The sequence below is a fragment of the Kryptolebias marmoratus genome, linkage group LG1, assembly GCF_001649575.2.
Source record: "Kryptolebias marmoratus isolate JLee-2015 linkage group LG1, ASM164957v2, whole genome shotgun sequence".
In the NCBI taxonomy this organism is placed as follows: domain Eukaryota; kingdom Metazoa; phylum Chordata; class Actinopteri; order Cyprinodontiformes; family Rivulidae; genus Kryptolebias; species Kryptolebias marmoratus.
In genome coordinates this window covers 24,889,523-24,959,363 of record NC_051430.1, presented here as the reverse complement: position 1 = coordinate 24,959,363, position 69,841 = coordinate 24,889,523, and the positions used below count along the sequence as shown (strand labels likewise).

Here is a 69,841-nt window from a genome sequence, read left to right as displayed (position 1 = left end):
TAATTTTAGACGCAGCTTTTGCAAATGGGTGAACAACTGCTCATTATTACTTCTGAGAGATTCAGCCTCTCTAAAATGCTCTGTCCTCCCTGTCCTCTTTCTGATCTGCATCCAATCAACGCAGTTCATTTCAAAATTCTCCTCCAACTGTTTCTTATTGTTCAACTTACTTTTACAGCCTTTTGTCCCAACATTTTGAGATGTGTTGCTGCCATCAAACTCAAAATTACCTTTGTTTTGTTTTAAAATTTGGTACTAATGCAGTTGTTCAGATGGTGAGTAAATTAGCTTATGGCTGCAAGGATGAACAGATAAAAAAGGCAAAACTGAAAATAATAATTTAAATATAATACAAATTTTAAAAAATTGTGCTTTATCTGGGTTACATTTTGCATACTACACATCTAAAATGTTGCCTTAAGTGAACCAGCCAAGTGTTCGGCTGTTTACAAAGAGAGACAGCATTTTTTTCCCCTCCTCTTTGAATTCTTGTTGTTTTTTCCTATAATGTGTGGCTTATTTGACATGCTCTGTTTGGAGTTAGAAAGAATTTAAAGGTGGTTTTTCCACTGTGGGATGCCAAAGGGGGAAAAAAAAAACTTGCACTTTGCAGTATTATTGTTTCTCACTCCCAGTTTGGCTCTGGTCTGCACAGATAAAAACAGATAAGTTAGAATATGAGATTTTATTGTTACCATCTCCATGTACTAAAATAGAGCAGAATGAGTTCTAAATCAGGATATAGTGTACTAACAGTTGATAAAGACCGTGCTGTTTATACAGACAGGAGATTCAGCCTGGAAAGTTTCACATCTCCCTCCTCAGGCTTCCATATAAGAGCAGCGTGTTTGCTTTGCAGGCTCAAGGCTTTGACTAAATAAGATCGATTACACAGGGATTCACAAATTCACATTCTTACAGCTAAAATAAAACATCTCTTGAGCTGGTTCAAGAAGTGCCTGAAACATATGTCCTGCATCACATGGGTACACACAATCCTGACAGCACACCACCATCAGTTATCAGCCAAACACCTTTTCCACCGAGCTTACTTGACTGAGTCTTATTTGGCAAAATTTCACTCGTTACACAAAGTTGCAAGTTGCCTCTGAATTTAAAAGAGCTCAGCTGTGATTCATAGATATTTTAATTGCGCACTCAAACCGCGCAGATAGCTACTTAGCTGACTTTGGGATAATCTCCCTCCTTTTCTCGCTGCCTTTCTGTAACCTCAGCACAGGCCCCTGGCGGGTTGAAAAGCCATGTGGGACAGTTTTACACAGGCATCCCCATAAATCTGTGGGAGGCTGTATACTGGCTCTGTAACAGACAGTGAGCTGGGTCTTTGCGAGGCCAAACGCAGCACTCAAAACGTGATTTTGTATATCTAATTCAGCTCTTAAAGAAATTGCAAGAATCACACAATATTATTTATAATGAGCTTTAAATGAAGTATTTTTCATTGGAATATGCAAGTCAGAAAATATAGGCAGTTCTCAGAAAAAAAAAAGATATTTTGTCACTTCAAGGGACCATGAGGGGTCCACAAAGGATGCCAAATCTGGGATCATGTCTAGCCCCAGGGGCCAGAGCAAAGACTGAAGCTGCTGTTGTGTAGTATTCTTTACCATGTGAAACTGATATGAGGGCTCAGAATCCACACACAGTGTCCCCAGACCCCCTCAGGACACAGCTTTTTCATGGCACCACCACTGATACTGAAGATGCATGGCTTTGATGTGGCCACAATGATGTTCAGTCAGGTCATTCATGAACTTGTACCTCTAGAGAATCTCCTTTTTACCTCCCCTCCCTGCCGTTCAATCCACAGCAAACTCTACTAACTTTAAAAAAAAACAATATATTGAGTCAGTAAAAAGAAGACAGAGGAGTAAATCACCCTCCAAACAAGCATAAACTTTTAGGTTGAATTCACACTACCACTGTTTCAATAAACTGAGCCAGACTTCCTCGCTCTACTTCGGTTTTACGACTTGAAAGAAACTGCTAACAAAGGTGGCAGTAAAGGCATCACTTTGTAACATGGTCAGGAAATAAAGCTTCTTCTGTCATGACCTTGTCCAAACAAACATCTCCCCTAACATTCTGCTTCCCCGTGCCACTTCCCTCAAGTCACTTTGATTGAATGCGTGGTTTGGCTCTCCCAAGAGGAGCATTAAAGCCGCACTATATGAGTTTGGGAAACCAAGAAAACGAGCAAAAGACGAAGCATGCAACAATGAAGGAGATGTATAAATTACGTGCATGTGTTCAGAATAAGCGAGCACGTGTTGGCTACTATATGATCACACACCCACTGGAGCATGTGCGAGCCTGCATGGCGGCTGGTGGGCACACACACGTAGCTCGCTGGCTAACAAATGGGAATGCTATTTTGCTGACTGATACGGTGAAACAAACAACATGTAATCACTTAAAGACACGTTTCTCTGAGTGTAAACGTCAAACAAACGTCTGAACTGGGGCTGAAGGGATGCAATTTGCTGAAATGCGGGCTGGCAGAGGGATAATCTGAGTGGGAGAGTGATGGAGAAGCAAAAAGAGAAGCAGAAATGGGCCTGAAAGTATCAATGAGGCTGACATTCATATAGACACCCCCCCTCTCTGTCCTGCTCCAGCCCTGTTTTTCTTTTGCTGTTATCAGCTTTGTTTACCCTGGGCTGTGAAGACTGCCTGATAATGGCTGAGTTATCTGCTCCTGCTCCTTTTTAAACCATCTGAGAGCTACCATCATTGTGCTGAGTGTTTGGACAGGAGAGATATCGGTCAGATGTCTGGTTTAAAACAAAAGAACAACCCAAATCCAAATTCTTCTTCCAAACTACCAACCAAACGAGCAGGAAGGTGGGCTATTTTCATTTATAGTTACTTCAGAGCATATTTAGATCTAGATTTATGGCATTTTTTTGTCAAAAATGGATTTTTGAGCACATATAATCAAATACAAAAACTAAAAAACTAACTTTAAAATGGTGAGCTGACTTGCAGCAATCAACAAAAACTATTTTTATTTATTTATATATTTTTTTTATTTTCTGATCCTAATTAAAGAGCAGAAGTGGGTTTTTTTAGTTTTTAAAAGAGACAAGTTTCCTCTGGCAGTTACAAAAGGAAAATCTAACAGACTGCAGAATTTTTATCCAGGTAACCCTAATAAATCATTTTTTTTAGAATCCAGTTCCCTAATTTTTGTTTATTTTTACACATTTATCCAGAGTTACTTACTGAGGGGGTCATCCTTGCTCTTGGTTCCATTGACTTGTCCATTCCTATCAATCCTCAGGAAAAACTTCTGGAAAGAGAAGAGTTTTCTCCTCCGTATATCCCCCTGTAGGTGGTTGTAGCTGCGCACATGCCTGCCCTGCAGTCCTCCGGCCCGACCCGGGGGGCTCCTGGTGGCCCTGGGTCTAGAGATTGACTCAGACCCTGAAAGGTTCAGCGGAGCCTCAAATGTTGGCAGGTTAGCGGGCCTCAGTCTGTCTCTGCGGGGCTGATGGCTGGCAGCCTCAGGTAGGGACAGCGAGAAAACCACAAGCGTGAGCAGGACAGGGAAAGACGGCGAGGAAAGCAGTGTTGATGACCTTAGTCTGAAGCTGGCCCCAGAGCCAAAACGAGCTCCTGAGCCAGACCAGGAGCAGAACGAGGCAAAGGCAGCCTTACTCCTTCCAGCAGCCCATCTGATCATGGTAGTGTGCTGTGAGGAGGACTAGAGGCAGCCTCAGAGCCTGGGACATGCTGCTGGGGGTGAGGAGAGACTATGAGGGCAGGGAGGGGAGCCCTCCACAGTCCAGACTGGGTGAGATGGTCCCCCTGCAGAGTCCAAATTGTTCAGCACTTGCGTGAAATCTTAGGATATCCTTCTGAGTTAGTTTTGATTGTGTAATATCTGCTCAACAAGTCAAGTCTTCACGGGAGGAGACCTAAAGCACATTTCAGTAACAAATCTCTTTTCCTTGTGGTTTTTTTTGTCCTTTCTAGATTGATAGTAATCTTTAAATTATTGTTCTTGACTCCAAAAGTGATTCTTGTATTTCCAGGCAATTTATGGATAAAAAATGAAAAAATATGTCCAAAAAAAAGAACTTCAAATAGGAGAAAGTACTGATATCCAAGTAGTCTGACAAAAAAACTGATTTAAATCTCCAGTTCCTGTGAGATAAATATAACACCACTCAGCATCAACCTGTTTAAAAGCTGTTAGACTCCAAATGTGCACAAAAGCATTTTCAGATTTTACTGAGGAGCAAAACCCGGATTCAAGACGTTAAACAGGAACATTGGATAATTTAGGCGCATGTCAGGCAATCCATCTGTCCCTTTCGGTTGTCCTGCTCCTCCTGCTTTTTTTTCCTCATCTCTGTTCCCCTCCTCTTCCAAATGACTCCACCTTCATGCAGCGACAGCGTCTGGAGGTCTCAGGGTTTGAGCCAGGGCTGTTCGTGTCCCTTTCCTTGATTTGAGAATTCCTCACCTGCAGAGTGATCACAGAAAACAACTGTGTGTGGCTGAGTGGAGCTGCTTAAAGTTACTTGATCCCTCCCTCCTTTACTCAATTTCCCCTCTCACATATGGGAGCAAGTACTGCTCTGCATGTGTGTGTGTGCGTGTGCGTGTGTGTGCTGACATACAAACAAATCTAACTTATGAGAGTAGGCGAGAGGTGGTGACAAGGTTTATCTTTGTAGAAGCTGCAGGGCAGGAAGAAGCAGCCTGATAGGACCTGATCTGTCCCTACCTCTTCTGATTGCAATGATTGCTGTATTGATTAACTCCTTTTGTGTTTTTGAGTATAAATGATTGAAAAACAAGACTTCCACTTAAAAAAACAACAACTTGCAATTCTATATGCCCATGGCTGAGTGTGAAGAGGACAAGCATTACAAATTGAAACTGATTCATTAAGACGTAATAATCAACATAAGTTATCTCTGTAGATAAAAATCATACTAAGTTACTGCTGCTGCTTCAAGTCTGGATGCTGTTTTATCACTCCCATCTTTGCCAAGGCCTCTCTTTTTTCTTTGGCGGCTTTTTATCCTCGTCCGTTATCACTCCCGCAATGCTGTAATGCAATGAGGCTCTCCAGTTTCACTCAGCAGACCTCTGTCTTCCTCTGGGACTCAGGTGTCTGAGTGGCTGTTAGCCAATGAGAGGCTCTTAAAAATTTAGTCCTCAAGGCAGCAGGGCAGGCACAGAATGAGCAGTTTCATGGCAGACTAAATGGCAATGTCCAATATGTACAGAAAATGTGCAAGTTATTGTCCCCTTTCAGGTTCAAGTGAGTAACGAGAACCATATAGTGACATTTTTACCAATAAAACTTGCCACTGGCAGTTTTATGAACTCTTCCCAATCCTTGTTTCTTTTAATCTGTCCAGTTTCCTTGATTTTTTAGTTTTTTCTAAGTCCCAGTTTCAGTGCCTGTCAACATTCTGCAGCATTCTTCAGAGCAGAAGCCCAGACTTAACTCTGGTCTTGGCGTGACTTTATCTGAGGATGCAAACAGAACAATCTTATCTGGCTTCCTCTGCAGTGTCACCTCTCGCTGTGATAACCTGAATATATGTGGATGTGGAAAGCACAGAAATGGAAACAGCAGGCTTCTTTTTACTATAGAAATCACAGAGCCTTTGCACATCATAAAACCCCCCACTGTTGACTTAAAAATTAACTAATGCTTAAACAGGGCATTATAAACTGTTCTATCAATACTCTCTATTCACAAGAAAGTCTAGAAAACAATTTATTATTGCCTGCCACAGAAAGGCAAAAGGTGGGAGATAACCAAAATATTTTGTCATTTCTGTTACCAAATTAAACTTTGGTAACACTTGAAACTTTCAGGAAATAATAAGTTGATATACCTCGAGTACTGATTAATTTTTTGAGCTATACCAATTCAAAATGGTCACCACATCCAACTACTAAACACAAAAATAACTCGAGCTCAGTCAGTTTTAAAGATATTGAGCTAAAATTTGATGTAAAAGTTTCTGAGAGTTGTGACATCATTATTGCATGAGATGTGAATAACATTATTTTTAAAGTTTGACCAAAATGGCTACAACTCCATCATTTTTTATCATAAGGTGATATAAATCTCAGCCATGAAAGGCGCCAGGTGATATGCATTCTTTTTATAAAGTGAAAACAATTTGAACAATATAAAACAATATAAGTTTTTCTTCTGTTTATCCATCTATGTTTTTATATAAATTTGTAAAACTATTTTCCCTAAAATTGCCAGACTGAAAAACGTAAACGTGACGTTTTTGTGCTCAAAACAACAAATTGAACTCTCAGAGCAGATTCTTTAAGGACATTTTTATTTTGTGGTTCAGATTTTTTATGGTTTCAGAGACAGAGCAGTGTAAAATGGTACAGATACTCCATCAGGCCTTTCTTTTTTTTTTTTTTTTTTTTTTTTTTTTTTACTAACACAGTAATGTCTTCTGAAGGTGCCTCAGAAGATAAATGATGCTGACAGACGTACGATTTGCAGATCTTCTTCAGAGGCTAAAGAGCAAGTTCTTTGTGAACGTAACCGTGCCTGTTCCTTTTTTTCCACCCCCTCCAAACCTAATATAAGTGAGATTTGCAGGGACTGGAGCTGGACTCATCTCCATCCGTATCTTTATACATCTATCCGCCTGAATTGCGTTTCAAAGTTCAAGACTAGAAAGAAGAGAACATACAAATCTGCCTCTGATCCTCCCCTACAGGCTGCAGCCCTAGCTGTGATCTTGCACAATTTAAAAAAAAAAGAAGAAACCTAAACAGGAGCCAAAAAACTCAAAATTTCTGCACTTCAGTGGAGATTTTATTTTACACTTTTTTTGTTGTTGTTGCTAAAATCAGGCATCTGTTCACATGTAAGCCACCAGATTGCATTTATTTCAACATAAAAGGTATCTTGCAGGGAGAATTACATGTAAAAATCACAAATTACTGTTTATGCACAGTCATATCCAGCTTAAGCCCCTTTCACCAGACAGTTTCAAGCTAGTCCTGTGTCACATTTTTCCCCACATTGTGAAATTAATGAAGCAGAAAAGGGGGACTGACTTCGATCCACCGCTGAGTCAATGAGAGTGGTAGTCACAGAGCTGAGTTGGCGAGTATGCATCAATGCTCCACTCTGGCTGGTCAACCAAAAGCAGCCTAAAGAGTGGCTTGTGTTTGCAACCATAATGTGAAACCACAGCATTAAATGGGTTTCATTTTCTGCTTTTCCCTGAAGTAAAACTGCGGTTTGTTTCTATATTGTGTTACAATCTGTTGTTCTTTCTGCTCAATAAAGTGTATCACACTGGAATTTTAAACTGTGGAAATTCACCTTGTTTGGCTTTCTCATGTGTCTCTGATTTTCCTTTACCTCATTGCGAGTATATTGGCCCCTCCCTTTCAGTACACTATCATTAGGCAGATGTTATACAAAGAAAAGCACCTCTCTTTGTGTTGCTCAAGCTCAAATCCATATGTGGTGTGTGAGAGAATCAAACGCACAACTCACAAACAACCAAACTGACCTATGGGAACCATGTGTCTGTGTTCCCTGGGGCCCGATCTGTGTGTGCTGGGTCAGAGGAGGCTTTAATAAAGAAACAGTCCTGGTACAAGGATGCCAGTCTGCCTGCCTGGGGACATACAACCTGATGGAGTCCAGATGAGAGCCACCAGATCTGACTGTTTTTGCTCCGAAACCCAGCCAGTTGGTGCATGGATGACGCTCGCCTGTTTTCTCCTCCAAGCCTGATTCATACTGGGATTTGAGAGGTCAAGACACACTCAGGTAACACTCTCGCTTTAAAGGTACATTTAAGCTTTTCATAGATTACTACAAAATGCGTGACTTCATGTGCCAAGAGAACAACTTGCAAACACATGCTTGGCTCATACAAGAGGCCTTGTGCTTCTCTTGGTCATCTGATGTAAATATTTAATGTGTTCTTGGCTGTTGCTTTGGGCGGTGTCTGGTAACCCAAAAGATGAGGTTGCTGTATCCTACTTTACTGTGATCAATCGACCTCAGTCATGTTATCTTCTACATCCTGAACAGGCACTTGCATCATTGCTCTCTGTTGAGTGTCAGTTTCAGAAGGCCGGAGGAATTTACTTACAGATAAAACAACTGGTTCAACCGGTGGTGCTCCGAGAAATATGAGGTGACCATGCAGTATAATTTACAACCGAACCGTTTTACTAAATCACAGAGTAAAGGCAATAATCCTGTTCTTTTCAGACAGCTGTAATTTTATTGTGATTTCCTTGGGTGTTTAAGAAAATAAAGGATCATTTGCGCAGCAAGGAGCAGGACTGGGGTATGGAAATAGTTGCTTTTTATTTTTGCTCAAAAGTGATGGAATACTTTAGTTTGCTGGATTTCATTATTTTATTCATTGACAATTTTTAAACTGGTTTTCCAGAATTAAAAACATTGCTGTATAAATAATATAATTATATAAAAGATTATTTATTATGTTAGGGAAGTGTGCTAATATGAATTACCCTTAATAATACCAATAATACATTTTAATGCACATAATTGTTAAATATATATTTAAAGAGCCCAGCATTCCTTGAAGGAATGCATATCATCCACCACTTTTCATACCAGCATTTTAAACTAACAAACTACAAACAAGCAAACATGGACAAAAACATTATCACTCCTTCACCTTCTGCAGCGGGTGATAAAAATGTGCTACAAGTAGACAAATAACTAAACTTTCCTTTTCTTTTTGAGGTTTAAAGGTTTGGACGCAGCGTGGAGCGAAGGTTTGGAAAATGAACTAATAAAACACACATTTGATTATTGAATCCAAACCAACACTTGTTTGGAATTAGAACAATGAAAATGAGCCGTTCAAGCTGTTAGGAGTAATTTTATGAGCAGTTTGCCCTTTTTAGAGAACAAGTCATCACACACTTATGTTGTTTATAAAAGAGCTGCTCCAGCAAAATGCATTAAAGAAATATAACTTTTAAAAACCTGTCTGCTCTTTTATGGAATGTTTATTTGCTTGTTTATTATCTAATTTTTTGTCTATAATCAGATTTGAAAAAAATGTAGATGTTGAAAGCACAGATGAAGAAACTTCAAATCATAAAAAAGGTGAAAAGTATTTTTTCTATATCATTTCAAGCAGAGAAATGTGAAGCTTCTATATGTTCTCTGTCTCCAATGCAGCTTTACTATGAGCAACACACCTTGGCATAGCACAGGTAAGAATATGCTTAGGTAGCACATTTGGATGATGTTTGCTTGGTCATGATAAGACTAAGACACACACAAACACTGTTGGGTTTTAGGACATGGTGCTCTACATTGACCCAGTATTGTGTTACTCCTTCCATTAGTGCTGACTAACTCGTGGTCTCTGGCTTGAATGACAGCAGCAAGGAGTACGGAGGAGGGCATCGGCCACTCGTGTCGAGTTATCTGGTACTGAGGAGCCTGGGAAATCTGGGCCAGCTGAACCTGATCCCTGAAACAGAGCTGCTGATTCAGGTGTTGCACGTCCAGCAGCATGTGGCACTCTGGGCCGACAACGACCCTGCAGACACGAGAGTTCTCAAAGCAGAAGGCTGCGATGCAAAAAAAAGGTCAAAATAGTGGCGAATATTCGTGTTCAGACTGATCTTTCAGTGGTGCTGCAGGCAGTGCTGTGTCTGTGTTACAGGATGTTCAGACCTGACAGGATGTTGGTTTTTTGGATCTGTGTTGATTCAACTCAAATCAAGAATAACACAATCAAATTAACACATTAATAAGAATAAAAACTTTATTTCGTATGACATTTACAAAGCTGTTTTCAACAAAACATCATTTTAATCTAATTTATCCATATAAAGAACACATCAACCAAGATGGTGAAGCCTGTCATTAGGCTTGTCTAATGTCCTAATTTGTACCTTCTTATTTTGTCTGCCCAACCCGTAACCCATCGAAGTTTCTGTTTTTAATATTCATACCTTGACTTCTCTTCTTTGTGTTTCCTTGTGTTTTAAACAGAGGAACTGAAGACATACAGATCTAAGAAATTTTAGTACAACATCACATAAAAACACACGGACCAGTCTTCAGCCTGACCTGAAAGGGTTGACCTGCAACACGTCTTTCTTATTAGGGAATCTCACAAACAGAGGAGCACCACAAGTTTGACTGTAGACCGGTGCAAAACGGTGCAAAAGTCATCAAACTCTGCGGCTAACTTAAGGATGTTTGACAACGTTAACAAAATGAAGATAATGTAAACACAGTGCCAGCTCAGAGAACAATTTCACAAATCAAGCAGGAAAAACAACAACATTTAAAGTAAAAGAAAACTAAAAATTTCCATTCTAACAATGAACAGTAGATCACAAAAGATCTGAATGTTTAACCAGTTCACTTTAAAAAAGTACACAACTGTTGAGCTGTGATTCATCAGCACCTCATTTATAAAAGCACCTTTGTTATATTGTAAAAGCACCTTTGTGTCGATAAATAAACTTACTGGGAAATCATGAAACACTTTTCATCTAGGCTGGTTTAGGTTTCAGGCTCAGAAAACTGCCTCTTGATTTTTTAAATTTTTTTTATTAGTAACTAGAATTTTAACTGACCTTTGTATTTTTTGCTTGCTTTTATGCAAACCCTTTCTCAAATTAACCTAAAAAGCCTAAACAGATAAAAAAACAAAAACAAATGATGACCAACAAGCCAGTTTTCTTTGTTGAAGTGTTCATTAGCACTTTGGTTTTTCAGTCTGTGAATGGCTTTGTACCGGTAATTAACGAGGCTGCAGTAAAAGTCCGGATGTGTTCAGTGATGACTACAACCTGCAGGTGGAACAACACTGTTTTTGGACCGACCTGAGCGAGCAGCGACCCAACTGCTTCAGTTTGTCACAGAAGCGAGAGGACATGGTGTTCTTTCTGCAAACTGGGGAAACAAAAAGAAAACACAGCTTAAAGTCCAACACTGTGACACACTCCTGTAAATAAGAGGTGCAATGATCTGCCTTTCATCCGATGCCTCCCAGCAGAAAAATGTCATTTTTACAATTACAACTTAGTACATTTATCCTTATTAGGTACTCATTGCAAAGTATGAAATTAAACATAAAAGTTATCCTGAACTATATGGTGCAGTTTTGAAAGAGTTTATAGATTTCCAGATAAATTGATATGAAATTATGAAATGTGGGTATGCACTCAATGTAAACAAAGCGTGGACAAGCGTAGAATTGAGGAGAAGCTGTTTAGGTGGAAATATAAGAGCTGCTGATAAACGTAAAAGAGAAGAGAAAAAACGAGTAAGATGACTGTCAAGAATAAATCGCAATTTTTCTTTTTATTCAAAGACACATTATCCATTGATAAAAGAAACAAAATCACTCAAAATATGTGTGTATTTTGTTTATTGCTTTTCAATGAGTACCTTTAATTGACTTTCATTCATTTTGAAAACTCTTTAAAAACAGGCAATGTTGTGTTCTCAATTAAAAAGTCCCAGTGATGTTAAAAAACAGGTCAATACGTAAAAAGTACAGAAAACAAGAGTCTGATCCAAACCATGGCATCAAGTTTTAGCTCAATAACTAGACGCGTGTGTGTTTGTGTGTTTACAGAATCTGTTTTTCACATCTTCCTTTCAACCTGATAAACACTAAAACAGGCTGTTACAGACCTGACTTTTTCTTGCATTCCTGCATGCTGCACTTCCTGAGTGTTTCTGGTTTGGAAATCTTCTCACAGAGGCCTTTTGGCAATAAAGTGGAATCCTGTTCGCTCACACATTTGACTGCACGCTGCTGCAGACCCTCACCGCAGCTCACAGAGCACTGCAAACAAACGTATTAGTTCAGAAAAACTGAAACAAACATCTAGAAATTTCTTGGATCAGCGACGTGGGCCTGACCTCCTCCCAGTCCTCAGTTTTCCAGTGAGAGCAGGGCTTTAATCTGCACTGTTCGGTGCTGTTTGGTCTCAAAGTGGAGCTGCAGCGATGAGGCTCGGGGCAGTACACCAGCCGTTCCCTAATGCCTTCACCACAGCTGCCAGAGCACTGTGGGAAACACAAAGAACTGAAAAGACCGGCTGCAACAAAATCTTTCCTCCTGACATTTGTTTCTTGATAATACAGGGCAGCAATATGTTGTCAGCTTTTGATGACAACTATCAACACAGTAGCTGATGGTCTTACCGACCCCCAGGGTGATACGCTCCAGCTCATACAGGGCTTTACGGGGCAAACCAGCATGCTGAGAGGTCTGCTGGACACAGCTTGACAGTGGAAAGGTCTGAGGGCGCGTTTACTCTGAGAATCAACACACTGGATATCACGGTGCCGCCTTCTCACTAATCCACATTCATCTGGACACTGTGGAGAAAAATGCACCGCGATAACATTGGCTACAAAAGGAACAAGCCCATGTCTTTGGTAGAGGAGGCAGGAGACAATGAAGGCAATTATACCTAATGATTAAGTGCGATAAACAAGTATTAGGTGTAGTGATCAGATTAAGTGGCTGGTTGGAATCTAAGGTTACTCACTTTGCTCCAGCTGCCAGTTTGCCAAGTGGCACATGGCTGCAGGTGACATGTTCGTGCAGGTTCAGGTCTCTTCACGTTGGCACAATCCTCGTCACTCCGAGAACTGCACACCACTGTTCTCCATACAGCTCCAATCCCGCACGTTGTCGAACACTGGCGAAACAGGAGTATTTCTTCAATAAAACTTAGTTAGGTTTGTGTACTATCTGATGACAAATTCAAAATTTAATCAGTTGTGGGTTTGCATCCAATGATTACTTTCTGAGAGTTTCATTAAAATTTTAGAGGTTCGTGAGATATTTTGCCAACAACAGACATACAGACGAAGACACACATGCACAGGCAATTACATTATCCCCTGCCTTTCATGGTGGTGGCCAATAATCAAGCTTTAAACATTTGCTTTAGCTTTGGGAAGTACCTCATGGTTTACTTATATGTTGTATGAAAACATAGAACAATATGGTAATAAAACATCTTTACACACCTCACTCCAGTTTCCTACAACCCAGGATACATCCATGCTAACCGGCTCTCTGGCCATCAGGTTGCTTTGGTTGGAACTGCTCTTGGAGCTTCTTGGCTGCTGGTTTTGGCTCTTGATACGACTACCTTTGGACTTTGAAGGAGGCTGTTTGACATGTGAGGTAGGGCTGTTTTTCTTGACTGTTGCAAGAGATTTTTTCTGTTTACTAACTGTTACTGCTGGCTGAGGTGGTGCCACAGTGGTGGATGGTTTCCTTGCATTTGTAGCAGAAGACTGTTTTTCCTGGAAGACAGTTTTTTTTAAGCCTGAGTGGTTCCTGTACATGGGAGTGGTCAGGGGAATCTGGTGTGTCCAGTGGCTGTTTGGGCTGGTATTTGACTTTATGTGGTGGTTGGATAAGTAGTGACTTGTCTTTGCCCATGTCTCAGAACTGGTGAGTGAAGGACGGTGGGTAGTTGTGGTTATGGTAAATGGATGTGTTTCTGGTGTTGGTGTGGCTGTCTGACTTGTGTGGGACGTTACTGTGGTGAAAAAGTCCAAGTCAATAATCTTCTCTTGTTCTTTTGTCCTGTCCTCAACAATGTAATCATATTCTGGAGTGTTCATCCACATGTTTGGAGTACTTCCTTCCTCTCTGTCTTCTAGATTTTCCTCCTCTATGATAGCTGTTTTCCTGTTCTTTTTAGTAGAATTTTTTTTAGCAGAATAAACTTTTTTTTTGTCTTCTTTATTTTTTCCTATCACAATGTTAAACTTATAATCATCTGCATTTATGATGTCTGGGATTGTGGCTTCAGGGCTGTAAAGGGATCTAGTTGTAGAAATAAAATCATTTGTACTTCCTCTGGTTGTTGTAGGTGCAGCTGTGGTGCTCATAGGTGCCCATGAACCAGGAGGCTTAGTAGGGTGGCTCTTTGGTGGGTAAATGCGGCGATAAACAGGGGGAAGTCCGGGTCGTCTATGTAGACCCGAGTTAGGACAACTCTGCAAGGCGCACAGTGATCTGGATCTGGGTTTGGTTGAGAGGTCACAGGTCTTTTTGGGCTCTAGTGCACATGTCACAGTGCGTGAGCGAACGCCTCCTCCACACGTGACGGAGCACTTCAAAGAGACAAACACATCAGCTCAGAAAACAAAAGGATGGTATTAAGCTTGGGGAGAATCATGGGATGAAAGTCTTTGATTGGTATTGCCGGGGCCAGGAAGTTCACAAGCTACCCTGCAGAAAATCAAATTCCTTTGCAAAGGCTTACCTCTTTCCAGTTGCCAACAGCCCATTCCTGCCCACATGGCACATCTCTGTTGCACGGCACTACAGGTTTAGGTTTAAGTAGATGCTTGCATTCCAGAGGGTGGAGAACTCGTTCCTCCCCTGAAACTGTGCGCACGCAGAGAACCGTTCTCTTCCTCAGTCCTTCTGATCCACAGGTCGCTGAACACTGCTGCCAACCGCCAACCCACCACCTGAGAGCCGGGAGAGGAAGGACAGATACTCCCAACTATCAAACAAACTGCATCATTTATATATATTTATAAAAATAAACAAGGGTGAGTCTTTTTTAAAAATATTTTTCACCTATTAGCCTTAATATTACAACTACCTGCCTAATACTGAGCAGGTCTCTCTTTTTGCCACAAAAACATAGAGAAAGAACATTTTGAAGTGATGTACAGTCTAAAAATGTATTTGAATACAAAATTGTGTTTTATTATACACAAAAACTATTGCATGTATTTTAAATACAAAAGCAAAAACAAATCTTTTTTCTCCCGTAGTTCACTTGAAGACAGGGATTTTTTTTACCAGTGTTGACAGTAAGTGTCATAAAAATAAATCATATTATGATTTTATTTTACTACAGTTTGTATTGCTAATAATCTTTAGGCCTTGTGGATACTTTTTAGGTCTGGTTACCTTTTACTTTCCAGTGCGTGTAATTGCTCTTTGTGTACACTTATGTGCAATCAGGGTAACAGCCTGAATTCCTACACTCACATCTTGAGAATAAAATCCTCACACAAGCACCCAGAGCCAAAGAAATTGGCTTACTTTTCACTTTCTGCAAAACTGAAGTATTGCAGTTGTCACTGTGATATGATTATTGTGAATATTCATTTAAATTGTGTTGCAAGAATACATGTATTATTTTACAAGCTTTTTTTTTAAATCAGTCAAAAACAAAGTTAACGTTGCTGAAAGTTAATTCTTGTTTCAATAAAATAGTCTAAAACTGTTGAAATGGTGAATTATAGGAAGCTTTTATGTTCACAAATCTTCAGTATGCTTGAAACCATATATACAAATGGCAAAAAGAACAAAAAAGACAATGTCAGCTCTCAGTTTTTTTTTTTGTTCATTTTCTTTAGACAATAATTTCAGTCAAAATGTACTGAGATTCCAAACCTAAAACTTTAGGAAGTTCAACAGCGTGTAACAGATGAAGGGTAAGGATTCGTCCCATCTTTTGCAACAAAATGAAACATCTTGATTAAGAAATTAGAACTTCTGACTTGAGAGTACACACCTAGCAGGACATTCCATATTCTTACACTTGCGGTGTTTGTCCTCTGGACGGTTGTCTGGGTCACACAGAGACTCGTCCACGACACCAATGTCCACCTCAAAACAACGAACGGGCTGCTGCTGCTCTCCTACAGCCAACCAAGAGTCAGAAAAACACATTTAGTGTTAATAAATAAGTAAATTAGGCAGAAATGAGCAGTTTCTGGAGAAAACAACAATGCTGAGTGCTGAATGACTGCTGCAATTTGTTGACAAAGCTGCAACTAAGCTGTCAAAATTGGAACTAATAGCTAAATTTAACAAAAAGCCAGAAAACAGTAGTTAAAAGTAAAGTAGTTTGATGCCTTAAATTGTACAGAGGAAACTCTAAACAGGAAAAGCATAGCGTAAATGCTGAATCAGCATTCACACAATAATGATTAAAGTTTAATGCAAGCCAAACCCAAGCCGCAGGTGGTGCTGCAGTCCGTCCAGGCACCATGTCTCCAAATATAAATGGGTTCAGTCACTTCATTTTCTGTCTCTTTGGTCTTCTTGACGGTGTACTGATACTTTATACCTGGATTCTTCTCCTGAAAAAGCAACTAGAAAACAACAACAATCTAAATTACACTCTTTATGGATAATAACCTTTTTTTCTATCAATCTGATTTTAGATGTAATAGTTTATTTTTACTTCTGAGAGAATTCTAACATTCTGATTGGTTGGAGCTCATCAGGAATGAGTATAAAATGTTCATTTGCATAAATTCAAGATAACATCAACACATAAAATAGTGCTACAATAAAATATTTGGAGACCTTACAAACCTTCCCTTATTTGGTGCTATTCCAAGGTGACCCACCTGGAGCATGACTGGCTGTTTGGTGGGTCCGGGCGCGGTGAGGTTCTCCATGTTCCCGCTCCGCTCGTAGTAGAATGTCGTTCCACCTGCCTCGTACTCGCCATTCCACTGGATGATGTAGTTGCCGTTGAGGAGGTACTCGGCCGACCCCACGCTCCTCAGAGCCAGGAAGTTACCTGCCTCCTCCACTTCCTTTACCAGAATGTCCCGAGCCCCCTCAGGTATCACCCCCACATCCATGTACCCTGGAAGAGACGGGAGGGGGAGTCAGAGCCACATCGAGGTAATGGAAGGCCCACCATGGCTGCTGCCTCGCTCACATCCAGACTACCAGACACCTTGGTTCTGATGTTTAGCTGAGGGTGGGCTCAGTTTGTGGGGGCGGCTGGCATGTGTGGTTGAATTGTGTGCTGATTCTGCATGGGGGGCATTGCCCTGTCTCTGCTTTTTTTAATGCGTGGGGGTAGAGTGTGGGTGGGGAAGCCGAATGCAGCAATGAGCGGGTCTGTGGTGTTTAATGATGTTTGTGGGGAGGTGTGTGTGTGTGTGTGTGTGTTTGTTAAAGGAGGGGGAGGCTTGCCCTTGGTGTGAGTCTTTTGAAGTCCTACACATCTGGGCCGGTTATCTGGAAGGGATGCAACGTGAGGAAAACACACACGCAGAAAGAAAAAAAAAAGGGAGAAAAGAAAGAAAGAGAGGAGGTTTCTTTTTTTATTATTGTTATAAGGCCTCTTTCACTATGAATCTGTCTTCACGGCATGTTGATTTAGTGGGTGAGTTATACTTTTCCAAGTGCAGTAAAATCAGCCGAAGACGTGGCTCTTCAAAGAAACCTGACACAAACATGCACTCACATTTACAGGACAAACAGCTGCACAAGGTGGCTGCCATGGCAACAAAGAAACAATGGTGTAACACTAATGAACTGTCCTGAAATTACTTCCTGCCTGAAGACAGAAATTTGAATTCTGTGCCTTTATTCACACTTTGTTTGGCAGCACATCAAAGTAGGCGCTTGTCTGTTTTGTGTTACTATAAATTTGTAATTGTGCAAACTGTCATGTTTGGGTAATTGCTGTTACACTCACCAAAACCTTCTTCATCAAATGACTTATAAACAGTCTCGCAGCTCGTCCCGTCGCCCAGACAGACTCCGCAATGATCCTCCACTGCGTTCGAATCAATACCGTAGTCACAACCTATCTCCTACAGAAAACACACACACACACACACAAGGCACCTGAAAATACACTGACACACAAACAACACAGTGGATGTTTCTGCAGAACCTCCCAATAGGGTGACCAGATCTGAACCAACCAATTCTGGGACAATGTGGGACATGTTACCAGTGCTGAAAGACAGTTAACTTACTTAATTATGCTTGTTACATATTAGATATGCTGGATCTTTCAGCTGGTCCAGCTACTCTGGTAATCTGGCAATAAATTAAAAAAATAGCAGGAATGCTCTCCACTGCAGTCTGCAGAATAAAGTTTTTTAATATCCCCATTTTTTTTTTCTTCTGACCATTATCTGTTTAGAGCATATCTCATAAACCGCTGGACAAATTTTAATGAAACTCACAGAAAGTAACCATTGGATGTACATCTTCAACTGATTAATTTTTAGATTTAAACTGACCTTAGAAAGCCCCAAAATGCTACAACTCAGCCAATCTTACAGATATAGAGTAAATATATGGTGTGGCAGTTTTTGAGCAACATTACCAATACATAATTCATGTTCAACACAATGCACAGCGTCTTTGCTTAAAGGCCTTAAAGGCATAAAATCTTGAGTCAACCCTGTTTGTCTGTTAGCAAAAAATCTCATGAATGACTGGACAGCTTTCAATGAAACACTCTGAAAGTAATTACTGGCTATATATTTACAAATGATTAACTTTTGAAGCCAACCCAATAGAAGATGGCTGCCCCAGCTATTTTATCTTACAAAGCACAACACTGACTATGAGCTAAAATATGATGTGGTAGTATCTGAGAGTCATTCCACTCATACTCTGAGCATTACACCTCACAATACTGCACATAAAGTTATTTTCAAGGTTTGATCGAAGTGGCCCCAACTTATTTTTTAACAGAAGATGATCTTGATATAAAGCTGTAATGAAAGCCAGCAGGAGATACACATTCCTTCCAGGGTTTTAATTATTAAATTCTTTCCTTCCTTCTTCACAGTCTGAGAAATCCTCCAAGAGCTACTGTTCTGATGTGTTCATTCTTTTTTTTTAAAAAGAGCTAAAATCCTCTTAATTTGTACAGAATGAGGAAAAGGGGGCTTGAACGCTGTTGAGTCCTACACAAAGACCACCTGATCACCCGACCTCCCAGTTTTCTTTAAGACTCTTACCCAGCCACACTACCTTGCATACTCCGTTGATGCAGATGTTTCTGGACTTGTTGTTCATGAAGCACGGGGTCCCGTCGGTCACGGTGTCGAGCATCTTCTCAGAAAAATACTCACCCACTGGTCGACAGTGGAGCTCGCAGGGAATCACTGAGGACGATTGCGAGACGGAGGAAGAGAAACCAGCAATTTAATTCCAGATAAATGCAACTAAAACATGAATTTACTGAACAAAATGCCACAAACTGATATCATCTTGTTTTCTGCTTGTTTTTACACAGCTAAAATAGAAAACTGATACTGTTATGGTTATATCTGTTTTGTATGAAATGCAGTTCTAATAACAGTGATTTGAAGATATAAACTGACAGAAGAACTTCTCTAACTGGACCACAGCTTTTATACTGTTGGCAGTGGAATGGCATTTCAAGTGTAAATGCTGCCCCCTGTTGATGAATACACAGAACTGCATCTATTGATCCTTTTCTCTTGAAAAATAAGATTTTTTGATATTCAGAAGGACTTTCTTCCTGCCCAGAAACAACGTTTTCATATCTCAAACATTATTTTCCAAAGATCAATGTCTTAAATTTCCCAGTTCATCTATTTTAGACTTTCAGCTCCAGATTTTTGCTGGTACATTATTCCTTTCTACGATGATATTTGAAATGGAGATCTTACTTAGAGAGACACCTTTAGATTCTGGATTTATTATGTAATTATTAATTTAAATGATGCCCAATCAAAATCTTAATAGATATCCAAAAATCTCTTTGTAGATATTTAGAACTGTATTGTTGCTAGTAATTATTCAAATAATAATGTCAAATGTCTTTTTTTAGACTTAAAAGCCAAATACATGTCAGTGTTGTGACATTATTTATCTCATAAAAAGAACATTTAGAATACTTGATATTCCCTTTGACTAATAACTGAATTGTGGATATCAGTTTTAAAGGTTTTGCCTAATTATTAAATGATAAAAAGGTGTTTATCTGTGGTGTTTTAGATTTGAGGTTTTTAACACTTACACGGGTTAGCAACAGGAATCCACTGGTAGATCTCATTGTGGTACGGCACTGTGTCAAACTCACTGCAGAGCATTTCTCTGAAGGTTGGTTTATTGTTCTGGCAAGGTTTCGTGTTACAGGTCCGATAACGCTTCCTTTCTCCAGTGCAATACCTGCCTCCAAACTCTGGTCTGTGAAAGAGCAGCACATCTTATAATCACCTGTATGATCAGGATTATTAAATCTGATCATTTCTGTCAGTGAATAAATATTTTTAAAAAGGGCTCAAGTATGCTTAATGGAGTGAGGTGGATTTAGTGTGAAGTCTTACTTAGGATTGTTACACTCTCTCTCTGCAGACTGGACACCAGTTCCACAGGTTCTGGAGCAGTGGGACCATTTACTCCACTGTCCCCAGCCTCCGTTCACCGTCTCAGGGAGTTTTCCCACAATTACACACTCTCCAGAGATACACCACTAATGGAGAAAGAAATAAAAGCACTATAAGTCAATATGATAAATGAGATGTGCTTGAATATTTGTGCCAGATGGATAAAACCCTGTTGTGACGCAGAGACAGCACTGTTTACCTTCTCGGGACCACAGCGAGTGCCATCTATGGGTGAGTCCAGTTTAGAGCGACAGGATCCGTTCACCGAGCACCAAAGGATCTGGCAAACGTTCTGAAAGGAACCACAAATAATGAGGAAGGGCTGTTCTCTGCAGGGTTTCTGACAGTCATAAATCAGCCTTTGGGTTATAAACTCACATCAATCTCAGGGCAGAATGTGGCGTTTGGACCGTACTGGAGCTGACACTGATGGTGTGTGGTGTAACGGACGCCCAGACGAGCCAGCGGAGTGGTTAGGTCTCGCTTAGAAGGACGGTCATCCAAGCAGAAACCCCAGCCACGACTAAAACACAATTATTGAGATGTAAAACTGAGGGAGACGTCTTTGGAAGAAGATTAAAGAAACAGATATAGACAGAGTGCGATGAATGAGGTACAGATGATGTTGAAAGTCTGGGAAAAATAACAGCATATAGACCCAGTTAAGGAACGTTTTAGAGGAAGTTCAACATGTAGCTAGACTTTCAAAATTTATTTAAATTCTTATACACACACAAACACATATATTGTTAGTTTTCTGTGACTTTTATTTTTGTTTCTGGGCTCAGTAATAATCAATCAGTATATGAGAAATTGGGGTTTGAATGTCTAATTCCTAATTTAGCCAAAACCAGAACATATGTTAAAGGCAAAAATAGGAAACTTTAATCAGAGTGAAGCATAAATATCAGTATAAGTAGTGCTTTTAACCTTTTAAAAATGAATTTACTTAAACGAAAATACATAGGTTACATTAAAGGTACTCATTGCAAACTGAGACCAAACAGAAAAACGTTATCATGGACTAAATTAAATAGTGCAGCATTTACTCAAGTAGTTTTCCAGATATATTGATATGCAGTTCTAAAACGTGGATATGCACTCAATATAAATAAAGTACTTAGCCACGAGTGATTAATTTACCGAGAACCAGGTAATGTCACATAACTGACCTACATCAGGCTAGCCAGAGTCTGCGAAGGTTACCAAATATGGTGGAATCAGACATGCGTATAATCCCAAAGAAGACGTTTAGGTGGAAATATAAGACTGATGCTAAACGTGAAGGGAAAAAAAGAAAGATCAAATAAGAACACTGTTAAGAATAAATATTGAGGCTCAAGCAGGACGGTGGGACAGAGCTCAGTAAATGCACGCAGCTTTAGCTAAGCTTTTCCTAGATTGGTAAGTTTACTGTTTTAACGCTTTTTCAACTCTAGTCTATCGCTCAGAAATTGTTGGACTTCTCGATACCAAACATCCTCCGTGGACGTCACCATTGTTGACCTTTTTTTAGTCACTTTAACTGTTTCCGTAGGTAAAGAAAAGGATGTGGTAGTTGGCAGCGGTTCACACATTTTGCTTACTTTTTAAATTTTAGGACACATTAACCATCAATATGAGAAAATTAAATGCACAGATTTGGTTTCTTACTTTCTGAACGTTTTTTTGACTAGTCTACATGATTTTGCAATGAGTAACTTTAAGGCAAAATGAAAAACTTCAACTTTCCCAGACTGTATTCTGGTGTACTTCAGCTCAGCTTGGACCTCTGACTTTTCAGCAGCAGCTGTTGTTGTCGGAGGGGAATTACTTCGTTCATCTACGACACATTTTTCTACAGCAAATAATGACAGCCAAAGCAAACACTTGGCGGCATTTGTGCAAGCGTTAACACCCTCTCATGTTCCCTTTTTGCTCCTTTCTTTTGTTTACTCTTCTTTCTTTCCTGTAATTTGTTTGATTGAGCTCAAATGAGCTGAGCCTGAAAGCTTTTTTTTTGTGCTTCTGCACTTTGCTTTCACATAAAAGGGAATGCCAGGGAGTTGTTTTTCTCAAGCACACTTCAGATTTAATGCAAACTTGAAAGTCACATTGTTTCCATCCCGGTGGCGTCAGTCAAACATAATTCATCCAGTATTTGCAAATGTTCACAATCCTGAACACTCATACATGTTGAACACAAGTCTCATGTTCCTCACAAACAAAAATCTAAAAACTGAATTCCTTCATCATTTAAAAGTGAATAACACCCGTCTCAGCCTTACTCGAGGAAGCGTGTGATGTAGTCTTTGGAGCAGGAGGACCAAGTGAGAGGCGAGCTGTCGTACATCAGCTGTCTGGACATGATGAACGGGGGTCTCCCTTCCAGCTCACAGTCATTCCCCTGGCCATCGTGTTGAATCCCAAAACTACATTCAAACACACACAAAACACCATATTTATACACAAAAAGACTGACAAATAAAAACTGTTGCTCTGATCTGAGCTGATCTGCTTTTAGGCAACTGGGGTGAAAATTATGACAGTGGTTCTTCACTGCTAGTAAAGAATTTGACTCATTTTTTTCCACATTGACTTGTCATTTTATGTTCTGTCGCTACAAATTGTAAAAGCACACTGATTTGTTGACTTTATATTATATTACTGACTCACAGGAGTAGGGCTTAGCCCTGAACGATTAGATTAGATGTAGTTCTGCAAAATTTATAATAAACAAGTTGAGTTCCTTTTACTTGCTTCCCTCATCATGCCAGATTTTATAGAAGCACTTTTTATCCATAAACCTGCTGCTTCTGATTTTTACTGAACAATGCTTTGAGCAAACCAAGAGTCTTTAATGTGAAATTGAAATGTTTTTGCCCATTTGCATCTACTCGGGTTGACTCTAAATGTTAGTCAGTTGTAGATGTACATCTAATGATTACTTGCTGACAGTTCATTAAAATCCATCCACTGGTTCATGAGATATTTTGCTAACAGTCAGATTATGCATTTAAAACAGCCTGGGTCAGGGTTACCAACAAACCAATAGGGGGAGCCATTGCCCCCTGGCTTCTCCGTACTGGAGTCCCTGGTTGTGATGCTCCAAAATGAAAAAATGCCCACTGATTCAAAACCCACACAGGGGTAAAGAGACACACCTGTGGCCCATTTCATGAGCAACAGTGAAGGCGACAGGTAGTCCTGAATCCTCATTGATGTTACAGCTGCGATGAGGCTGACACATTCCAGACAGATGAGACAAACCCAGAGTCTCACAGGGCTGATTCATCCCTGCACAGATGTCTTTTCTATGTGGGGAAACATGGGGGAAAAAAAATATATAAACAGTATAATACACTTCTACTGTGAGAAATGTTTGCTAAGCTGGCAGTAAAAAATTCAGATTTGTGTGCCACTTGCCTGGTGATGAGAACAGCCAGATCATGGTGAGCTGGGTGTGTGTCAGACTGAGGATTTAGGTTTTTCTGCCACGTGCAGAAACTGGACAGAGTGGTGTCTGCATGGTGAACAATCTTCAGTCCTTTCTGCAGCATACAGAAAAGATAGAAATAAAATTTATCACCTGTTAGACTCTCTCACATTTCAGAAAACAGAGTAAAAAACAAGTTATGGAGCAAAGATTTATGATTAAAAATATATATAATCCATAGTGTGAAGAGCAGAAATAGCTAACAATAGATGTTTACCATCATGCACTTTCTTTTAGATAAGACAAAAAGCCACTTAACAAAGGGAGCAAAAAAAGCAAGGATTTCATTCTAAAATGAGTTTATATGAATTCTACATGAACTAATTGACTCTAGGTGATATGAAACATCAGAAAGACCTCTTTCAGAAATAAATTCTCTCTAAAAGTAGCAAATCCACAACTGTAGGACTTCCTGCATTTTTAACTTTTTATTAATTTATTGAACATTTCATTTTCTACTCTTGTCACTAATGTTACTAAAAATACAAACAACATAAAATGTTTTCCTGAAACTACCTGAACACATAAGGACAAGGTAACAGCAACAAAAAAACAAATCTAATGTATTTATGACTGTCAGTAAAATGACCATAAGCTCAAGAAAATAATCTTTATCAAACTAAAAATTGCATTAGCTGCGTATCAGCTACAAAAATGTGTTTTATCCATGCAGGGAGAGACTGTATTTGTTGTGCACATATATGGAATTATTAGAACATGAACTGTTATCTTAAGTAAGCAACAGTACGTCCATTTGTTAATGTTGCACAAAATCCCAGATGTTTGAGTGTTTTTACTCTGTTCTTGTACTCAGGCTTTTGGATTCAAGTGCTTTGCATTTAATTTAAAAAGAGAAAAATGTAATAAAGGATAAAAGCGTCATGCTTAACATGAATGGAATGTGAAAGTTATTTTTTTAATAAATAGGAAAATAATCCTGCAGATATCCGACACATGTAAAGATGTAGTGTATGTAAGTGAAGCTTTCAGCTAATAACTCTTTGAGAATCCTCTTGTTGGAGCTAAAATACTGTCTGATGGGTCAAACTGTTATCTTTGGTATGTTTTATAAACTCACTCTTCTTTTTGCTCAACGTGTAAGGTAAGCACTGTGAAATAAAATGTCACTTTTATTAGACCTCTGTTACATTCATGTTACCTCTTCTCCTTGTAGCAGAATGAGGCGCACCAAGACAACATGGATAGCATTCCCAATGCTGGCATCGTGGAAGATCCCGGCTACCTGTTCATGTGAAGAAATGATTCCTTATGTGACAATAAAAAACAACTTTATTGGACAAAGTCAGCAGTTAGTTCAGCCTCCCCACCATGTTCATGATGGTGAAGATGTAGGACTCCACGTTATCGCTGCCATGGTACTCGATGAGTTTGGAGTCAGCCACCACCATGGTCTCCACCCATCGCTCACGGCTGACGGAGCGCTGCGAACGGGACTGGGTCTGGTCCTCCCCCTTCCGCTGCTCCTTCTCCCATTCCTCTCTCTCCTTTTCCACCTGGAGAGAGTCTCTTGGAGCATCTGAAGCGTGGATAATTGAATACATTGCTTACAGCACACTTACCCTCACTTGACTCTCAAGTGCAGACAGACGGAAAAAGAAATGAAGACTCATTTGCAATCATATGCACATGTAGTACACCCAAAATAATTGTGTGACCACTTTGATTTTGTTTAGCAAAATTAGTAGAATTTTCTATTTTTCTGATAGACTTTATACTTCATCCTAGTGGTTTGAAGAAAAGAACTGATAAATGCGAGCAGCATGCCTGCGGAACCTTTGTTCGTGGACGAGTGTAATGCCAGGTTGCAATAGGTGAGGCACTCCACCCCTCACGTCAGACGCAAATTGGATGACAAACGCTGCACGTATGTTCATTGCTGCTGCGCTTTTTCTGTATCTTTACAGGTTAGTGGTCAACCATACACGCATAAATGTTCCCTCAAAATGTACCAAAGCCATGTGAATGTTAAAGGAAGAGTCATAATGTGATTTATGAACCGTTTATTGTGTTAAAAAGAGTTTGTTTCACTCCGCTGCTCTCTGCAGCGTGGTGCGCATTCGCGGGTTAATTTGCCCTTCTCAGGGTCTGGCAGGCGGGCCGCCGGTAGAGGTGGGTCAGATTTGCCCTAAGTATTGTCTTGAAGGCATGCTGCCAGGTTAAACGGTGGTATAGATAGCTGTCCCACACACTTGCAAAAGTTAGTGAAGTTATGTAAGGTGTTTTGTTCAGTGTGATAATTGATTCCAAATAAGTAAATGTTAAGAAAGAAAATAAGTATTTTGTAAAGCAAGTTAATTTACTTAAGGTTAATTATTTAAGTTAAGCTTTACAGCTATGTTGTATATTCCCAGAGTGAAGTCAAACACGATTTAAGTGCTGAAGTCCTGAAACATTACAATTGAGCAAATGGTTAATATTGAGTACAGTCAGAGATTACTGTAATTTTACTATGTCAACATAGTAGTCTAATTTGTGCCTTATTCAATGTTTGATTGATATTGAAGCTCTCTTGGAGAAAATGTGGTTCAAGACACTATAGATTTGGATATTATGAATAGGTTAAATTGAAGACACTGGAATGTATGGACATTTTAAAGCACTCATGTTTCAGTTAGAGACTGAAGTACAGGAACTGGAACTCAGGGGACTGTTTGTAAAATAATAAGTGTTTGTAAATTAAAGCAGACGCAAATTGGATGACAAACGCTGCACGCATGTTCATTGCTGCTGCACTTTTTCTGTATCTTTACAGACTTATCACTTTGTTGCCACGGTACCAATCCTGGGACCCGTAACACACACACAGCTGCAGCACACACAAACTGAGAGGCACACCTTGAACTCCACAGGGGCTGGGAGTGTGTTCAGATTCAGCGCCACGTTTTTTTCTGTGAGTTTCTTCAGCAGCTCTTGGATAGACCACGTGTGGCTCCGGGGTTCCTGCAGGATGATCAGGGGATTTCTGGACAGGTTCGATAAAAAAATGCCCCTCTGGAAGCGAGAAGAATCCTCTCTGAGGAAAATAAACATGACAGCGTGACAAGAACAAGTCCAGGCTCAGATCATTGACATGACAGACACATTCTAGTTTGAAAAGCAGGCCAAATCTTAATTAACTCCACCAAGGAGGTTATGTTTTCAGTAGTGTTGGTTGATTTATAAATATCACTAGCTGACAGTTTGTCTGTTAGCAGAATATTTCATGAACCACTGGGCAGATTTTAATGAAACTTAATGTATGTAATGGAGTCAACCCAATTCTAGATGGCTGTCACAACCAATTAACCTTAAAAACTCTTTAACTCAAGCAATTTTACAAATATTGACCTAAGATTTTGTGTGGTAGTGGCAGAGACTGATCCCCAACACATACTCTGAGAGCTAACAGATTACATCAGATCTTTATTTAAACTATTGCCATTAACTATTTAGAGTCAGTTTCGTCTGTCTGTTAGCAAATTATTTTTCACAGATAGATTTTAATCAAACTTTCAGATAGTAATGGATGTACATCCACAACTGATTAACCTTTGGAGTCACTTTGATTCAAGATGGCTACCACAGCTAATGGATATTAGCCAACACAAAAATGGCTGTAACTCAGTCGGTTTAACCGGTATTGAGCTAAAATATGATGTGGTAGTAACTGAGAGTTATTCACCACACGCACCCTGAGGATGACGTCTCGTCCCTTCTCATCATAAGATGATCTTAGTTTAAAACTCTGCCATGAAAGGTGGTGGGAGATATATATTGCTTCAAGGTATGCCAGCCCTTTAATTAGGTGGATGCTTTTCTATTCTGCAACACTGCCACACTCTAGTCAAAAACGCAAAACACAAATTATGTCTAAAGCTGATTTATGCATTTCCAGGCTGTGGTTAGAGCTTCAGAATCATGCTGTGGTGTTAGAACCTTTTTGAGCGCACCAACAAATCATCAAAAGAGTCTACAGAGTTTCACCTCATTGACTAAAAGGTCAGAGGGTAGATGACCCCTCTGAAAACCTGCAGAAATGCCCACTTCACAGTAATTCAATGTGGATGAAGTCTATCATTAGCCAGCAGGTCTGAAAATGAAGCTTTCTCCTCGCCTCGGGCACATTCTCCATCTGCAGCCGCAGCAATACAACAACTTCTTCTTAAGTATGCCATACATGTTTGTACTGGTGCCGAGTGCTCAACACAGATATCTGCCTTTGCTCACAAACTTTAACATTAAAAACACTGTATTTGCATGCAAACACACCTAAAAGGCAAATCCCTGCATTTCTCTTACAGCTGCATTCATACGAAAATATGTGTGTTTTTTTAAATATGTGTTTGATTTAACTGAGTTTAAACATGCCCAGACTGTTCCGGGAATAATCTTTCTATCGTGGCTTGTAAAAGAAAGTATTACAGATATAGTACCAAGAGCCAAATCAATGGAAAGACTAAGTCCGCAACAACACAACTTTAGTAAAGGAAAAACATTTCCTTCACAATTCATAGAGTATAAAGAAAATAAATCTTAGAACATTTCATCTGAATCTTGGATTCCTTGCAGAGATGTTTCCAGCTGTTTGTGAAACAGTTTGACTTTCTAGGTCATCTTGGCAAGTTTTACATATGTTTCTCAGAGGAAGAAGGGAAAAAAAAGCTATGTTCACTCCTTCCGCAGTCTGCAGCGAGCTCTGACTCAGTTTCACATCGCTGCAGTCAAGGAGTTCAGAAAGGAGAAATCAGATCTCCCTTTGGAACTTCCATATTACTCCATCTGTTCCATCGTGTCTCAAAATGTCCAAATACTGAAACAGACACTTTGTTGGATGCAGCTAAGATGCTCTGGATTTTTTTTTTCCACCATAAACCAGATTCAGAAAAACAGAAAAATGCAAAACCTAAACAAAATTCTCCTACATATGCCTGAGGTTTAGTTGTTTTTGCGTAAACTCCAAGTTAACACTAAAAAATGGGGTTCTCCAGCACGGACTCAAACTGCGGCCTTCAGCCAAAGTCCCAAAAGCTGTGAAAGACTCATCTCCAAAGCATGCAGGCTGATATGTCTACGTTCCGCTGGGAAAGGTTCCCAGAGGCGCTGTACAGTGAACACTCAGCTGATTTCACGGTTGTTCTGTGTCTCATCCAAACACTATGTGACAGCAACAACACGTTGCCTTATCTCTGTTTTTGTGTCGGAGTCATGATACTGCAAGACAAAACACTGTGTGACAATATGTTAAAACATACTGTTGTTTTCTGTGACTAAACCTTCCCATCATGCTCTGTATCTGGAAACTTTATGTGAATCCCAGACTCTTTGTGTCTAATCGGAGACCGTAGGTGTAACAGCAGCGACTTTATTTCAGGTCCAGTTAACCGGTGCTCCAAAACCCCACAGAAGCAGGAAATAGAAGCAAAGCAGTTCCACATGGCCGGCGTATTTAGAGCACAAACCTGTGTTATGATAATCTCCTGTGGCTCTGGCACCTCAGACCCAAACAGTACGCTTCCTTCGGGTCAGAGGAAAGGGATTAACGGGAAGGAGGAGAAGGAAGAAAGACGTGTAAAACGGAGAAGAGTGGAAAGTGGAGAGTTTGGAGCAAAAACTGCTAAAGTAATTCTCCATTATTGTTCAGATGATTTCAACTATTCTTTGTGTGCTGAGCAGAGATCACACAAGCTTTGTGTATGGTAATTTAAGGATTACAGCTAACACTATAAGTACACTGTACAAGCAGAACCTCTCGGGCTGTGTTGCTCAGTGGGATGGCAGTTTGTAATGTGCATCAAACACATCCTGCAGAGCAATGGTCCCAGTTTTCAATGGGCCTCTTTGTAGCATGTCTTCCTGGTCGATCTGCTCTCTACCACTTTGCCTTTATGTGCTAGGAGGTGTGGGGTGATGGTGCTCATTACTGCAACATAAGAAATCACAATAATTTTAACAAACAAAAAAGCATTTTTTTGCAAACAACTACTGCTTGATTACAAGTTGCAGCAATCTGTTCTTTTTTCTGCATTTTCTTTAGTTCTGGGAACAGTTATGTGTAATTTCTTCCCTGCAGATTAAAGGAATTCTTAGCGTTTTTCATTTACATAATGCCGAGGAAGTTAAGGGAAATACCTTGATAATGAATTTGAACTTGCAAGTTCTTGCTTAGTGCAGTGCTTCAGGGTATGAAAAAGACTCAGACAAAAAGTCTTAGAATTGTTAAAATTGATGACTTTCTCAACAAAACGAGAACAACTTATTCTGTCCAACATCATAGTTTCATAAATGAACATTTAAGGGTGACGTGAAGACAAAATGTAGATAATAAAGTGGATCTGCTGCAATAAAGCTCTGCTTGTTTGAAAAACTGGGCCAATTATTTTTGCCACCAGACGCAGGATGTTAGACTGACAGGATGTAGAGGTGTTAATGCAGTGGCTAGGCCAATATTATGACTTTACACCAATTAGGAAGCAGTCCTTCTGTTGCCTGAGCAACCCTTGAATCATTTTCACAAATTAGGTATCACCTAAAGGAACTGTATGTAAGAAGATAAACAGCCATAGATTTAGATGTTTTCTCAGCCAGCTCCCAAAAGGTCAATGTCCAGCTGAGGTCAGGTGAATGGAGCAGGTTATAATCTAGAAGAATTTACAGAAAGCTGAGCTTTTTATTGATAGTTTGCTTGTTTGCACTTTTTGTTTTTTGCTAATTCACGTGTCCCTTTCAACTTTTTTGTCAATTTGGACAAACACAGATGTGCAGAAATCAGCAGAAAAACTGATTTTTGCTGATAAGTCAACAGATTTAATCCACTGCTTCCATGAAACAAAAATCACTGCAATTTATGTTTTTTCTTTATTCTTATCTCTCTTGCACACTCGTGTTTCACCTCAGGCTGCTTATATAATGCCAAAAGTCAATAACATACACAATAATTTATTTATTTTTTGTGTGACCTTTCTTGTTAATTAAGTATGTCTCTCCAGCCTTACATGCATGTATTGATAACTTGTCAAAGAAAGAATGGACCTGACCTGGAGACCACACAAACTTTCTGTTCAACATGAGCAACCTGCAGAATGCAGCTGAGTCCATCCTTTTATACATGCAGTTGATGTTTTTCAGAATGATTCTGACTTTAAAATATAACTTGTCTTACTTTGACTTGTATACGGTTACAGTTAAACCTTAGAAATGAGTCATGAATACTGTCATATGTTTTATGTAAAAGCAGGTAAAAAAATATTATAATTATCATTTTTGTTAATTCAGATTGAAATTATGAGACCCCTTTAGAAAAAAAAGGTGTTTTAGTTGGAGGGTGCTGTGAGTGTAAATATGTATGACTCTATAAACACAAACATAAAGAACATTATAATATCAGTCAGTCAACAGGGAGTTCATTTTGTCTTAATCTTTGCTCACAGATAAAATAAGTAACAGGTTTATGTATCAGATTTACAATAATATCAAAATATATAAATATAAAGCACTAATTAAATCTGTTTTTATACATTTCATTTTTTTTTTTACTAAATCTATAACTATGTATTTGGACATTATGTTCTCTGGCATCCATCAGGAAGTGCTGCAGCACCCTCTATACCCCTACTTCCCATGGTCTTGTTTTACAGGAATCTGTTTAGCAAAATAGCTCAACTATTTTTTAATTTTGCTCCGACTTGCAAAATGTGACTTTTTACTGACTGCACTCATGTTACTGAACAGTCAAATGGTTATTTTGTGGATTTTAAAACGTTGATTAAACAAACCACCACGGGTTTGACAGACTCGTCTCAGGCTTTAGAAAAATTCAGAAAGCGCTGCAAACAGTGCAGTCATCTCAGTTTGATCAGTCAGTATTTATAAAAACATGCAGATTAAAATAACAGTGGTTTATCTGTAGTAGCTGTGTTATGGACAACTTGACACGTGCACAATTAGCACTACCGGAATTTACTTTTTCAATGGTGTTTACACCAAGAAGCCAAGAATCACATCTATGTTTCCTGGCAAAAACAAACAAACATCAGTAAATGCTTAGCATTAGTCTCAATACCATTTTTTTTAAAGCAAAGCTTCCTGCTCTTTCTGACATCAGTATATTCTACTTTGAGTTTGACAAATAAACATTTCTCCCATTTTATATTTTCTCTCTCCTCTTTCTGCCTCTCTGCAGATGGCAGGCTTTCACTCCCACATCTGCCTGTCTGACTCTTGCTGTTTAGTGGTCTCTGTGTTCATTTAGCTGCTATAAACCTAACACAGAACAAAGTGGTGTAATATATCATAACAATCCCCCATTTGTACTTTGGGAATGAAGGAAGAAATGAGGGGGCACTCTGGATTGTGCAAAAATATGTTTAGATAATCAGAATTCAGTGTTACATCAGAGATTTTTCATGTGGAGTGGCTCTGGCTGCTGTTTCAGGCTCGTCCTGAGTCACACGTGATGAATGAAGTGCATTTTACAAGACGTGTCAGGAAGACGCTGTGCAACCCCCACAAACACAACAAGGAGGCAGGGGGAGAGGAATTCCTTCAGTGTCACAAAGTGGACATAAACACAGACATTCTTCGTGGCTAAAAAAAAAGTTCTTTCTCTTCAGCTTTTGCAAAAATACTGGCTTAAACTATCTTTTTTTCATGCCAGACAAAGAGCCAAGATCTGATGAGTAAAGCTTTAAAAGTGCAAATTTTGAGAAATTTTCCAGTGGTTCATGTGTCATTAAACGAGAGATTTTCAAGTGTGGGACTGATCTTCTCTAAATCTGCAGCCCAGCTGAGTTCTCTTCCTGCTCATCTGATTAGAAACACTACAGCCTGAGTGAAACAGCACAACTCCACTGAGCAAAGGATGGTTCTTTTTCTTGTATTTCCATCTGTCAGACCTTATTTATCCATGCAATAAAAAATATGCCGAACGCCTATAAATGAATCTCTCTCTCTCATCACAGAACAAAGAAAAGCTGCATGCTCCATTTGGAGTTTGAAAAGCTTTGAGTTTGAAAGCTTTCAGCAAGTACACACAGCAGAGATGTGAGAGAGAGTGAAAGTAAAGAGGAAAACAGCTGAAAAACAAAGTTTTTGGCTGAGAGGCAGCAGCAGTCTGTGAGTCTGCAGCACAGTCCTTCTGCAAATACTGTCAGGAAGTCCTTGAAGAGCAAACTTATAGACAGGATGGAAGAGTTCACTGGCTGCCAGAGGCACATATCAGCTGCAGAGTGATGTCGCCCCTTAATGTGTGTTGGCAAAAACCTATCGGAATAGATAGAGCGACAGAGTGACCTCTTACCAGTCCTTTGCAGGTGCTGATGGCAGCCGTTCCTCTAACACCAGAGACCTCCACAGTGCCAAGAAGGTGGCATGAGTTCCCCTTAGAGAGGTGATGCTCAGTCCTGTTGCCATCCCTCCTCTCCAGGATGTACTCGTCTGATACCAGGTGAGTGTTTTTAGTCAAATTGAACATCAAAGTTCGCTCATTGTAGTTGACCTGGTAGTAAACCTGTCCTTCTGGGGACAGGGGTTGTAGTTCACGCCTGACTCTCCCCCTCTCGAAGTGGTGGGACAGAGAGTGGGAGATGAACTGTCCATCACAGCTGGTTTTCACTGGGTGGACAATGGACACATCTGAGCCTGACTGGGACAAGTGACCTGCGGGACACACAGCTGACTTTAACTCCATGAGCTCCTTATATAGTTAAGGATGCAAGTACTCCTTTTTTTTTTCATTTTTACACGTGCAATCAGTAAAGACATGCTCAGTTTTCATGCACCCCACTGACCTTGCTCTGCAAAGAGGGAGAGGAGTCTGCCAGAGAGCTCTTCATGGCTGGCTGCCAAAACGAAAACAAAGTAGTGCAGCAGGAAAAGAAGCGAGCACTCCAGAGAACATGGCATATTTCATAGAACCAAGCTGAAACCCCTCAGGAAGAGTCCTCGGCATCGGTTTTGGTGAGGACCTCTTGGATCCTGCGCTGCACCTCCGTGTCATGACATGAAGAGGCTCAGAGGGGAAGCATGCGGGGAGGAAGACGCGCAGAAGCAGCCAGATCATGGTTTTAAAGGCAGAAAAGTTCAGGCTCCGTCTCTGCGGAGGACGGAGGGGAGGGGAGGAGTGTTCTCTGGACCAGTGTCTCCTTTCCTTACAGGAGCAGGAGGGGGGCATTTGGATCTGGACCAGTCTGCACCACCGTCCCCTGTCCGAACATGTCTCCTCCCGAAGCAGCGGCATCATTAACCCGAGGAATGAGAGGGATCATTACGGATTCAACTCTAAGAAAAAAAGATTTAAAAAAAAAAGCATTTATAGATATAGACAGACAGAAAAAGTTACAATGAGATGTCGTTTGGAAAGATTTAAATTAAACCTAAATGTGTGAATGAATGAATTTGTTGATTAAACTGAAACTGAGTTGTTAAAGCTAATATAAGCAGAGGACTACTTAAAAGCCTTTGAAGGGAACTGAGATCTATATAGTGTTTAAAGTTTAAACATACCCAGCACACAAAATGGAAGAAGTGCTATATGATGAGTAAAATATAGCCTACTCTATATGGAGTTACACATAATAAAATGCATGAATATTGCAGTGAAGTATTGAATGAAGATGTTGCACAAGTATGTGGAATTACACAAGATTATTGTTGTACACATGCAGAGGGAAGCAGTCTGTGCCAGCTGCTCTATAAGGCACTGTAGTGTGGTTTGGTGTCTGTGTGTGTGTGTGTGTTGGAAGGGGGCAGGGGGCTTAATTGTGTGATTGCAGAGGGTTGGAAGCTGTTGTGTAAAAACTGATCTTATTTCCAGAGACTTCTTGTTAAAACTTTTAAGCATTATTTATTGTCTCATCATTTATAGTTTCAGGGCATACTATAGCATCCTAGCATCCATCTATAATATAGCATGTATGCTATTTATATATTAATATGTAGATTTATATAACAACAATAGTAATAAAGCTCTCTAAGCAAATTAATGGATGGTCCTCAAAGGTGAGGTCTGCCCACAGATTGTTGATGTAAGCAGAGTGATATTAATGTTAAAATATTAAATATTATTATTAAAATATTAAAAACCTTAATTCTGCACAGGAGGCAGTTGATTTAAAGGTGGTTTTAGGAACCTTAACTTGTTGTAGTCATCCTGTATCATCCTCAGCTTTTTATTTTTAAGACTAATTCTGTGGTGTTTGCTTTCAGAACTTACATGCACTTATTTGCAGCCTCAAAAACTGCATGAAATAATAAAAAAAGCAAATATTTTCTGATGCATCATCTTTAAATTTATGCATTTTTGTTATCAGTTTATCTTGCACTCATTTCAGCTGTTCACTGCATTCATATACCTCTTTGTGCTATGTTTTTTTTTTCATTATTGCTTTAGGGTTTCTGCAAATGCATACCAAAAGCTACAGATTTTCAAAAAGTGAAGTAAACTCATCTCTAAAATAACATCACTTACTTTTTGTTTTCTTCTTCATCTGCAGAAACGAAAATCTAAAAGTCAAACAAAACACATCCTGTGCAAACTCATCCATTCTTTGGTTTTATTAGAGATTAGAGGGCAAACATTTGTTCATTACAAATAGGTTTTCAACAGTTACATCTATGGAAAATTCTTTTACTTTGTGCTTTTTCTTCATGTGTTGTCAATCAGCAGGATTTCTGCAGTGATATTCTCGCTTCAAAGAAATAAGGACAAATGCCTTCAAGCTGTACTTTCAGCCTCTGCTGAGTTTAGGTTTAAAGGCTTTTCTGAAGTGAGGCTTTAATCCCTTTTGGTGCACATTAAGAGTCAGTTTTTTGTGTGTGATTTATGCCTGAAAAGCCACCAAGACATGACTACATCCCTCCTGCATTGTCTCAGTCCATGGGAAACATGCAAGCAGACAATACAGTGAGCCCATAAATCGGCAGCCTGATGGCAACAATGTCTGTCAATTTATTTATTTAACCCAAGAACAAAAGAAGTTTGTATATGGTTATGGACCTACCACAGACTTATCTTCTTTAGTGTTGTTTTAATCCTGGAAAGGACATAACTGTGAGTCAAAAAGGATTTCAACAGGTTATGGTAAGGTATGTGCAAGAAAATGAGTGGCTGCACATTAAATTTCTGCTTTGGGGAAGTGTTATCTGGCAGAAAAGCTTCATGGATCAGAGAGAGGATAATTTGGGGAAATGTAGGCTCTGAATAAAAACGGGGGAAGTTCACACAAAGTTTATCTCTGAGCTGATATCAGCTGACCCCAACCTCAGCCGGCTCTGGAAGAGGAACCAATAAAAACAACACTAATGGGGCAAACAGGGAGTTCCTCTAACAGGAACCACTGAAACCAACATGCAGCATAAATAATAAGCCTTCTGTAGAAAGACATGTTGAATGAAAAGCAGCTATTTTTAGATTTAAAAGCTAACTGCTTTACTGGAAGGAACACACCCTCAGTATTAAAGCAAAAATAGTGTTTTTTATTAAACATCTGGAAAATATACCTGGTGCAAAACTGCACTCCAATATATCAGAGTTAAAATAGTCAACACTGCTTTTGTTATTTGTGAATCTTATTTATTAGAGTTGTGTATTTTGGGGTAAGAGGCTAAATGTTTAAGATCTGCTTTACAGTCAAACTTTTTTGCTGCAGAAGAAAACCCCTGAAAATTCTTCCTGACTGTAGTCCAGAAATGTCTAATCCCAGAATGAGTCACACTTTTCTTCCTCCCGGAGACATGACCCAAACTGGCCCCTTTAAGTCCTCCTGTTACACTAATGTTCAACAGACTGTGAGATGTCAGAACCTGGAAATTAATCAAGACCTTTTGTTAGTTTTAGGTGGCTGAGAGGGGCTTTAACACGTGGAGACTGTTGCCACATTCCTCATTAAGGAGTCCCTGGGTCATGCTGGAGATTAATCTGTCTGAAGAGTTTTATTTTATTTAATAGGCTTTGTGGAACCATGAATGGTTGTTTGTTTTGTTTGTCTCTATGTCTATGTCCAGGGTGTAGCCCGACTCTCACACAGAGACAGCTGGAGATAAGCACTGCTGGATGGATGGATGGATGGATGCTTTGTGGTAGATTAAGGTCAAGATTACAGAGTTACTTAAATCAATGGAACGTTCTTATTTATTTAAAAACAAAATTATACAAATATTGATAAACTGGATGCACATATACTTACCTTTAACTATTTTTTTCTAAAAAAACGGGGGAAAATACAAACAAATATAGCCCCTTTTAACAATTCTTTTTAGTGCAAATAAATATACACTTTAATTTGATTTTGTTTCACTATCCAGCAAATTGTGAGGAAAAAACAAAGTGGCTCAAACATGTATTTGTACAGACAGAAAAAACTTGTATTTCTTAGCTCTGACAAAAACTTTTCCTAAGTCTTTTTACTTTTGGTCGCAGAACTCTTTGAATCATTATGCAGATGTTGTCTGCATAATGATTCAGCGTATCAGGTGAAAAACTTTCTTGTATCAACAAGACAGGCATTAAAAAGTTGGCATTTCTTTTCCCCTCAATGTCTTGGGTCATCTTAAAAACAATAAATGGACATGCCCAGATTTGCTTTTATTCATCCACCCTTTTAAAATGCAGATTTGCATCCACTTCCTGTTTTAAGACTCAGCATTGAGCAGATCTGTGCTTCCTTCTGGCTTACCCTTTTAAAAAAATCTTGAACCGATTCAAAAGTAATACGTCTCTATAGGATGAAGCTGTTGTGTGCATGTAGGTAGCCACTTCATAAATCTAACTTCCAGCCTTTCTTTCAAATCTGACAGAAAATTAAACATTTTTTTACACATTTGAAAGAGGTAAAAAATGTAAAGTGTACGTTGCACACATATCTCAGATTACTGTATCGTGAGTTATTAAAATAAGGTGTTTCATAAAAATATGACAAATCATTCTGATTACAACGAAAATGAGAAGTAAATAATGATATCTTCCTTTAATAAAAGAAATTCACAAAGACAGAATTAAACATCCAACGATCTGACCTAATTATTATGTTCCCTCTAATAATTTATTATGACAGTTGCTTGTGTTTTTTTTTTTTATTAAGATGCTTATATTATTTTTATTTATTTATTTATTTTACAAATAAAGGACTCACTAAGGTTCACATAGTTCAGGGTTTAAATTTTATCAAAGGCAATATACAAAAAAGGTCTGGTCTTTCCTGTGTCATAAAGTTTAAAAAAATAAATTAACTTAAACAATTTAATACAGAAGAAATTCCATTGTATAGTATTTTTATTTTAAGATTCAAGCATGTTTTATGACTTTCAGCAAATTTTATTTGTGAAGATAAAAGGCAGAAATGGCTGTTTTGATTGTAAAAGTTACAGAACCCTGAGTTTAACCTTTGGAAATATGCTGATAGATTAATTATTAAAACACTGAGACAGACTGATCCACCTGGCTGCACCTCACCTGTCTGACCACCTGGGGGCGCAGGTGGCTCCGATCGGTGAACTTTGTTTATAGTAGTAAATGGGCGTGTTCGCTGCGCGAGCACAGTTCTCTGACAGAGACAGAGACACAGGACATGGACTGAGTTTGACACGTAAGTAGAACCGGTGTGATTTAAGAACAAAACAGTTCTAATTTTAGAGAATTAACCGTTTTGTTGTTGTTTAACCTCAGAAGAGCCCTTTTATTGTTTGGTTATTTAAAGATTGGGTCATATAACAGGAATACACGTGATATATATTGATCTGTGTGTTTGGCTCTGAATGTGAAGTGACCTTTTGAGACTTTAAACTTAATTAAATTAGCTGTATTTTCCCAGCTCTTACCCTTGTGACCTTTAGTCTCATTCTGTTGCCTTTAAATATTAACCACACTCCAGGATGGGTGATTTATTTTCTGTTTGTCTGCTGTTGAGGTAATTATATTTGTGGAAAAGGTCGCATAAAAACGTGTTTGTTCCCTTTCCTTTAACCAGGACCACACTACACCTGAGCCACAGGGCTGCTGAACCTCAGGGGGTGAAAAAGGTGGACATGGAGGAGTTCTGGGCAGGGGTCTTCTGGGCCATGAAGATCTGGCTGATCATGATTATCAGCCTCATCATGATCCCAGCCATGTTTGGATTCTCACTGGGCATCTCAGAGACCTATATGACCATCCTGATGAAGACTTTAAAGGTATGGCCACTCTGAGGTACATTTTTCTTCGTCATTCTCACACACTCATGCGTTTCCATGAATGTCTGAATGTCTGCTGTGTGTCCTCCACCTCAGTGGGCCACTCAGAAGATACAGAAGGCAAATGCAGAAGAACGGGCAGCCAATAATTCTCCATCTAATGGTGAGTGGACATAAAGAGATGAACTTTTATCTTTAATTGTTCGACTTGTGGGTGGATTTGATGTTTGCCGCAATGCTGAATTTCCTCATCTGTTGCATTGCAAGTTCAGACAAGCATGTTGCAACAATATTCAGCTTTTAAAAGAGCAGCTGCAGTGAGGCCAGGAGTTTTCTACATGCAACCAAATTCCTCCTAATCTAAATCTCTTTAACACAGCAGGTTTAAATTCTGTTCTTCTGAAAAAAGAAGTTTCTCGACACAGAGACTGTTAGGGTTATTTACGACAGGCTGTAAGGTGAAGTTGCTCTGGGAACTGTGCCCACAGTATCTCAGAAGTTACTCAACTCCTTATCTGTCGCTGAGCCGCACAGTGTTGCATTCTCTGCTGCAGCACATAAAGATGTCAGCAGAATTCAACTCCTCCAAAGTCCAAAGTGTGTTTATTATGCTTTTTTTTTTAAATGTGGATAAAAACTGCAGGAGATATCGCAGACAATGTTTAAGAAGTTTAGACTTTGCATGGAGTATAGAGTTTGGTACTTTAGGTTGTGAACTTTGCCAGCTATGTTGTCAGATCTGTTTGGTGGGAAGTTACGAATTGAACTCTTGTCTTTATGCTGACTCCAAACGTCCAGTCTTATCCTATCAGGAGGATCTAAGGAGATAAAATTGTCCAACTTCCAGATTGCATATAGGATCTCGACTCCTCTCAGATGGCTGGATTCCACTTTGACTGTTTTTGTTTGTGTGTTTATCCATCAGGTCTCATCCTGAGAGAAAATGGCTCCATGGAGAAGGAGTTGGGGGAACTTAGACGCAGCAGACCCAAACCCCCAGTTGGCGGGGACTTTACACTCAGCGACTGTTTTTATTTCATTCGACGAGGAATCGAGAGCATTGTAGAGGATGAGGTTTGTTTGTATTTGTTTGCGCAGCTGTCATGCAGGTCTGATTATTATCTTTTTAATTTATGTCTATTTTGGACTTAGGTGACCCAGAGGTTCACCTCAGAGGAGCTGGTGTCCTGGAACTTACTGACTCGCACCAACAACAATTTCCAGTACATAAGTCTCAAGCTGACGCTGGTCTACGGCCTCGGGATCTTTGTGAGATACTGCATCCTTGCTCCACTTAGGTAAATGAATCCTGAATGAGTCTACTTTCTGCAAAATTAAGTTCTGGCTCTGATTGCTATTAAAGTACAGGGTGTACTTAATTTGCAAATGTAGAACATGTTATTATATTTTTTTATTATATCCTGATGTTCAAAGGTTTTCATAACCTTTAACCATGACTGAATGTCTCTGCTTTAATGACTTTAATTTAGGTGCTACATTTTGAACTTGCCTCCAAGCCTTTGTCTTCAGACCCAGGCTCTTTTAGCTTTTTGGCTTACAAATTATTTTTTTTTAAGTTTCTTTTTACTAGCGTGCTGCTTAAAATGAAGTTTACTGTTTCCCTCTCTCTTCAGGATAACTCTGGCCTGCATCGGCCTGAGCTGGTTGGTAATCGGAACGACTGCAGTTGGATTTCTCCCAAACTGGAGGTGACCACAACTCATCCAAAGACAACATCGCAGGTTAAATGGCGTCCTCTTAAATTTCACTAAATGTGTCCACTGAAATGTTTATTTTTAGGATAAAGTTCTGGCTCAGCGAGTGGGTCCATATCATATGCTACAGGATCTGCGCTCGAGGACTCTCTGCTGCCATTCAGTACCACAACAGGTATCCTCTCCTTAAATGCTGCTCTGAAAACATCAAATTTAGATTTGCAGTGTGACTTCACTTTTCTTGTTGTGATCACAGAGAAAATAAACCTAAAAAAGGAGGGATCTGCGTTGCCAATCACACCAGTCCAATCGACGTCGTGATCCTGTGCAACGATGGGGGTTACGCCATGGTAGGCAGAGAAACGGGCGGCAGCACGTGTTTTAAAGATATTCTGTTTTAACATTTGTCTCCTCAACGTGCGATTCTCAGGTGGGTCAGGTCCATGGAGGTCTGATGGGGGTGCTTCAGAGAGCCATGGTGAGGTCTTGTCCTCATGTCTGGTTTGAGAGATCGGAGATGAAAGATCGCCATCTAGTGACCAAAAGGTTTGTGTTCTGACGCTGAAACACGTTTTTTCAGTCAGTGTCTTTTGCCATTTTGTCTTTTAGTGGCTGTTTTGAGTTTGAGACATGTTGGCATTTTTCTGGCTGTAAAAACTTTTGAAGCTTTTTGTTTTTCTATCCAGACATGACCTAAAGGATTTCTTTTTTTTTTTTCAAGCTTGCAGTTCGGATGTCTAATATCTTATTGTGTTACTTCTTTCCAGACGGTTCATGTATCATCTCAAATATAACAAAATAAAGTTACATTATTTATATACTGGTGTGAGGAAGGGGTTTGCCTTACCTTTTGTTTTGTTTCCAGGCTGAAGGATCATGTGAGTGACAAGACAAAGCTTCCCATATTAATATTTCCTGAAGGTAGGTGTGACCATGTTACTTATTTCCCGGCGTGTTTGATGTTTATAACATCGAAGACTCTTTGATGGTTGGTATTTCAGCTCATGTCCGAGAGCAGTCTGACCACTGAGTTGTGACAAATAAGTAGATATTTTGTTAAAATGGGAGGAGCTCACTCAGGCTGTCTGATGTCTGGTTTCTGCAGGAACCTGCGTCAACAACACGTCTGTCATGATGTTTAAAAAGGGAAGTTTTGAAATTGGAGGAACAATATATCCTGTAGCCATCAAGGTATTCCAGTTTTGCCTCTGCACTGATATATTTTTTCAGTCTGCTGAGTTTCATGTTTCTGCAGCTAACTGCCTGCGTGTTTTCCACCTTTTTGTTTAGTATGATCCGAAGTTTGGAGATGCTTTCTGGAACAGTTCCAAGTACAGCATGGTGAGTTACTTGCTGAGGATGATGACCAGCTGGGCCCTCGTCTGCAACGTCTGGTACCTGCCCGCCATGCACCAACAGGTTTGTGTTACAGCCAAGTCCAACTGCTCCACGTTTGCACCCATAAAGTCAATTTTTATTTCAGAAAGCATTACGTTTAATTAAAATAATTTCCCCTCAAATTTTGCTTTCACCTTTACTTTTTCCATAAATCTAGGTTTTAAAAAGTGGGTCCACAGGATGTGGCTGTATTAGGAGCATAATTTCCACACATCAGGTGTAATAAACACATATTCATGAACTGAATTTGTTCTTTATGTTGTAATCTCAGGAGGGGGAGGATGCTGTCCAGTTTGCCAACAGAGTGAAATCAGCCATAGCTCACCAGGGAGGGCTGGTGGATCTACAGTGGTGAGCTTCAAATGTTCTTCTCTTTAAGTTCATTAAATCTCTGTGGTGTGATTGAGGGGTGTTTGTGGAAACAGACTGAGCCTCATTCTAAATAAATTAAACAAAAAAAAAATCACAATCAAATTCAAAACAGGAACCTCGGGTTATAATTCTGACTGATTTCCTTTGTATAATTACATCACTTCTTGTGGAATAAAGAAAACTTTTATATGCCTAAATTAGGGCTTCAGTTTTGTGTTGTGTTGTGAATAATCTGCAGACTCGATTTCTCTTTTTACTCTAAATAAGTTTGAGATTTGTATCGTCCCGACAGATTAAAGTGTGATTGCATGTTTATGACTCCATTTAATTGAATTTAAACCATAATAAAGTGACACCAATTCTCCATCTGCCCCTGCAGGGACGGAGGCCTGAAGAGGGCAAAGGTGAAGGACACGTTTAAGGAGCAGCAGCAGAAGAAGTACAGCAGCATGGTGGTGGGAGACGACAGCAGCAGCAACAGTGACTGAGATTGTTTTCAGTTTAACGCACAAACCCTCCGTCTTGTTTCTAAAGAACATTAAACTACACTCCTGTGTCCTCACATCATCTGGACCTGACGTGGAACGCAGCAAGACCAAATGGACTCAAACACATGTAGCTCCCAGGTGTGTCAGTGGGAAAGAGGAAGGAAACACGAGTGCAATATGGAACATTTGAACATTACTGGAGCAGAGAAAAGGGAAAACTTTTTCTTTTTTTTTTACTGCTGCTTAAGATATTGATTGTTTTGACTAAGTATTAATGCTGAAAAATTTCATAGAATGAAACTTGTGGTTAAAGAAACTGGAAAGTGTCTTCATTTATTTTTTATTTTTTGTTCTTTTCTTTTCTTTTTTTTTATAAATTTCAGCCTACAAATTGCAAACCAGTTTATGTACAGTTATGTACGGGCAAAAATAGCCTTTGTCATAATAACATTATACATTAAAAAAATACTGACATTCAAGTGATTTAACCACATTAAATATTCACTTTTACATGTTTAGATTTTGCATTGAAACGTCAGTACAATTAATGCTTTTGTGCCTAATACTGTCAGAGTTTTCAGTTGGACTCTAATCTGCTGGGTTGTTTTGATAACTCAGTTGTTGGGTCACAGGTTGGGTTGGTTTGACCAAATATTGGGTCAAAAAGTTTAACCCAGAGGTTGGGTCGGAGATGAGCCATGTCAGTTCTTCACAGTCCGTCATTTTAAGCCAGAAGCTGACTGAATCAGACCGACCTCTGCTTCAAGATGTAATAAGTAGGAAGATGTTTAATCTGGTTGGCTTTGGTAATGACATTAGTTGCCCTAGACGGTAAGTTTAGGTTCCTACAAAAACATTAGTTGGCGCTAACTAGCTGATGTTTATAGCTGTTAGTACCAGCCCAAGTTGTAGTCATCTAATAACCCAGATTTTGAATTTTTTTTAGACTCAACTGTTTAGTAGCTTTAATTCAACCAATTAGTCATTTTAACCCAGTTTTTAGGGGGAAAGATAAACCTAGTATCAGATACAAATCAGTTTTTAACATGTTCATAGTAACTGCTCAGAATTTATTATTTACAAAGGAAACCCGACCCTCCTCTCTGTTCACAACAAAACAGCTGTCTGACTTTGGCACCTCGTAGGTTACTAATAATTTGTAAAAATAAAACAAAAAAAGTCCAGATACTATCCCTTTATAGTACAACACACAGCTTAGATGTTTTGGTCGTCTTCCCTTCTGATGCTGGTCCTGAAGTGGAATTCTGAGTGCCTTCATGTTTCTGTGTTACTTCCTTTTCAGCCCCTAAAAGCAAATTCAAAGAAACTTATTTTAAGGTTCTGCAAGTGTCTAAATCTTTATTTTTTTTAAGGTGTTTTGTGTCCTCACCTTCATCATGCTTGTGATGACTCAGCCTCGTGCTCTGTGTTAAACCAACGAAGGAGATAAAGTTCACAGATCAGTTCGTTAACATCAGTAATTTAAGAGTCTCTGAAGGATGACGTCACCTACCTGCTCAATGTTGGCTTTATTCTGCATTTGTTTCAGTTCCTGATACCTGCAATTGTTTTGGCAAAGAGAAAGTTTTATGTTGCTGCAGAAAACCTCCCCCCCAGCAGAGCTAATTCCTGTATATAATATGGAAGATAACTCCTTATTTCTTGTTTTGGTGAATAACTAAAGCTCTACAGAAATATTTATGAGTTGCTTTAGTGGCTCACGTGTACTTCTTTCTCTCTGCACAGTTCTAATGACAAACAAGACGTTGCTGAATTAGTCGGGCAAAGTTTAAAATAACCTTTTATCTATAAGCAAGCATAGAGCTTTTGGGGGGGTATAATGCCAGAAACCCTCCAAAAAAACTCTGGGCTAAAAGCATCTGTTTTTCATGGTTAATATTGAAATAGATACCTAATTTCTGTATAAATACAACTGCTATCTACGAGTTCAAACATCAGCAGTAGCTCTAGTCCTGGTTTCTGTGTTACATTTTGTGAATTATTATTTTAACAGTGGCAGGTGTATTTCTGTGTCCTGATGCAGTAACACTCACTGAAGCAGGTAGGAGTCATGTTGATGGATGACAGGTTGAGCCCTCAGTCCACCAGGTGTCCATCTAATGCTTGTATCTACTCCTACATCCACCCTGCCTGATGCTCCAGAGGCGATTGGCATCTCTGCCAGCAGAACCACATGTCAGAAAAAAAAAAAAAAGAAAAGCTGATGATGACGAAGAAGAAACGCTCACAGTCAACCGGATTCCAACCTTTTGTTGCAAATGTTGCAGAAATACAAGCTTGTCTTGCAGAATTTCACACACAAGCTTGGAGCGGGCTGCTGAGTGAGCTGGAAAATGCGGCAGTGGAGTTTTTGGAGGCATTTGTTGTTGTATCCATGGTAACAGCGCTCTCAAAGGAAAACAGCAGCGGTGAGGCCTCTGGGACTTTCCTTTAATTTACTTTACTTTCTTTTATCTACTAAGAAACACAACTTTGTTTTGAGGAGCATATCGTTGTAGAGAAGCCTTAAAAGGGTTTTATTATAACACTCCTGATAAACAAACATTATTTTACTTTAACTTTTTAAGCTGCATGTAAGCTGAAGTCAAACTATAAAATACACCAAACATTTTTTTAAATGTTTGCATCTTTATGTTCTAGAATATCACCACACTGAACCATATTGTGTTTTTCTTTACAACTTCTTGGCATTTAATACTTCTTTTCTATAAACTCTTACTGTTATACTTTGTGAAAGATTTACTGTATATACGCTGACTTGGATGTTGTTCATATAGTTTTATTTTATTTGGCTGAATACGACAGTGACGTAACCAGAGACAAATTCCCAGGTGAGCCTGACTGAAAGTAGATGGGCCACTACATTTACCATAGTTTTTTGAATACATGGAAAATGTTTATTTGTATGTTGTTTCCGTTGTCTGTAGAGATATACTGTACTTCTGCAGGCCTTATAATTAAATCTGGGTTGCTTGATTTAATTATACTTGGTTTAATTACTTAAAGAACAAACTGTAATTATTATATTAACAGATCAAAAAGACAATCTTAAAATAATATAAGACAATCTTATTAAATATCTTACTAAATAGTTTAAATAATTATTTACTTAGAGACAGCTGGAGATAGTTACCAGCTTCCCATGACCCTGTATGGAAGAGCAGGTCAAAAAATTAGATGGATGGGGTTGTAGAAGCTTCTTTCTATGTTTATTAATGTGCACAGAAACAAAATAAATAAATAAATAAACAACAGGAAATTGTACACAAATCGTTCCCACATTCTCAGACTGCTACTGCTGGTGTTTCTTGCACTTTCCAGCATTAGTTATGATGCATAACCAGGAGATACAAAACGGCTTTATGGAGGAAGGAAGGGATGTAGACTTAAACATTGTCTTCGTCAAGAGTTTAAGGTCCCTGTCAATAAAAATGGATGATCCTGGAGTGAAGGAATGCAGTGAATACAGTCATATGATTTTCATTGAAACATGGCTGCCATATGTTGCAGACTCCAGTGTTTCTGCACCAACGTTCAGAGAGAGAGAGCTGTAAGAATAAAGCAAGAGGGAATGTGTTGCTTCTAAAAACAGACACTCTAAACATTCCTTTTGTCCATGTTATCTACCAGGAAGGAGCATGATGTGACATTATCAGCTCAGCTGCAACACTCATAATTCAAAACCAAAAATATCTAGAAAATAAAATCAACACGTCTCTTCCTGTTACAGTTCTAACCTTTGAACAGTTTGTCATTTATTTTTTCTTAGTAATTCATCTTGCAACCTTATCATTTACTTTTGAGGACTATATATTTTTATTCATTAAATATATTTCAGGTAATTAATCATTAATACACATGTTTAGGGTCTGAGTTATTGGACATGTTGATCTGTGTAGAGACACACAAGACAAACGACCATGAACATAAAACTTCCTATGGTGAATTTAAAATCACAAATGCTCTAAGATATAACCATGATCTAATTTAACCTGGAAATGTCCTGTGTCTTTAGTAGGAAGTTGGATTATTAGGAGAACACCCACCTCTGCACAGGGAGAACATGCAGACTTTACAAATTCAGTTTTTCCTCAGTATTTTATTTTATGCTTCATGAATCATTTGTTTCTGGATGGTATAAATTGAATTTTTCAATAAAAAATATTTAAAATGATTCCCAGGAGTGATACCTGTACCCTTTTTTCATGAGTCCAACGCTTTATTTACATTAACAATCAATGTTCCAGTTCTCAAAACCAACAGACATTATTGCAAATCTTTGAGTAAATCAGAAATTTCACTGTTTTTTTTCCAACAATGACATGCTTTTGTACCCAAAGCTACAGATTTGAACCAGTTCTGAATGTGTTTAGTTGATTTCTAAAGACAAAAGCTCTTTTTTTTTTAGGATTCTTCCTTCTCATCTCCGTGTGTGATGATGTAGCAGAGCTGCTTGTAGTCGATGTTACCAGCTGGGTCAATCGGTGCAAGAGTGAAGGCCTGATCCACCTACAAGTTCATGGAGTGAACATTTGATAGCTGATATTGATCAAAATGTATAAATTTTAACTCTCTGTGTGGAAAAGTAAAGACAGACAAACCTCTTCTGATGTGAATTTGTCAGCCTGGTTCATCAGCAATCGTTTAAACCTGAATTCAAAAGACAAAAATTGTAAAAAATAATGAGAATTAGGATAGTGTAATGTAACTGATGTTGTGAAAAATATAAATTCTTATAAATTAAATGTTTCTTACTCATCCTTATTGACAAAACCTGTCCCTTTTGGGTCAAAAGGTTTGAAAGCAGCAAGTATGGTGTCTTCTGGATCAGTACCTGGAGGAAAATAAAAAAGAAATAATCCTTCAGAAAAATCTAAGAGTTCTTCATTAAAAAATTAATTTGATTTGTCTGGAAAGTCTCTCACCGTTGAGTTTTTCCCCAAAAAGAGTCAGAAAGACAGTAAAGTTGATGGGACCCTTCCCTTCATTCAGCATCGCTTCCAGCTCCTCGTCTTGGACGTTTAGTTTCCCTGATGGAGACACGTTCACATGACTTAAATATAAATTAAAACACTAAACGGAAACATTAAGAGAATTCACATACTTTATTTATTTTTTACTAATCAATCTCAACACACCGATTTGTCTCATTGAAAAAACAGAAAGGGAAAGGTTTTAGGTTTTGAAATAAAATAAAATACCCAGCTGAGCGTAGGTCTCCTTCAGGTCCTGTTTTTTAATAACACCGTCTCTGTCCTGATCAATGCAGCCAAACGCCTGCAGGACGAAACATAAGAGACGTTTATCATTATAAAGAACAACAAAGGAAAATCATTAAAAAAAAAACAAAAAAAAACATTTGATTATCTTTTTTTATTATTAATATGTTTGTTTGTTTCCAGCAAGACCAACAGGGAAATTGTCATTTGTTAGAATTACAATGAGGAAAAATCAGTATAAAGATCATCTGAGGCAAGTTTAGTTTCAATGCAGTGCTGTGAAAATTATTGTAGTTATGAATAAGGTTCATTTATCACTTCTTGTTTTTCTTTACATTTTTGTTGCTATTTTGGAAATTAAGACAAAATTGTAATTTTGGTTTGCATATTTTTGCACTAAATATAAACATTTGAAATTAATAAAATACTGAACATTTTCAATCCAGCACCTGTTTGGGTTCTGTTGCTCCCCATCAAATGTGTTGCATATATACACTCTCCTCATCCATTTGTTTTTTTTCTAAAAATAATGAGTAATATTTGAATTTTTGCCTTTGTTGCATAAATCTAAAAAGCCTAAATACTATACATGCCTAAAAAAACAATCATTAAAGTGTATGAATGAAAGTCAGTACCTCCTTGAACTCTTGTATCTGCGACTGCTCGAACATGGAGAAAACGTTGGAGCAGGACTTCTGAGCTCCCCTCTGTCCCTTTTTGGAGGCCTTTTTACTTGCCTGAGACGTTGAACACAAACGGTCACAAAAACTATCATGAAGTTGGCAAAAACCCAGGTCACATATCAGTAAAATATTGCTCTTGTATTCAATTCCTTTAATAAAGTCTTCACTGGCTGAAAGGACCAAAAAAATACTAAAAGATTTGTATAAACTTACCATGTCTGAATGACTGTATGTGGACTCTCAGCTGAAGTGTGATGCTGGGGTGGGTTTTATGTAAGGCCGATCTTATCTGCCACCCTCCTATAATAGCTTACGGTGGGCAGCAGAGCCCCTTACATGGCCATGTCTGCTCTCTGTGTGTCACTGAGGTGAACTGATAAGAGGGGAAGCAGGCAGGATTCCTCTGGGCTGAAAGCAGAGATACTGAAAGCAAAGAGCTGTGGAGAGACAGACGAGCGTGACCTCTCACCCCTGACAGCCGCTCAGACTAATAATGTGTGGTGAGAGTAAGCTCTAAATCTAAAACTTTTACTCTTTGTGCATGACAGAGCAAGACGTTTTTTACAAACAGGTTGTTCGGGTTTTTTTAGCCACAGGCTGTAATGCTGCTGCTTCATTAAACAACTACAAAAAAAAGCACTGTCTTCTCAGACTACAGAAGATACACAACATCCTGCTGCAAATACAAAAGCAGCTGAGCATTCTCAGAAAAAAGGCTCCAGTTTGAACCTTCTTGTGGACAACCAGTGTTGTATTTTTACCTCACTCTACAGCTCGCAAAAGTAGAATTCAATAATCCAGATTTAGAGAAGAAAGATGAGTTTGGTCAAGACTATCCTGACTTAACCCAGTTTCTAAGTTTTGTGACACAGTTCCCAAACCCTCAGGTTACAAACCTACATATGTCCCAGAATGGCAACACTGTTTGGCTTATTTCTTCTTCTCAAAATCTCCATAAATATTTGGGATAAATTTTGACAATTTCCTTAGAAAACATTTTATTTTAGTTAATGACACTTTCCCCCCATATCTCTGAAGTTATCAAAAGATATTCAAATGTGAATGAAAAATAAATCATAATGCAATATTTTTGATTAGGATGTTTTACTTTATTTACAGTTTAGCTTATACAAATCCAAAGCAACTCTCATTTTACACATAAGAAAAAAAAAACATACGACACATTGTCAGTAAGTTGTACAATTTTAAATAAGAGATACTAACAAGAGTTGCACATAAAAGCAATGAAACTGATTTAGTGATAATTTACAACAACATTTACAAAGTTTTTGTGTTGAACATTAACCAAGATGCTCTGGTTTAATACGCACAGACATTATTATGTTAGTCCTGTTTAAAAGGTGCAGTCTGCACTACCAGCTGACCAAAGTAAAGCTTGTATCTGAAATAAGCTTTCATATTAAAAATACAACAGTAAACAAACTCCTAAAGTTCAGAAACATTACAACTGCCGAAGTGTGATAAAATACCATTAAATAGAGTCTATAACACAAGTGATTTGTTACTCCTTGTCCTCAAATCTTCCAGTGGTTAGAACTCAGTTCGCTCACAAACATCCCTAAACTTTTAAAGTGCCTCAGCAACACATCTGTGGAGAGGCCTTCGTCCTCCAAGCAGGGTCCAGGCTTTTTGCACCACTCTTGAGTGCATAGCTCTCGTTACGGTGTCAGCAGGCAAGCTGCCATCTTACAGGCCACTGCTGAGATAAGAGCTGCTCCACGGCCGCTGCCCTCCTCCGACTGGATGAAGGTGATCTCACTGTGAGGAGTGAGCTCTCTGACTGTTTTGTGGAACCGGTCACGGAAACTGAAATATAGAAGCATCCAGATAGTATCAGTCAATACTAAATCATCTTTGGTTCATAGCTTTCAAAGTAGGGTTCTGTGGGAAGGTTATAAACACTATCTTGTAAACTGACATCAATTTGGAGAAACAGATAAAAGCTAGTTCGAACACCGCTATGACCAAAGTAGATTTCTGCTGTTTTAAATTAACTGTAGTTTTAAAAATTCAAAGTAAGTCATGCAAACAATATTTTCAAAACCTTTACATCACCATCTGATACTTCTGCAGGAAGTGCATCATGCTGCACTGGAAGCTAGCTGTTGCTGCTGCTATTCACACTTATAAAAAAACCATAAAACTATGTAAATAATCATGTGATGCCAAACTGATGATGATGATTTATAAAATACTGTTCACGTGAACCGATACAAAACGTTTGACACTGAAGTTGTTTTAAGACTGGAGAAATTCACTTGTCTTTTGCTTATCAGTCCTTTCAGAATTAAACTCTATTCCTTCAAACTGAAGTCTATCTATAACAGGTAAGATAATAATTGTTCATAAACTTTCCATTGAAACACACTTTAAAAGATCTGAGCTATCACGTCCTGCAAAATCCTTGGTTATGTCAAAATTCCTGACTTTATTAAATTGCATTTTAGGAGGTTTAATATAAAATAAACAAACAATAATCAAAATCTTCATATTTTCATATTTATTATATGAAGAAGAAGCACCATTTTTTTCCCCCACACACAGATTGATACTCACTATGGATGCAGCTTGTAGACAGATCCATCAACCCCAACTGTGATCTTCAGGACGTCCTGGCTGCGTCGCTCCCGCATCTGGTTGATGACCCCAGCGAGGCCTGCGCCGCACATGAGAGCGGAGCGAGTGGAGACGCTCTCACAGACCAGCCGCACGATGTCGCAGTCCAGCTCAGAGGGTAGGACACCCAGAGAGGAGAGGATGTTGTAGATTTGCTTTCTGTCCCCAGAATCACTGAATAAAAACAACCAAAAACCAAAATTTTACAAAATAATTCTAAGAAATACATACATACTTATTGGAGAAACACAGCGTTTAAGTATTGTATATATTGCAAGAATTAAAACACATCAAACTGCCTTTGAATATAAACAATGTCATGCATGATTGTGTCATTAGAACAAAAAGTTGCTTTGTATCTGCTTTTATGCATCTGAAGTGATTGTTTGTATAATGTCTTATCATCTTGGTTGACTGGATTTTATGATCAGGAAATGTTCCCATCATAAACCTGTCGATGCTCACCTTTCCATCTGCGAGACAAAGCGTGTTTCAAAGCTGCCGCGTGTCTTCAGCAGCTCCGAGGCTTCGCCGTTAAACAGCAGGTTTTCGTTCACCAGCTTCATCAGGACGAGCCTCACCAGCTCCCCCATGTACTTCCCACTGATCAGTTTCTCGTATCTACGGGAGGAAGTAACGAGAGAAGAGAGAAGTGGTTTTAAAAAAGGTAGAAATGCTGAGAGGAACGGTGAGGAACACTGATCCAAGAAAGAAAGAGGATGTGTGAGTTAGAAAGCACATGAGCAAATAAAAGCCTGACTTCTAGACTAAGATCATCTTATGCTGATGTTGTAGATGTTTTAATCAAACCTTGAAAATAATATTATGTGCAAGATTAGGAGATGTTACTCTCAGAGTATGTTTTGAAAGACTCTCAGCTACTACCACATCAATAACAATTGCCTTTCTCTACAAAGGTGGAGACAGACCAGATGAGGAAGACAACATCAAGTCCAAAGTGACAGCAGTTGTCTGTGTGAATGGGCTGCCAGGGTAAAAAGGTAAACAGCCATTAGGCTTACAGGCACTGTGGCAAGCAGCAGAGAGGGATCATTAATCTGACATCTGCACCTGCCGGCTGACCGCTGACGTAAGAGGGCTCTCTGTTCATCTGCTAACATCCTGAGGAAATGAGATGGTAGCTTGGCAACTTTACAAATGAGGTTGAGTCAGCTGAGAACTGCCAGAGACGGGGGTGATTAATTCATCAAAACAGCGTGAGTGAGTGGGGGAGGGAGGGGGTGGCATGTTTGCAACAACAATATAAGTTCTCTCGGCCCTTGTCCTGATTGCCCTCAGTAGATGAAGCCGTGTTCGAATGTCTGCGTGCACGTAAAGGTGTTGAATGTTTAAATTTAATGCATCTGTTTACTCACAGCTGGTGGCCGGGGTTGATCGAGGCCTCATCCACCACTCTGTCGTACTCCAGTCTGAAGTCCTCCAGCTCGCCGTTGTCTCCAAACGCCCCCCACTCTGTGTTCACACACATCCTGCCCTCCTCCCCCTCCACCAGCTCCACAGTCTTCATCTCCTCCATGTAGCATACATTACAACCAGTACCTGGTTTTCAAGAGAAACAACAGATAAGTGTAAGTGTAAGAGGCATCGGTTTTTGTAAGCTCGCGGCGCTCGCACATGTTTAAATCTTCTTACCGACAATCATCCCAACTTCACAGCTGCGGTCCTCATAATAGCAGGAAATCATGGTGGCTACTGTGTCGTTCACCATGGCAACCACATCCATCTCAAACTCCTACGTGACATGACAATGCATCAGGGTTTCCCTCCTGTACAGGTGTTGTTGCATTGCTTATGAAGCAAGGAAAGAATAATCAGCATCATTCACTCACCCCTCTTCTCTTGATTGCATCTCTGAGCAAACCCACAACGTTGTTCCCTTCTGCCCCAGAGGCTTTAAAGCCTTTGGTCCAGTTGAGCAAGATTCCCTGTGGAAAAAAATTATTAATAGAAAACTTTAGAAATTTTTAAAAATCAGGCAAATAAAGAAAATCAGAATAGTTCATGTTTAACGTGAGGGGAAAACACAGCTGTTGTCATCCATCCTACCTTATCAAGGTCCTCGTGACGGACTGGAAAAGAGAAGGTGAATCCCAACGGAAGCTTCTTGTGCTTGATGTGGTGTTTGCCCAAAAAGTCAGACATACACTCTGCTATGTAGTCAAACAGCTGTAGAGACAGAGAAATAAAACAACGATTGGCCTCGCTGATTTTCGATAATTTAGGTTTTACTTGTTTCAAATCAACCTTAATTATTTACTCCACTAAACTTGAAAATTATTAGTGCTGAAAAAAATATCTCATTGAGATTGAAAACAAAAAAAAAACTTCTGGTTACTGACCATTTCAGCAGTCCCCGTCATTGTATCTTCAGGAATAGAGTACATCTGGTGTTTAGTCTCCACCTTAAAGCTCCTCTCCTCGTCTTCACCCACTTTCACAAGCATCACACGGAAGTTTGTCCCTCCGAGGTCCAGAGCCAAGAAATCCCCCACCTCTGTCCCAACAGAGCAGATCATATTATTAGCTTCTTCTTTCTTTTAATGTAAAGGCTATTGTTTTTCACTTTTCCAAGAATAATATTTTTTCTACCTGATCCCTCTGGGGTGGAGCAGACAAACGTTGGAAGCATTTTGATGCTGGCCTCTTCGTGCGTCTCTAAGCGCAGCCCTCTGCTCATTTCATGCTGCATCCTCCTCATAACTTCTTTGAGCTCTTCTTTATTCAGCCTGAACTCTGACAGAATATGTTCCACCTGCAATCAGAGGAGTAAATAGTAGGTCAAAAGCAGCACATAGGCAAAACTTTCCCTATTGTGACAATTTTCTAGGATTTTATGGTAAAGAAGCAGAGTAGGGAGCAAAAAAGTGACCACCTACTGGACTGTCTGCACAATTTCTTCTCCTGAGAGAAGTTCTAAAAACAAAAAAACTTTTTTATATGACTGCAGGCAAAAAGCAGATCTTACCATAAAGATTTTTTCAACCACTTCGTCGTAGCTTCCTGGCATCTTCACCATCTGGCCAAAATGACTGCTGATACACGGCATCTTGACGGACTCAGTTAAAACAAGCCTGGGTGTGTTTCTAGGAATAACGAAAGGGTGTGTATGTATGTGTGTGTGTGTGTGTGACAAGAGTCAGTGGTGTGAGTATGGTGAGATCTGCAGCTGCTTTTATGCCCAGGTGAAGAGGGCTGGAAGAATTGAATGCCCTCCCCTTCTCCACATCAACCCATCTGGTGATGAAGGTTCAAGCAAACAAACCCACCCACACAGACTCAGAAAGATAAAACCTTGTTTAAAACCATAAAACAATAAAAATGTTATGTATCTTACCTGATTTCAAATGAATTACCATATCTATGTCTGGCAAAACATTTGTTATTTCTTAATCAACAACAATATACTGCAGTTTTTCCTCTTTTATAAAAGCAATTTAAAATAAAATGTAGTTAATTATTTAATTTCTTTGCTTAAAAAAGTAAATCAATTAAAAACAAATTATATCATAAAACTGATATGGTAATAATGTCATTATTATGACTGAATGAATATTGTAAACTACATATTTTATGGTTAACAACAATCTAAAACAAATCATAGTTTCTGACAATAAACACAATCATGTTTTAGGCCTGTTTAAAATTCTAATTTGGGGTTTTAGGCTTTGAGAATTTTAGACTTTTGTGATTAACAATGAAAAAGTTTTTATTCAAGGAATTTATTCAGAATTTTGACCAAAAAACAAACAAAAACAAAAAATAAAAGTTAAAACATCAGTGCAAATGTCAATACTGCTGCAGTTTTTATAAAAAATCACAATAAAAACACCTTTTTAAAATTGTAATTTGATTTCAATAATTGTTGTTAATTGTCAAAGTATAACTCAGAAACACATTTCACCTGAAAAAAATAACATAAAATGAAAATTTCCCTAAACATTTTTCCTTTTTGTGACATAGAAATGATTTGTGAGACAGTTGAAGAGTCAAATCAAATAAATCTGAACACATATTTAGCTACATAAAAACCTGCTTTCCGTAATCAGAGGGATATGGTGCAACATTACAGATTTACTCAATGGGTCACAGAGTTCCAAGTGAATTTTTAAAATTAGAAACAGGCCTAAAATTAGCAGCAGAGAGGGATCAGTGACCTCTTAGACTAGCAGTAGGATGCTAAAGGTGAAGGCCTCCGGTGCTTATCAGCTCCCATGGTTAAACAGATGACAGATCAGAGCTTTTTTTAGATTTGACCTGTCAGGACTAAAATTAAAAAGTCAAGAAAGCAAACCTCTCCCCCAGTGATCCCCACAGATTTAAATCAAAAGATGAGGATGTCTGATTTAATTACTCATATAAATAATTTGTCTTTCCAGGAAGATCAGTATCCCTAATGATTTAAACAGAATTAAAATGTCCTAAAAATTGAATTGATTACTTTAAGGAATGAATGTAAGTTTTTCTTTTTTAGACTGTCGTGTATTTTCTTAATCCATTTTAAAACATACAAAGTCAAGGTTTTACTAAAGCCTCTCAAATTCTTTTTATAGAGAAATACTTATTTCGGGGTTAAGAAATTAAAATTGTTTTGTAATGGTTTCCAAAACTTTAAGGAGGCTTTTAAACATAATTTATGAATTTTTAAACATTTTATTAAACAGAGCCTGAAGTCTAAAAAAATTAAAAAGAAAAAGATTTTTTATATTTTGTTCTGAAATCGAGAGGTGAATAAAACAGGTAATTTTATAATTTTATAATGTATTCTTTATGGCTCAGGCAAGACTTCTGCCTGCCTTTGTTTGATTTTTACTTGACCTTATAGACAAGTGGTTCCCAAAGTTAGGGTCAGGAACCCACTTAAACCTTTGAAGGGAGGATGTCCAGACAAAATCAAATTAAATGTAATAATAGCATAGTCCTGACATTTATATTCTGAAAGAATAAATACAAAAATCATGAATTAATTTAAGTATAAGCTGTTAAGGCTGTTTGTATTGTCATTATGTCCTTGTTTAATAAGGTTATTATATCATTAGTCATATTTGGGGTCACAAGTCTTTGTCGCTATTTTTTGAGGGTCTAAAGCTGAAAAATAGCTGTTATAAACTGTCCGAACATACACTGAGTTTTTAATTATTGACGGATTAAAACTGCTGAACAGTTCAGTAAGTGAGCCTGAATGATGGCATGAAAAAACGTACATGTTGTTAAAAACGAAAAAAGAAAAAAAAAAGAAACAGACACACAATGGACTCGGTTTGTGTTGCAACCTTTTACCAAAAAGTTGAAGGTCTGCCATGGGCCTGTCGAAAGCTGATTATCCAGTTAATTTAACCTGCTCTGCTGTTTGCACAGAGAGCCGCCTGATGCATCTCCAGCTGTCTCCAACAAAGTAAACCTCAAAAATTGAGCAACTACGATATTCAGCTGGGAAAATGTAAATATTTATAGCCTTCTTATATTTAATTTTGTAGATCATGAGTTGGTTTAGCACAGAGGTAATCATCTCTGTAGGAGAAACTGTATGATGCAGTCAATACTTAATATCTCTGAAGGTTTGCAAACAGGATTATGAGTCTATTTTTAATCATCAGCCCTTTATTTTCATGTACCAGTATCCCATACAGTTTGATATCAGTATAAAATGTAAAATAGTAATGTCAAGCCAGTCAATTACTTTTAGCATTGTTTTGCATAAACCTTCATTAAAACAGTTCATCTGAATGGCATCATCTTGCTCTAAAACTTGTATTACTAACTTTCACACATGGATTTTAGACAGCTGGACTCATTACTTCATGGTAATGATTTAAAAGTGGCCCTAATTCTTTACACATTACACAACACTGTATACCATATGTTACAGTCAGTTGGACTTTCTGGATGATGAAATCTCTGAGTAAAACTCTCTGCAGTGATCTCAAAAACCCGGTGTGGTTGAAATGTTTAACTATTTGCTCATTCAGTCTTTCACAGAGTTACAAAATCCTACTGACAGATGGAGCCTCTCTGGTCTGATCTTGCTTACATGTGCAATCATGTTGATAACCCATTTGTAGTTATTTGTAAGATACTCAGACAAACAATGTTCTGTAGCCTTTTTTTTAAACATATTGCTGGCATGAAACCAAAACTGGGCTGCTTTTGTTATCACAACCAATTTTATCTCTGTTTTGGGAAACGGAAGATTTTTTTTTCGTTACAAAATTGTAATTGGGTTGTTTGAACTGACTTGTGACCATCTGATTTTATTTATTTTCTTGCTTAGAAAAACAGACAGACAGACAAAAAGACAGAGGGAGTGTTACCTTATCCATTCTTTGACAGTGAGGGTTAAATCCTGAGAGTCCTGCTGACCATTGATGATCTGCAGCAAGAGTTCGGAGTCCCCCTGGTTTCTGCTCTAATGATGCTTTGCTTCTGTGTCCATTCACAATGTCAAAAAATATATATCCTTTAATAAAATATTGGCCAGTCGTTAGACCTATTAGGTCTAAAGTCACAGTATCTAATTTACATAGTGCTCTGTAAACACATTTACAATTCTGCAGTTTTGTTTTAAAGCCTGGCTCACAAACAGTGAATCAAAATCATCCAAGAAGATGAATGATTTAAACGGCTTAATGGTTTTTCTTCATTCTTGCAGATGTTCGGTGCAAAAAATATTATACATTCGTCTTCATTCTTGTACACATTTAGTGGAAAAAGAGTCCAAACATCATTCTTGAAGAAATATGTCCAAAAATCACAGTGATGATTACAAAAAGCTACATCTTCCTTCTTGTAGACAGCCTCGATACCAAAAAAAGTAGATTTGTCTTCGTTCTTGGAGCTAAGGAAATAGATTTCCTACATAGTGTACCACCACAACTGTTACTAAAGCAACAAAAAGAAATGAACACATTGAAATAAAATCCAGAACATTGATTACATTTAATAGAAAATCAAAAATTGGGATAATTTAGTCAAACCTTCCATTTGTTGCTGAAATCCTTGATGACAATGCTGCTTCAGTTTCCTAACAAAACTAGAACCACTTCCAAGAAAGACATCCTTTTGTCTCTTGGTGTAGCTGATCCAACAGATGCACCTGAAGCTTCAGCGGTTCCCATTTTGGGTTACCTGGGAAATTATCAACAGGCAACACTTCTGACATGGAAAACACTTACTTACTCTGAGTTAAGTGGCCAGCAGGAAATTGTTAAATGGACCAAGACTACCAGAGTCAAGATCAATCGACAGTCCATGTTTTTGCTAAACAAAACCACTAGCAAGACTGGCAATGACATGTTTAATTTATATTAGAAAATAAAATGAAAATAAATAATATTTTAGTTATAATGGTTATGAAGTTAAGAAAAGCAAAGAAAATGACATGTGTTCACTCACAGGGCCACCTCCAGAAAAAAATTTATGTGGTGGCCAGATGGGGCCTAACCTTTATGTTGGAGTGGCACACCAAAACCTAAAACAAGAACAGAATTTCAGGAGTTTTGTTTTAAAATATGGCAATACAGGAGTTAGGGAATCGCCTTAGGATACACGTTGGTCTACTCTAGTTTTCCATGTAGTTTATATTACTTACTGAAAACAACACAGTCACTACTCAACCTACTGAGTAGTCTATCCTCTCCTAAATTTATATTTATATAACCTACCGAGACCCTACATCCTAATCTAAGAACATTTTATTTTGTTCAGCTTAAACCAGTTGTCTTTATTCAGGGAGAATAACTTTTAGGATTTTTAAAAAATATTATTTTTATATAAGTATATATTTTAATTACTAATTGATCAAAAACAATGATTGTTTATGTTTATGTACACCAAACAAAAGCACGGCACTCAGAATAATAAGTGTATTGCCAAGGGGGGGCCACTGGGGGGCAACCAAGTTTTTTTTAGAGGTGACAATTACCCCCGTGGCCCCTTTTTAGTGGTGGCCCTGTTTATGAACAACTTCCTGCACTGTATTTACTGTAGTTTTGTATGGTCAGAACTCAGAAAGCAGGAACTTATTGTGTTTATTCAATTCAACAGTGAACAAAAATAACAAAATGCTAGAAAGTAACAGAATAAAGGAAGTTGTTATGAAAAGGTCGTGAATGGGACCCCGTTCTTTAGGTAGAAAACCATCAATGTGACAGAAAGAAGACGAATAATTAGAAGGAAGAACTCAAGAACGTAAACATGTTATGACGTCTGAAACCAGCAGGGGGCAGTAAAGCAGACTTTTAGGACGCAAACTGTCGTAAAGCGTCAAAGAAGAAGAACGGAAAGGCGTTTGTTTCCACCGAGTCAACTATCTCTTATGGGGCTTTGACGTGGTCACTGGAGTATAACTTTAACTGCTCAGAAAACACCAAAATTCTTGTGTGATTTGTTTTGTTTCGCCGTTTCGACGGAAATCAGGCGGTTTGCTGCTGGTTTGTTTGGTAAGTTAGCTCAGGCCTCCCCCCTCCTCCTCCTCCGGCGAACAAAAATATAGCATCTGTGGCTAGCTAGTCTAAGTTAGATTCAAGGAAGGAGTTTAAATAAATTCGTGTTTTCCTTCGTCGTCAGTCTGTAAAAGCAGATGTCAGTGAGGAAACTAAGTCCCATGAGTTTGAGTCTGGTTGGCAGTAAACAGGTAGCCTGCCAGCTGGACAGTACCGCTTTCACTTTAAGCCAAGTCTGCTTCACTCGGAGACGCTAGCTGAGCCGAGTTGGCTAACAGATAATGCTCTCATGTGATTCTGCTTGTCGTGATTAGACCACCGTGTCCGCTGTAACTCACCGAGCAGACCCGATCTGACGGCATCATGAAGCTGTACAGCCTCAGCGTCATCTACAAGGGATCCACCAAAGCCAACCTCCTGAAAGCGGCCTACGACCTGTCATCCTTCAGCTTCTTCCAGCGCTCCAGGTGCCTCTGGATCATTTATCCAAGAAATGCTTCTGTTGTAGCTCATGATATTTTGAAGTATTTCATTGTGAGGTTTTGTCAGCTGCAGACCCTTGTATGCCACATATCATGTGTGTTTTCCATGAGTAATTATGTTATTTTTGTATGTTTAGTGTTCAAGAGTTCATGACTTTCACCAGTGCCTTGATTGTTGAGCGAACATCTCAAGGAACCCGTGCCTCCGTCAAAGAACAAGGTAGGACTGGGACGATATAGTCCAATGTAAAATGTCTAAAACCAGTTTGCCTCACCTTGTTTTGATTTGCAACAGATGTTACTTTGAAAATAACATTGCTTTGTTTGGTTCTACTGCCAGGAAGTGTATTTTACAAGGTAGAAAAGCACAGCGTCCAATTTGGAAAGAATCACTGAAAGGTGACGGGGTGATCCGGCCTCTGAGTGGAAAGAAATATTTTGTAGGATTTGAACTCCTGAACAATCGTTCTTTAAAATTTAATCAAATTAAGTAGATTTCCACACACAAACACAGAATATCTTCTCCATCGTAGGGACCATCATTATCTCTCCACAGCCACTCCTAATGAATTTGTTCCAAAACGTTTCCTTTATTTGCATATTTCATTCTGCTGTGTGTAACTATTACAAAAGTGTGTGTTTCTACAATGAATGGGGACAAAAACAAACACATTCAATTAAATGTGAAAGACTTTTTTTCAGTAAAAGGAACTGATACTGCAAAATAAATGTAAAAAAACATAATTATCAAATATATTTACAACACATTTTTTTAAAGAAGTTGCTGCAATATTTCTAGGTTTTTATTTTATTTATTGTGACAGTTTAACTCCTTCATATTTCTGTAGATAATTCCTGAAAGTTGGGAACTATTTAAAAGCAAAACGTATTATTCAGATGTGTTTGAATGCACCTTATTTGACACAACTTTTTATTTTTTACACAACCTGTGGTGTGAGTAGAAAGCATTCACACATTTCAGTGTTGATGATGGGAACCTTTGAGGTAAACTGAACATTTAAACATAATTTTATGCAGTTTGACCCACTGAACCTCCTGAATTATTAAATTGAATGGTTGCGTTGCATGAGGCTGGTTTTAACTTTGAATATGGTTTAAATTTTGACACTTTTGCAGAGTACCTGTGCCACGTGTATGTGAGAAATGACAACCTGAGTGGTGTGGTGATTGCAGACACTGAATATCCACAGAGGGTCTGTTTCACGTTGCTTGATAAGGTTGGTATAAAAACATAGCTGTTGTTATAGTACTTTGCAATGAAATTATTATTTTTTTTAAGCTTCACGTTGTTTTGTAGGTATTAGAGGAGTTCTCCAGGCAAGTGGACAGCATCGACTGGCCTTCTGCTAATCCTGAAACTGTAAACTACAAAGCACTGGATATTCACCTTGCAAAATACCAGGTCCGTTTGTTTTTGGTAGGCTTTTAATCTGTGTTCAAAATGCTTTAAAAACAGTATAAATTAGACTCAACTGTGGGTCACGTTTGATATTTTCCTAATATAATTTAACAGCATTTATGAAACACAGCTTATTTATGCTTTGGAGACAGCATAAAGACGGGTTCTTGAAATCCAATAATCCAGTTGTGGCTTTCATGGAGCATATAATTACAGACAGAATGTTATAACTGTGTACTTGATAGCTGGTTGTTATATTTATTTATTTTCCCAGAACCCCAGAGAAGCAGATGCGATGACCAAAGTGCAGGCGGAGCTGGATGAGACAAAGATCATTTTGGTAAACTACTTCCTAATACTTTGAAGCTGAAATATTTGCACATGACTGATTTCAAAAGATAATTTAAGTCCTAGCCAGTTTTCTATCTTAATGCTACATTCACGTTAAGCGTGGAAAGCAAATCTTACTAGAGCACTAAACTGAGGTGATGAACAGTAAATGTTCTCTGAAAATCTGAGGCTCAAAGTTAATCCGTTGTGGAGAAACAGACTTTTCTGCAGATTTAATTTAAGAGCACAATGTGTGCAGTGTCTCTCTGTAGATGCTGATGTATTTTAATTTCTAAAACACGTCCTCTGAGAGGACTCCAAGAAGAAATACTCTGCTTTCCACTGAAGTGGGAGACATTTAGTCCCCATGAACGGCAAAACATTCACCTCCAACTAAATTCAAGTCAAGATCTTCATTTCCAGAGAAAACTGTAAAGAACGATGGTGCTTCTAAAGTTAATGGAACTTCTTTGTTTTACATGTCAGCAGATTTTAGGAGCTTTTAAACCAACAGAACCCAGAGTCTAAATGGTCCCGAGCCTTTTTTCTTTTTAAATAATTAAAGCTTCTATCAGCTCTGGGTCTGGTATATTTCTGCTGAGTGTTAATGACATAAATGAGTCGGCTGAAATGTGGCGCTCCTCCTCAATGGCCTTTACCGGGTTGTAAGAGCTGCTGCTCTGATCCACCAGTTGTTTTAAAGGGAGTGTGTTTCACATGTAATAATGTCAAATTTGTGAAGGTTTTGGAATATGACAAAACGTGTGGAAGCAGCTCGAAGCAAAGGGTGGTGTTGTCTTGTCAGATCCAAAGATTTAATGCCTGTTTGTAGTTTTAATAATGTGGTTAACATGGTGTGCCAGGCTCTGTAAAGCCCAGAATTCTTTCTAGCCATTAAAACCAGATTTGTTTGATTTTTAATAGAAATCTCATGGTGACAGTTTTAGCTCAGTGAGTTATTTCTCTAGTTTATAGGTCCAAGAAAGTGTTTACTTACACAGTCATCATTTTAGATTCCCTAATGCTGAAATGTGGAGGAAGAAGATGTCATCGTACGTGCATTTGTAACAGGATTCAACTTCTTTAAGCAGATAAACTAATTATCCTGTTTTTGGTCCATTAGTTTTATTGGCCAAATGATGGGTCACAATCTTTGTGCAGCACTTTTAAATGAAGAAACGTTTCCCTTCTGCAGCACAACACCATGGAAAGTCTGTTGGAAAGAGGAGAGAAACTGGATGATCTTGTGGCAAAGTCGGAGCACCTGGGAAACCAGTCCAAAGCCTTCTACAAGACCGTAAGCACCGTTAACTCATCTCGCTGACTTCAGAGTGCACGACTGTCAGCTGTCACTCTTTAAACGCTGTCTTCTCTCTGTTAACAGGCGCGGAAACAGAACTCGTGCTGTGAAATCATGTGATGCCGCTGCCTTGTCCTCGTGGGCACAACTCTCTGCCTTTCTGCTTTTCCTGCAACCTCCATCATGCACCAGCTGCCGGCTCTCCACTGGGACGCTGCGTAATCCGAGATGGGGCGCCGGGGATGAGAGCGGGACAGGGGTGGCTAGTTTGAGCGTGACTTTTAAACCGTGACTGATGGGGGCTGAAGGAGCGATGGGGTTTGGTCAGGGGAAGAAATAACAGTTATAAATCTTTCTTAACCTTTCAAAAGATGAACATCCGTGTGGTGATTATTACCAGCTGAGGACATTTATAATGTGACGTTATGTACTGGTGATGTGTCGTCAAAATGTCTTCAAAACCATTTAATGTTATTCAGATTGAATCGAAACATAATAGCTTGATCTCTTAAAATTATTGAAAAAGTATTAATCACACTTGTGCTTTTTGCTTCAAGGCAACTCTGACAATCTCACAATCTTATGTACTCTCATGTTATCGTTGCAGCGTAACCCTTCAAACCGGTTTTCTTCTCGGTGTGACCTTGTATGCCCACTAGGTGGCACTGTTTATTTACGTCACAGTTCCAACGGGCCTCAGTATTCAGCTCAGTGTACTAACTTGGTGAAACAAAACTGCAATTGATTACTCCGATATGAAAGTTTCAGTGAACTTTACAGTAATTTTTAAAACAGCTGCGCTTTACTGTATTTAGTTATAACGGCTTTTTTTTTTTTTTTGGTCTGGTAATGTTAAATGAACTCTTAAACATTCCTGGTTCGGATGACTGCGTGAAAAGCTGATAAGATGTGGAGAAGTTTAGTTTAATCTCATTTACGGTGCGCCTCTTAAAAGCCTGCTTTACCTTCTGATACCAACTGACATGACACTTAAAAACATTTTGTTTTTGTTTTTTTTTAATTTCCCCTCTCTTTTGTACCTCGAAGCCAAGCATCACCTCACACTCACCCAGCCGCAGTGACTGAGGTGATGCTGCATTTTCTGGCCTCCTACTGTGCGCTAGTCACATTTCTCCTAAAATGGGTAAAATATGCACATCTGACTCCTAAAGTAACTCCACGGATGACACTTTTTCCCTCTCTTGGTGAACACAGTTTGCTTTACATTTATATCTGACTGGGTAGAAACAAAATTTTAGACATTTCTGATGACTCTAAGATGAAGCGATGCCTTTGGTTATGCATTTTAGATGTTTCTCTGCTCTCTCTAACGTGTGTGTGTATGTGTGTGTGCTGCTGATACAGCCTCCAGCTGCAGGCTGTGTTGATGTTGAGTGCCTGTGTGTATGTTGAGAAGATTGTTTGTGCTCTTTCTGCTTTTTACAGTGTAAACTTTGGTGCAATATCTGCAGCCTGTTGGTGTGTGTTTCTTTAAAGTAAAGAGGAAAAACAATGTTTCTCATAAAGGACAATTAATTAAACTTTGTCTATGCTTTTCTTTTGACTAACTCCAACATAAATCTTATCTAGGGTTGTTGTTTTTTCAGATGTTTTAGGCTTTAGACAACTTCCAGCTCGGTCGTATTAGATCACCTGTCAAATTATTCTGTAGTGATTTACAAGTCTGATCTCAGGAACCCGCTGTATTAAACAGTATGCATTAAACATTTTGTTTTGGGAATAAAACTGTAATTATTTTTTTGTTTTTAGACATAGATTTGTTCATTCAATGACACCAAAAAAGGTAATTTCACTTCGGTCAACAAGATAACAGTTTCTGGTGTAACTTGTTCTAATTTTTGAGGTCTAAAAGTGATGATGTATTTGCAGACGACGGAGCAGGAAGGAAGCACTCTTTCTTCAGCGCAATCAACTTTTTAATAGCAAACCATAAATATTTGACAAAAGAGAAAAGAGCCAGAACTAGTTGTTAAATAGGGTAAAAAAAACACTGTTACCCTGAGAGAAACACTCAGCTTTATGGAAGCCCAAACCCACCAATTTAATTAAAAATATATAAATTTCAGGTTCATATTTATGAAATAGTCTCTCATAATTTATTATAAATCTAATTACTATATGTATAATAGTTTTTGATTACGCAACAGCTGAAGAGTATACCACACGGCTCCACAATTAGAGGAAAACCCGTTTTTTTTTGTTTTTTTTGAAAATCCGAGTTTTTGGAGAAGCGCTTGAACGTAGCACAAGGCGCCCAGCTGAGGCGAGGAGAAGCCGAGTGATGAAGATCGAGTCCGAAGCAGGAGAAATGTGGACGGAGATGGAAAACAGGAGCACGGCTACCGTCAGCAAAGTTTTCAGCTCCGAGGTGAGAAGCTAAAAGGAAGTTAATACGAGTTTTATCTCTCTCCGATCTGCGAAAATGTGCCAAAACAAGCCCGGGTGTGTCGGAATGAGCGACGGTCGGAGCCTTAAAGCAGATTTTTGCCGAGGCTGTGTAAAAGCTTTTCAAGAATAAGGCAAACATTTTTGGACACATGCGGTCAGCTCGGAGTTTGTTTTTCTTGCATACTTGTCTTATCTTCCCTCCTGTCGTCACTCTGATTTTCCACAGTGTTGGACTTCCTGCACCAAGTTTCCACTGCTGCGAGCAGCGAGCTGCTCCAAACATTGAATTTATTCAGGATTTCTAACTTGCATTGCATTTTTTTTTTTTTTACTTGACTAATCTAAATTTGCACAAAGGCTGTCACCCTCACAGTATCTCTGCTTTTGTTTTGCTCTAACAAGAATGATTTGCTGCGTTTTCAGGTGGTTGACTCAAATCCTGCAGAGCAGCTTTTCCTGCCTGTCCAACAGAGAAACAGTAAGTTTCAGTAAAAACAGCCTTTTAGGCTCAGGGCATTCAGCTTTTTATCAGGGGTGCTCACTGCAAACAAATCAACCACACACACACAAATGCTATCCTGATCTCCATCAAATGGTGCAGTTTGAAAGGGTTTACTCCGGAAGTTTTCCCAAAAATATTTAAAGCGGTTCTGAAATGTGGGTCCACGCACAATGTAAACAAAGCGCTCAGCTTAGTCACACGTTTGACCTACATTAGGCTGGCCTTAATGTGTGCAGGTAAACTAATATGGCCGATAAGTTTAACCTGTTTTCAGTCACTCCGGCTGTGTCTGTAGGTAAACAAACACATGTGGTAGGTAGCATCCTGTCACTTTTTATTTTTTTTTTTTAATTTAAGGACACATTGCCCTAATTATGAGAAGAATATTATGCAGATTTTCTTTCTTTGTAATTGTTTGTTGTTTTGGCATTGGGTACCTTTTAAATCAATCAACACGTGAGCTTTAACAGACATGTTCAGTACCTACAGAGCTTAACCACCACACTAAATGTCCACTGGACCTAAAGACCTTTACTGTTTACAGAGGTTTAAGGCAAAACAACAGTTTGAAAGAAGCTTAACAGTCTGAAAACACAAAGACGTTCCCATTTTACGACAAGAGGAAAGTATTGAGTGAAGACAGAACAGAAGTGTTTCTTGCAGAAACTGTTTGAATCCACAACAAACGTTGTTTACCTGCAGCACTTTGGAGCATGTTTACATCAGAAATAATGACCACAGTTTGAATTCTTTAACTTTCAGAGTGTCAACACTTGAAAAAGTTGATGTGATAGATGCAGTAGCCAACATCTAAACATTTCTATATTTCATTATTCCGCTTGTCAGTGTATCAAAGTATCTTTAGGATTTGTGCTTCTTTCTTTGCAATAATGAACCTTTAACATGTTAGACAATAACTTTAGGATAATGTTAACAGACATTCATAATTTACAATTATTTTCAAGGGTCAGGTTGTTTTTTTCCGTTTTGTATTGACTATCCCCCCCTAAAGTTTCCACTGCAGCTGCAGCTTGTCCTTCCTGCACAGAAGACCCTCTAACCAGGAGCAGTGGGATCATCCCTGGTGAGAATAACTTCTGTCGTTTCACAGCTGATCGTTTTTATACGCCCTGTTGGAGTTATGGGGGTGGAGGGCGTAAGACGAACAGCGAACAAAAACGGTTTTCTGCAGTGTTTTTCTTTTCAAAAATGACTGGAGGCAAAAATAAAAACCTATGGGTTTTTTCTTCTTTCTTTCTCATCTGATTTTATCTCCTGAATCAGAAACCTGATTTTTTTTTTTTACACAAATCATCAGTTCTTTTTTGTTATAAGCAGTTTAAATGTCTTGTTTGTATTTTCACATTTATCTGCCTCTTGGTTATTATTTAAACTTTTTCAGCGGAGAACCTTTGCACTTTGGTATAACCTTGTGTCCTTCATGCTTCTGTTTGCTTGGGAGAGATATCGGCTGTAAAGAGTTTTGTAGCCAAAATGTTGAGTTTGGTGCCTTAATGCCATCTCTCATTACCTGCTTGTTTAGTTTTAAAGTACTTTTGATTTCATAGCAATCTGAGCTCCTTTTTTTTAATCCAATCATCAAAATTGTTGTGTTGAGACACAACTGCTGCAAGAAAAGACTGCCAGTGTTTCAGATAAGTGGAAGTTAAAAAATACAACTTATGCAGGAAATTTGAAAAAAAAGAGGAATTTCAAAATTCTGGTGAAAACAACAAAACGACTCCTTATTGACAGTTAAAACTCTGCTCTTGTTTTCTTCTTGCAGAGTAAAGCATTTACTTTAGTACATGTGTATCATATTACTGCAGTGGAGATGGACAATTTAGGAGCATAAAAATGCTAATTTACACAGCCACAATCATAATTCCTTTTTAGGAAAACAGTTATTTTGGCTCAAACGATGAAAAGCAGCTGATTACTACATTCGGTTTGTGTTCCACGGCTTTTAACGTGCAAATGAAGACATTTTTTTGCCTTTTAGGTGCAGTCGCAGCCACCGTGTTTATTGCCTTTCTGCTTAGTCTCTACGCTGTTCTCTGGAAGTGCATGATGTCACCGCCACGAAGGTAAAAAAAACAATACAAGTTCTAACTTGAGATTTCCGGAGCTTCAGGCTGATTTTATCAAACGTGGTGATCTTTCATACGGCTGTTTGTGCACCTGTCTTGTACACGTCTGAAGTTTGCACCGCAGCTCATCACAAACACCACTGCAGAAGTTCTGCACGCTGTCTGAATGCTGCGCTTTTACTGTTAGTATTCTTAAAAATAACTAATGTCTGGTTTCATTTCAGAAAGAAAAGCAAGCTGAGAGCAAGAGTAAAGCAGAAGACTCCCGTTTGAAGGAATCATCTCCTGTTTAGCATCTTAAAGGTGTGGATGAAAACCTGAAAGTGGACTTTTCTCTTCGAAGGAAACCCTGAGAAGACATTCCGTAAAGCCTCTCTGTGAAGTGGACGTGCGACTCGTCCCTCGCAGCTGCAGCCTGCTGGTGGCTTTTGTTGACTCGAAGCCTTTTAAAGTGAAACTGTGTTTTTGGCAGACCTGACTGGTCTCTTTTTTATTTTAATTGACACCACTGATCGAGGAGCTGGCTCAGGCTCCAGCTCGCTCCGTTCACCAATAAGCTATGTGTCATAGAGAAACTATATATTTTTTTCTATCTGTAAATATTTTATCATTTTTTGTACCAAATGGATGATTTGCTCTGTGCATGCATGCTTTTGTATTGTTTTGCATGGTTTGAAAAATGTACAGAGCCAAAAATTAGGTCTTAGTCTGAAAGTCCCATAAAGTTTAGTTCAGAGTATTTTTATATGATGTGTAATACTGGGATAGAAATTATGTTTTTTAAAAGAACATTTAAAGATATTAAAAAGGGTTTCTTTTTTTTTCTAAATCTGGAAAATGATTTCAAAAGTTACTGACTAATCCTGCATTTGAGGGCAAATGCTAATTTTATATCCAGTGCGTCACATTGTGACAAGCTCAACATTTCCTGAAAATTTCATCCAAATTTGTTCATTAAGTAATCTTGCTAACAGACGGACAAACCAACTAACACTACTGAAAACATAACCTCATGGCAGAGGTAAAAAATAGGTAGCAAACAACATTAATCTTTTCAGGGAACTTTAAAGTTCCTGTTAACTTGTAGTGATCCATCTGCTTCTGAATATTGAGCTCATTTCCTGTGAAGGCAGCAGCTGAGGAAACCTACTCTCTAAGGAGCCACGGCTGTTTAAGAACTACTCTCTATTGTGCTGAGTGCTGCTAAAATTACAATAAGTGAAAGTGTGTCTTTGAGAACAGGAGAAGTCAACTTTAGTTTTCTATGACATAAGTAAAAGTATTTCAACAGACTGCTCACAAAACTTCTGCCTTTTGTGTGTTTGGCAAGAAACTGTTGTAGGTGGCATCGTGCAAGATGGATTAAATAAACAAAATTTAGTATTGTACGATCAAATGGATAGATTTTTTTATAAGTGGTGTTTTGGGGAATGTCGTGAGCTGTTAATATTTGACTTTTTTGTCAGAAATGCAGATTAGTTCTGACTGGAC

The 69,841-nt window shown here is 38.7% G+C and overlaps 7 protein-coding genes across 7 annotated transcripts in view; 3 read left to right on the top strand and 4 right to left on the bottom strand.

The window, feature by feature from the left end:
- fgf10b (fibroblast growth factor 10b) overlaps positions 1-4,520 on the bottom strand; it is an 8,201-nt gene extending 3,681 nt beyond the window's left edge. Inside the window, exon 1 of the mRNA XM_017412261.3 lies at positions 3,247-4,520. Within this exon, the coding sequence (XP_017267750.1) occupies positions 3,247-3,706 (460 nt within the window). The 5' untranslated portion in view covers positions 3,707-4,520. The remainder of the gene's footprint in view (positions 1-3,246) is intronic.
- A 5,260-nt stretch (positions 4,521-9,780) lies between these two features.
- On the bottom strand, positions 9,781-33,750 carry adamts12 (ADAM metallopeptidase with thrombospondin type 1 motif, 12). The gene is made up of 24 exons (XM_017412211.3): positions 33,449-33,750; positions 32,959-33,317; positions 26,520-26,697; positions 24,992-25,200; positions 24,823-24,906; positions 23,594-23,718; positions 23,332-23,481; positions 22,456-22,599; positions 20,567-20,711; positions 20,388-20,480; positions 20,129-20,274; positions 19,819-19,988; positions 18,804-18,937; positions 17,506-17,623; positions 16,418-16,662; positions 16,015-16,156; positions 15,574-15,700; positions 14,302-14,512; positions 13,049-14,149; positions 12,562-12,714; positions 12,212-12,388; positions 11,927-12,073; positions 11,696-11,849; positions 9,781-10,948 (listed from the first exon to the last, which is right to left on the bottom strand). The coding sequence occupies exons 1-24, from the start codon at positions 33,561-33,563 to the stop codon at positions 10,839-10,841; spliced, it is 4,737 nt and encodes a 1,578-aa protein (XP_017267700.1). The 5' UTR covers positions 33,564-33,750; the 3' UTR covers positions 9,781-10,838.
- A 4,370-nt stretch (positions 33,751-38,120) lies between these two features.
- On the top strand, positions 38,121-43,277 carry agpat9l (1-acylglycerol-3-phosphate O-acyltransferase 9, like). Its single transcript, XM_017412243.3, has 14 exons — positions 38,121-38,242; positions 38,624-38,825; positions 38,922-38,988; positions 39,751-39,899; positions 39,978-40,123; positions 40,460-40,534; positions 40,626-40,715; positions 40,797-40,890; positions 40,971-41,086; positions 41,406-41,461; positions 41,646-41,731; positions 41,831-41,959; positions 42,210-42,289; positions 42,690-43,277. Exons 2-14 carry the CDS (start codon positions 38,682-38,684, stop codon positions 42,796-42,798), a joined length of 1,341 nt encoding a protein of 446 aa, XP_017267732.1. The 5' UTR covers positions 38,121-38,242; positions 38,624-38,681; the 3' UTR covers positions 42,799-43,277.
- Positions 43,278-47,181: 3,904 nt separating this feature from the next.
- On the bottom strand, positions 47,182-49,168 carry myl7 (myosin, light chain 7, regulatory). The gene is made up of 7 exons (XM_017412267.3): positions 48,935-49,168; positions 48,674-48,775; positions 48,021-48,096; positions 47,745-47,849; positions 47,575-47,653; positions 47,421-47,469; positions 47,182-47,328 (listed from the first exon to the last, which is right to left on the bottom strand). Exons 1-7 carry the CDS (start codon positions 48,935-48,937, stop codon positions 47,224-47,226), a joined length of 519 nt encoding a protein of 172 aa, XP_017267756.1. The 5' UTR covers positions 48,938-49,168; the 3' UTR covers positions 47,182-47,223.
- A 647-nt stretch (positions 49,169-49,815) lies between these two features.
- Positions 49,816-54,509, bottom strand: gck (glucokinase (hexokinase 4)). Its single transcript, XM_017412241.2, has 10 exons — positions 54,345-54,509; positions 53,969-54,131; positions 53,719-53,873; positions 53,426-53,545; positions 53,209-53,304; positions 53,012-53,111; positions 52,735-52,918; positions 51,824-51,979; positions 51,299-51,532; positions 49,816-50,548 (listed from the first exon to the last, which is right to left on the bottom strand). The coding sequence occupies exons 1-10, from the start codon at positions 54,423-54,425 to the stop codon at positions 50,401-50,403; spliced, it is 1,437 nt and encodes a 478-aa protein (XP_017267730.1). The 5' UTR covers positions 54,426-54,509; the 3' UTR covers positions 49,816-50,400.
- Positions 54,510-59,623: 5,114 nt separating this feature from the next.
- Positions 59,624-65,095, top strand: ykt6 (YKT6 v-SNARE homolog (S. cerevisiae)). The gene is made up of 8 exons (XM_017412264.3): positions 59,624-59,814; positions 60,132-60,284; positions 60,437-60,519; positions 61,437-61,537; positions 61,618-61,722; positions 61,994-62,059; positions 63,245-63,346; positions 63,434-65,095. The coding sequence occupies exons 2-8, from the start codon at positions 60,181-60,183 to the stop codon at positions 63,467-63,469; spliced, it is 597 nt and encodes a 198-aa protein (XP_017267753.1). The 5' UTR covers positions 59,624-59,814; positions 60,132-60,180; the 3' UTR covers positions 63,470-65,095.
- A 483-nt stretch (positions 65,096-65,578) lies between these two features.
- Positions 65,579-69,841, top strand: part of sb:cb288 — a 4,524-nt gene continuing 261 nt past the window's right edge. The window contains exons 1-5 of the mRNA XM_037976328.1: positions 65,579-65,738; positions 66,182-66,236; positions 67,273-67,344; positions 68,263-68,347; positions 68,575-69,841. The exon at positions 68,575-69,841 is cut by the window's right edge and continues 261 nt beyond it. Of these exons, the coding sequence (XP_037832256.1) occupies positions 65,652-65,738; positions 66,182-66,236; positions 67,273-67,344; positions 68,263-68,347; positions 68,575-68,623 (348 nt within the window). The 5' untranslated portion in view covers positions 65,579-65,651 and the 3' untranslated portion in view covers positions 68,624-69,841. The remainder of the gene's footprint in view (positions 65,739-66,181; positions 66,237-67,272; positions 67,345-68,262; positions 68,348-68,574) is intronic.

Coding starts and splice junctions, on each gene's coding strand:
- adamts12 (XM_017412211.3), bottom strand. CDS start 33,563: ATGCCATGTTCTCTGGAGTGCTCGCTTCTTTTCCTGCTGCACTACTTT. Junction 24,907..24,991: donor TCTTCACCATCATGAACATG/GTGGGGAGGCTG, acceptor TCACATGAACAG/GTAGCCGGGATCTTCCACGA. Junction 22,600..23,331: donor GCTCATGAAATGGGCCACAG/GTGTGTCTCTTT, acceptor GTTTGAATGTAG/TTTTGGGATTCAACACGATG.
- agpat9l (XM_017412243.3), top strand. CDS start 38,682: ATGGAGGAGTTCTGGGCAGGGGTCTTCTGGGCCATGAAGATCTGGCTG. Junction 39,900..39,977: donor AGAGCATTGTAGAGGATGAG/GTTTGTTTGTAT, acceptor TTTTGGACTTAG/GTGACCCAGAGGTTCACCTC. Junction 40,124..40,459: donor TGCATCCTTGCTCCACTTAG/GTAAATGAATCC, acceptor CTCTCTCTTCAG/GATAACTCTGGCCTGCATCG.
- myl7 (XM_017412267.3), bottom strand. Junction 47,470..47,574: donor GGTTTTGTCAATAAGGATGA/GTAAGAAACATT, acceptor TTTTGAATTCAG/GTTTAAACGATTGCTGATGA. Junction 47,329..47,420: donor ACAAATTCACATCAGAAGAG/GTTTGTCTGTCT, acceptor ATGAACTTGTAG/GTGGATCAGGCCTTCACTCT.
- gck (XM_017412241.2), bottom strand. CDS start 54,425: ATGCCGTGTATCAGCAGTCATTTTGGCCAGATGGTGAAGATGCCAGGA. Junction 53,546..53,718: donor TGACGGGGACTGCTGAAATG/GTCAGTAACCAG, acceptor CTGTCTCTACAG/CTGTTTGACTACATAGCAGA. Junction 51,533..51,823: donor TTTGTCTCGCAGATGGAAAG/GTGAGCATCGAC, acceptor GTTTTTATTCAG/TGATTCTGGGGACAGAAAGC.
- ykt6 (XM_017412264.3), top strand. CDS start 60,181: ATGAAGCTGTACAGCCTCAGCGTCATCTACAAGGGATCCACCAAAGCC. Junction 61,538..61,617: donor GTTTCACGTTGCTTGATAAG/GTTGGTATAAAA, acceptor GTTGTTTTGTAG/GTATTAGAGGAGTTCTCCAG. Junction 62,060..63,244: donor ATGAGACAAAGATCATTTTG/GTAAACTACTTC, acceptor TCCCTTCTGCAG/CACAACACCATGGAAAGTCT.